The sequence below is a fragment of the Herpailurus yagouaroundi genome, unplaced genomic scaffold (assembly GCF_014898765.1).
Source record: "Herpailurus yagouaroundi ecotype Mexico unplaced genomic scaffold, PumYag 77, whole genome shotgun sequence".
NCBI lineage: Eukaryota > Metazoa > Chordata > Mammalia > Carnivora > Felidae > Herpailurus > Herpailurus yagouaroundi.
In genome coordinates this window covers 91394226-91466314 of record NW_024412388.1, presented here as the reverse complement: position 1 = coordinate 91466314, position 72089 = coordinate 91394226, and positions in this window count along the sequence as shown.

The window sequence follows — 72089 nt, the reverse complement described above, 5'->3', positions numbered from 1 at the left end:
GACTTTAATGGAAGGCAGGCATGACATTCTTAAGAAAATTATAGAGCTTGAGTCTCCTTGGTGGCTCAGCTGGTTAATCATCAGAGTTGGCTCAGGTCATGATCTCACAGGTTCATGAGTTCAAGCCCCACATCGGTCTCTGTGCTGACAGTGCAGAGCCTGCTTGGAATTCTCTCTCTCACTCTCTCTCTCTCTCTCTCTCTCTCTCTCTCTCTGTTCCTCTCCCACTCATGCTCTATCTCTTTCTCTCAAAATAAATAAATAAACTTGAAAAAAAATTTTAAAAAAGTAAATTACAGTGCTTAACCAAATCACATGCTACTACACCACCAGAGAAAGGTAGCTTTAAAATCTTATGAAAAAATAAATGAAAATAAAAAAGGAATCTATCTGACTCCTGACCAGACCATAGGATGGTGATGGCCAAAAGACAAAAATTCCTAGGGCAGGCACATACTAAAGTTTTTTATACTTACTTTGGAAATGTTCTTATAACAATTATTTTAGTGGCATTCATCCTTGTTTCACTTCCAAAACTCACTAAAACTTTGAGTTTTGATCAAGTTATTGAGGTACAGAGTCGCGAGGATGGTGGCAGTGGACACCTCAATCCCACATGACTGCTATTTCTCTACTCCTGTAAGAGATTCATGTTAACTCTTCCAACCTGCCTGTCAACTTACCCAGCTATGAAGAAATTATAATTACCTATTAGAAAGTTCTAAGTCTAAATACCTTTGATAATTTCAGAGAAAGACCCTCCCCCATCACATATTTTAATTGCTTGAAATTCTTAGGCTCATCAGTCTGTTGAACATGCGCTCTGTTATAAACACTATATAACCTTTGATATAGTTGGGTTTTTTTTTTTGTTTTGTTTTTTACTCTTTCTTCCACACTTGGCAACTGATTGCATAAAAAATAGGGAAATTCATTTCTACAATATAAAAAAATAGCTTTATTATATTAATTCTCCCGGGCTTTTCTTTTGGAATAATTTATTAAACTTAATTCTCTGTATGGTGATTTTTTGTTCTATTATTATATTTATTCATTAGTCAAGCTTTCCCCATTTCATTGTTCTTGGGTGAAATTATATTTTGAAATAACTTTAGGCAGTTGGTTATGTGTTCCTACATTGGTACTTTGTATTAAAGCATCAGCAAATTAGTTTAAAAAGAGATCTTTATATCATTGATGGAAAGGGACTCAGCCCTGGAATTATTACAGTGAAGTTAATTAATCAGAAAATTATGAGGAATTATGTTTGACAGCTTTATCCTTCCCTGACCCTCAAAGCACTAAATTAAGCATAGGCACCTGTTATCTTTATCAAGAGGTATTGATAGTACTCAGTTACCAATTCTTCATGGGATAGCTTCCAGGGAGTGTGTGTGCACTTGGGATGATCTAAGCTATAAGGTCTTGATTCCTGCAAAGTTCAGGACCTGCACTTTTCCAGACAAATTCCCATTATTCAGATATCATATCAAGTCTTTGTCAGATTGATAAAGATTCAAAATTGATTCCTTATTGATACCACTTTGGTCTAAAGTGGAAAGCATCAATATACAAAGTACTCAAGATCCACAGAAGAGCTAGAACAGTGGAAAAACACCCAGCACCAAGTGAGAAACAAATGAACTCTGACTATAGACCTGGCCTTTGCCAAATGCATACTAAATATGCCTATGTTGGGGCTACTCAATATTATTTATCCACCAAGGTTCCTGGGTGGCTCAGTTGGTTAAGCATCCAATGCTTGAGTTTGGCTCAGGTCATGATCTCGCGGTTGTGAGACTGAGCCCCATGTCGGGCTGTGCACTGACAGTGCAGAGCCTGCTTGGGATTCTTTCTCTCCCTCTCTCTCTCTTTCCCTTCCTGTGCGTGCTTTATTTGTCCACCAACAGTACCTTATTTGATTTTATTCTTTTTTTAAAATATTTTTTAACATTTATTTATTATTGAGTGACAGAGAGAGACAGAACATGAGCAGGGGAGGGGCAGAGAGAGGAGGAGACACAGAATCCGAAGCAGGCTCCAGGCTCTGAGCTGTCAGCACAGAGCCCAACGCGGAGCTTGAACTCACGAACTGTGAGATCATGACCTGAGCTGAAGTCAGATGCTTAACTGACTGAGCCACCCAGGCGCCCCTTTTCAATTCTATTCTTAACATAACTTGCCGTTCTCCCAAGTAAATTTTCTTTCCTCTAATAAATACACAATTTTATGTCTAGCATTAAGACACACCTCCAATATTATCTACCTGCCCCCATTCTTGCTTGGAATTTCCATTATTGATATTTACTTTGGTATATGACTGAAAGGACTTGTTCAAATTAATTCTATTATTCTTGACTTGCAACATATTAAACCTGAATTGCCATAGCAAGAGTTCATCAGAATGGTTATTCCAACTCAGTACAAGGTTGAATGCAGGTAATTTATCAGGGAAGATGAGACAGTTTCAGGACTCCATTGGTGCCAAGATAGATTGATTAGAGTAAGATCCCAGACAGCTAGGGTGACTATGACTGCCCATGAAAGAAGTTGGAAAATAGGAAAGATGGCTCCACAAAAAGGAAGAAAGAGCATTAGAAACACATTATTATGTGTTTGGTCCAGCATGATTCCTTCACAACCATGTGGAAACATCAAAATAACTTATGGTCTGTTTTTTCCTTCCCTAAAGCAGAATTATTCCTGAATGTCTCAGGAAGCCATTCACTAGTTTTTGGATTATTCAATCTCTTTGTTTCTTCTTTTATCTTTTACCACTTTTTGTTATCCTTTCTCTTTGGCTTGGTTGTTCCTCCAGAGAGTGACAAAAAGAAAAGGACGTATCAAAAAGTTCTCTCAGGGAGGCTGAAGAAAAGCTGAATTAAATTAATTATGAGACATTTTGATGATAATCTCATTGAATATAAATCAAATGCTAATTATAATAATGGAATCTAAGATCTGGATGGAAATATGTTGATGCAGCCTAAGGAGGAGAAGAAGGAGGAGAAGAAGGAGGAGAAGAAGGAGGAGAAGAAGGAGGAGGAGGAGGAGGAGGAGGAGGAGGAGGAGGAGGAGAAGAAGAAGAAGAAGAAGAAGAAGAAGAAGAAGAAGAAGAAGAAAAATAAGATAACGTAGCTGTTATTTGCTGAGTATCAGCTGTACACTGGGCACTGCATTAGGTGATGAATGTAATTGTTATGAGGTAGATGCTATTATTATTCCTGTTTATACACCTCTACTCAATGGAGTATTTTCTCTGTTATGCAAAATAATAATGAAGATTTTATTTGTATATGAAATAAACAATATGCCTGGAATAACGTATATGTATTGGCTATAATTATCTTTGCAAATGCACCATACTCCTACAAATGCCAATATCACTTTATGATAATTGTTAAGATCAAGTTATGTCTCCTCCAATTTTTATTTTTCTCCTATGATCATCTCTGTTTCATCTATCCCTTTTATCATTCATCCATTACTCACTTTCTTCAACATTTCAGTATTTGCTCTACAGTGTGCTTTCTAGAACTGAACACAACGTTACAAATGTGATCATATAATTGGCTTTCATTTCCAGTCTATGGTCTAAAAGCTGGCTTTTATACAATTGCCTGTTGTAACATGTTCAGGTGCTGTTTGAGGTTTTGGAAGCAAGTTCTAAGACCTGAAACATTTAGTTCGATTATGAAGACTTTTTAATTTAATTTAATTTAATTTAATTTAATTTAATTTTATTTTATTTTATTTTATTTTATTTTATTTTATTTTATTTTATTTTATTTTTATTTTTGTTTATTTTATATTTGAGAGAGAGAGAAAGAGAGAGAGAGAGAGAGAAGGGGAGGAGCAGCGAGACAGAGACAGAATCCGAAGCAGGCTCCGGTCTCCGAGCTGTCAGCACAGAGCGTGTTGCTGGCCTCGAATTCACGAACCATGAGATCATGACCTGAGTAGAAGTCAGAGGCTTAACTGACTGAGCCACCCAGGCGCCTCTCAATTACGGGCGCTTTAAATAAATAACATTTTCTTTATCACTTGGTTAACATGCGTACCAAGTTAGGGAGAATTAATATTCAATCGCTAGTATAAAATGCCAAAGAATATAAGTATGGGAGAAGAGTACACAAGCTTGTCTACACTGAATTTTTAAGTCTATGTGATTCTAAATTTCTTTCAAAACGAAGTGTTTAAAAGAAAATTCCCAGTGTTAGTAAGCAAGTGGCTACAACTAGATATTCTCTTGTAAACTACCAGGGGAAGTCCAATTGTCACAACCATTAGTGGCAAATCTGTAGCAGCATCTGAAGCCTTAGAAATGTATATGCTGTGATTACAAATCTCACATATAGAAATTGACCCTATGATAAGTATGACAAATATGTTAAATATTCACCTACAGACATGTTATTCTAGTGTTGCTTTTAACATCACGTTACTGGAAGTCCTCAATCTTGGGGAATCAAATGATAATTATAGTTATGGAAGAATGTACTGTTTCAAATAATATTAGGAGAAGCATTTGGCGAGTATATTTTATCTAAAATTATATAGCGTTTTTGTTGATAAATCTTACTTCCTGTGTTTCTCCTTTCCTCATATACTTACAATATGTTTGGGACTTTTTCCTCACATCAAGCAATTCTCAGACACCAGCCAAGTACCCTATAATTTAACTCAATTCTGACACTGTCTACCTGGAGATAGCATCGGATCCCACAGGTTAAGGCTAAGGTTAAGGTTAAGGTTAAGGTTAAGGCTAAGGTTAAGGTTAAGTCAGCCTTACAAAGGCTGCCCTTCTCCTATTTCAGATGCCAGTGGCAGGTCCCAGGTTTTCACCTGTACTTCTCACTGACTGGCTATAAATCAGGGTTCCTTGAATTTGATAATTTGCTAGAATGGCTCGCAGAATTCAGAAAAACACTTACTTATCTTTACTGGTTCATTATAAAAGGATATGATAAAGGATCCAGATGAACATCCAGTTGGAACAGATGCAAGGTCAAAGTGTAGGAGGAGGGGTGCAAAACTTCCATGATCTTCCAGGAGTACCATCCTACCAGCCTCTCCACGTGTTATGCAGTCCAGAAGCTCCCCAAACCCTATGCTTCTGAGATTTTTATGGAGGTCTCAACAAGTAGGCATGACAGATTATTAACGCAATTCCCAGCCCCTCTCCCCTTCCTGGAGGATAGGGTGTGGGGATGGAAGTTCCAAGCTGCTAATCATGGCAAGATCTTTCATGACTATCCCTCATTCAGCCCCTCTGCAGGAGTCTACCAAGCATTATCTCATCTCATCATGCTAATGTGGTTTACCCCTGAAGATCTTATGTGGTGAGTTTCTGTAAAAAATCTTCATTTCAGAGATGATAAAACTGAGGCCCAAGGAAATTAAACAGGTTGTTCAAGTTCACAAAGCATGAGCGACAAAGCTAGAGTTTGAATCCAGGAGGCCTGGCTCCAGAGTCCATACTCTTAGAAGCCACATTTCCTTTGTTCAGAAACTATCAAGTAGAAAAAAAAACCTATACACTATGACTACGTAATATGGCCAAGAAAACAGTTGCAAATATTTTTAACCAAAGTCTATATAGCCACTATTCCTCTAAAAACCAGCATATATCAAGATAGCTCCTCTTCCCCATTCAGAGGTTTTATAAAATGTATATGGGTTAAGGGGTGCCTGGGTGGCTCAGTCGGCTTAGTGCCAGACTCTTAATTTTGACACAGGTCATGATCTCATGGTTTGTGGGACTGAGCCCTGTTTCGAGCTCTGTGCTGACAGCACAGAGCCTGCTTGAGATTCTCTCTCTCCCTCTCTCTCTCTGTCCCTTCCCCACTTGCATGCTTTCAAAATAAATAAATAAAAACTAAAAAATGTATGGGTTGGAATAAGTAAGAAAAGAAAGGAATGGAAAAGAGACAATCTTAATGACATCATTTGCAATTAAGTGAAGAGTAGAAGGCATACAGAAACAAACATTATTTCTTACAATACAAACATGTTATTATAATTCTATGCGATTTACATGGAACAAAAAATTAGAGTCAAATGTTTAAAGATCCACTCTGAAGTTCAACAAAAACAAACTGACAACAGTGGGAGAGGCCTTAGTTTTTTATATTTAATGGAGGAAAAACACAACAGAGAAAATCTGCCCCATAGGATAGAGAAGGAAATTTATTTATTAGAGTATTATTGGATCCTTTGTTGGATTGAAAGAATGAGCTACTGAAGTGTGCTGTGAGACTCACTATGTTGTATTTCGTTTCTTAGCATACAGACAAAGATATTTCAAAGCACAATAGCTAAATGAGCAAATATGTTTACACGTCATGAAGTTGTATCATGTCTGTGGAGTATAATTTTTATCCCGTAGTTCCCTTTTAATACAAAGTAAGGTAAAAAGGAAACAAATAATCTCTATTCCACATTGCTCTTTGGGGAAAAAAAAAACTATTTCTATAAAACATATGTCATTAATATGACAGATATTTTTACCTATTGAATACATTCACAGGCACATAGATTATTTCTTATTTCAATTCTCAGCAATTCTCATGAACCAATAGGAAGTACCTATTGGTTCAGTGTAGGAGTTACCTTTCATCAAAACTTGTAAGAATCCCCTATTATGTTCATGTGTATAGTCTGACATGCCTTAGACCTCACCAGTTTTATGGTTCTGAGCAAGGTCACTATTCAGTTTTCCTCTAGGACTGCAGGATTAATAGCCCCCATTGCTAGTGCCCAAGAAGGGATGCTCCCCGCCTTTGCCCAAAGCCTTTGCCTGACTTTTTCATCTCTTCTGCTCTAGCTACTGCTTTACATCCCACTATCTTTCTACTCATTTCAGGCCACTCCATACCATTTGCTGAGTACTTTTACTACTTATCATATGGTCTATTAATTCCTTATCCCCTCTGTGTTCAATACCACTTAAATATTGCTTTCTTTACAGTGACAACTTGGGGTACAAGGCTCCTCAGCCTTCTCATCACATTCCATAGCTGATAGAAAACTGTCTTCATTGCATCCCATTCTCTTGGGTAGGGTTCCCATAGCTGAATGGCTTACACCATATAAAGTTATATATATATATATATGTTATAGTTATACATATAACTCTTGTTTCATGGTAATAATTATATAGTTATATACAGCTATATAACCATATGTAACTATAGCTATTTCATTTCTCTATTCCAGGACAGAGAGATACTCAGGGATAGGTGACTGGGTTGGAAAATAATCTGTAAAATGGAGCCACTGCATCACATTATTAGAGTGGCATTATATGCTCAGCATTGACTTAGCTGCTGTTGGGTAACCAAGAGAAATATAAAGTCAGGTCTTAAAACTTAAGGAATTTTCCATCTTGTTGAGAAGACACAATTTGTTCATCATAAAGCAATAATTTGCACTTGTGGTTCTAAATATGGATAAGCGGCAGATTTAGTGGAAGGAGCTTCTGAAATTCAGACGCCTGGTCTCCATTAAGACACACTAATCAGAATTTCCTGGGGTGGACTCAGGCGTATGTATTTACAACAACTCACAGGAAATTATGGGTAATGTGTAATTCACAAGAGGTTTGCCATTCTTCTCAATACAGTGCAACTCCATCAAAGTACAATAAATGTAGTCCAAAGAGTCAATCACTATTAAGAGGTTAATGAAATAACTGTCAGGGACTGGCCCTCAAACTGGCCTGCTGGAATCCTGAGTTCCATCTATAGATCAAGCTTTATTCTATTCCTGGCTATTCAGTGCCTTCTAGCGTTTCTTGCGTGCCTTGTTGTAATTGCCAGGGAGGACCTAGGTTCTGGGCTGATTGGAAGTTACTAGTCAGTAGCAACATTAGAATTCCTCATAGTAGCTGGAAGTCATCTCTCATTCAGGCAGATTTGGGTTGAGAGAATTTGGGGAAAGCTAAGTCCTACCACAGGCCATCCCCTGCTTTCTGAGACAGAATTACTCACCCTTTTCCCCTCTGACCTCATGGCTTTGCCTTTACCTTCTCTCCATACACAGAAGACTTTTAGCATGCCCCTGTTTGACAGTGGGCTGGGAGGAAGGTAAGCACCAATTGTCCCCGGCTTGATCTCTGAATTAACAGTTACATGAGAATTTGTATTATCACAGATATGTTATCTTTGATGATTACCATAATTTCATTATACAAAATTTTGCTTATCTAGAATTCTTTGAATATTTATCTTATATCTATGCATGCATGCATAAATACAAATAAATATTACCTAATAATATAATATATGATATATAATAATATAATATATATATACACATAGACACATTAAAATTTTGATTAAAAAAATAAATTCTTCCAAGTAATGTTTGATATGGATATAATTAGCAATGTAATGCCTCTAAATGAATTCGAAATTGAATCATAAACTCCTAAAAAATGACATGCTTTCAAGACTTGAGGAAGATGGTGGCGTAGGAGGATGCTGGGCTCACCTCATCTTACTGATCGCTTAGATTCCACCCACATCTGCCTAAATAACCCAAAAAAAATGCCAGAACACCAGCAGAATGGACTCTCCGGAGCCAAGTGTAGACAAGAGGCCCACGGAAGAGGGTAGGAAGGGCAGAGAGGCAGTGTGCGCTACACGGTCTGGCGGGAGGGAGCTGGGCAGTGAAGGGGCAGCCCGACCAGCAAGGCAGAGCCACGGAGTCTGGCTTGCAAAAGCGGAGGGGCTGGACTGCGTGAGTTCCGACAGCCAGCAGGGCTTAACATCTGGAATGTTAAAAGTCAACAGCTTTGCTCTTGGAGAGTGGGGAGGGTGAGAGGACTCCAAGAAAGAGAGTTGTTGAGCCCTGATAGAGCTCAGTTCAGCGGGGGAACAAAGGTGCTGGCAAGCGCCATTTCCCTCTCCCATCCCCCAGCCAAAATTCCAAAGGGGATTCCAAAAATCCCATCACTGAACTTGCTTGCACTGCACAAATGCCCAAAGATGTGCTTCCGTGGATCCACCCCTCCAGAGGGCCTGCCTCCCTCCTGGTGCTGCAGGGCCCCTCCCGCAGGGGACCACTGACAGCAAAGGGAGGGAAACCTGCCCCTCCTGCCCCTGTGCACCTTGCGAATCCACCCTGGCTAATACGCCCTTGGCCAAATCCCATTGAAACAGCACCACAAGCCTGGAAGTGTGCAAGTAGCCCAGACAGGGGACACACCACTCCACAGAAAGCCCTGCCCTGGGAAAGGGGAAGATAAGGTACACACCAGTCTGACTGTGGCCCCAGCAGTGGGCTGGGGGCAGACATCAGGTCTGACTGCGGCCCCACCCACCAATGCAAGTTACTCCAGACAGCATGGAGGAAGAGCCCTGCAGTTCTGCACTACTCCAGGGACTACCCAAAATGATGAAATGGAAGAATTCTCCTCAAAAAAAACTCCAGGAAGTAGCGACAGCTAATGAACTGATCAAAAACTATTTAAGCAATGTAACAGAAAATGAATTTAAAATAATAGTCATAAAATTAATCGCTGGGCTTGAAAAAAGTATAGAGGACAACAGAGAATCTATTACTACAGAGATCAAGAGACAAAGAAACAGTCAGGAGAAGCTAAAAAAATACTATAAATGAGCTGCAAAATAAAATGAGGGTGACTACAGCTTGGATTGAAGAGGCAGAGGAGAGAAAAGGTGAATTAGAAGATAAAATTATGGAAAAAAGGGAATCGAGATAAAGAGAGATAAAAAAATCCAGGAGTATGAGGGGAGAATTAGAGAACTAAGTGATACAATTAAACATAATAACATATGCATAATTGGGATTCCAGAAAAGGAAGAGAGAGGGAAAGGTGCTGAAGGTGTACTTGAAGAAATCATAGCTGAGAACTTCCCTGATCTGGGGAAGAAAAAAGGCATTGACATCCAAGAGGCACAGAGAACTCCCTTCAGACGTAACTTGAATCGATCTTCTGCAACACATATCATAGCGAAACTGGCAAAATACAAGGATACAGAAAAATTCTAAAAGCAGCTAGGGATAAACAGGCTATAATTTACAAAGGTAGACCCATAACAGTAGTGGCAGACCTATCTACTGAAACTTGGCAGGCCAGAAAGGAATGGCAGGAAATCTTCAATGTGATGAACAGAAAAAATATGCAGCTGAGAATCCTTTATCCAGCAAGTCTGTCATTCAGAATAGAAGGACAGATAAAGATTTCCCCAAATGAACAAAAACTGAAGGAATTCATCACCACTAAACCAGCCCTACAAGAGATCCTAAGGGGGATTCTGTGAGTGAAATGTTGCAAGGACCACAAAGTACCAGAGACATCGCTACAAGCATGAAACCTACAGACATCACAATGACTCTAAACCCATATCTTTCTATAATAACACTGAATGTAAATAGACTAAATGCTCCAACCAAAAGACATAGGATATCAGAATGGATAAAAAAACAAGACCCATCTATTTGCTGTCTACAAGAGACTCACTTTATACTGAGGAGACCTTCAGATTGAAAGTGAGGGGATGGAGAACTATCTATCATGCTACTGGAACTCAAAAGAAAGCTGGAGTAGCCATCCTTATATCAGACAAACTAGACTTTAAATTAAAGGCTGTAACAAGAGATGAAGAAGGGCATTATATAATAATTACAGGGTCTATCCATCAGGAAGAGCTAACAATTATAAATGTCTACACGGCAAATACGCGAGCCCCCAAATATATAAAACAATTAATCACAAACATAAGCAATCTTATTGATAAGAATGTGGTAATTGCAGGAGACTTTAATACTCCATTTATAACAATGGATAGATCATATAGACATAGGATCAATAAAGAAAGAAGGGCCCTGAATGACACATTGGATCAGATGGACTTGAGAGATCTATTTAGAACTCTGCATCCCAAAGCAACAGAATATACTTTCTTCTTGTGTGCACATGGAACATTCTCCAAGATAGATCACATACTGGGTCACAAAACAGCCCTTCATAAGTAGACAAGAATTGAGATCATACCATGCATACTTTCAGACCACAATGCTATGAAGCTTGAAATCAACCACAGGAAAAAGTCTGGAAAACCTCCAAAAGCATGGAGGTTAAAGAACACTCTACTAAAGAATGAAAGGGTCAACCAGGCAATTAGAGAAGAAATTTAAAAATATATGGAAACAAATGAAAATGAAAATACAACAATCCAAACACTTTGGGATGCAGCGAAGGCAGTCCTGAGAGGAAAATACATTGCAATCCATGCCTATCTCAAGAAACAAGAAAAATCCCAAATACAAAATCTAACAGCACACCTAAAGGAAATAGAAGCAGAACAGCAAAGACAGCCTAAACCCAGCAGAAGAAGAGAAATAATAAAAATCAGAGCAGAAATAAACAATATAGAATCTAAAAAAAACTATAGAGCAGATCAATGAAACCAAGAGTTGGTTTTTTGAAAAAATAAACAAAATTGATAAACTTCCAGCCAGGCTTCTCAAAAAGAAAAGGGAGATGACCCAAATAGATAAAATTATGAATGAAAATGGAATTATTACAACCAATCCCTCAGAAATACAAGCAATTATCAGGGAATACTATGAAAAACTATATGCCAACAAACTGAACAACCTGGAAGAAATGGACAAATTCCTAAACACCCACACCCTTCCAAAACTCAAACAGGAAGAAATAGAAAACTTGAAGAGACCCATAACCAGTGGAGAAATTGAATCAGTCATCAAAAATCTCCCAACAAATAAGAGTCCAGGACCAGATGGCTTCCCAGGGGAATTCTACTAGACATTTAAAGCAGAGATAATCTCAAGCTGTTCCAAAAAATAGAAAAGGAAGGAAAACTTCCAGACTCATAATATGAAGCCAGCATTACTTTGATTCCCAAACCAGACAGAGACCCAACAAAAAAGAGAACTACAGGCCAATATCTCTGATGAATATGGATGCAAAAATTCTCAACAAGATACTAGCAAATCGAATTCAACAGCATATAAAAAGAATTATTCACCATGATCGAGTGGGATTCATTCCTGGGCTGCAGGGCTGGTTCAACATTCGCAAATCAATCAATGTGATATATCACATTAATAAAAGAAAAGATAAGAACCATATGATCCTGTCAATCGATGCAGAAAAAGCATTTGACAAAATTCAGTATCTTTCTTAATAAAAACCCTTGAGAAAGTTGGGATAGAAGGAACACACTTAAACACCATAAAAGCCACTTATGAAAAGCCCACAGCTAATATCATCCTCAATGGAAAAAACTGAGAGCTTTCTCCCTGAGATCAGGAACACGACAGGGATGTCCACTCTCACCACTGTTAACATAGTGTTTAACATAGCAATCAGACAACAAAAGGAAATCAAAGGCATCAAAATTGGCAAAGATGAAGTCAAGCTTTACTTTTTGCAGATGACATGATATTATACATGGAAAACCCAATAGACTCCACCAAAAGTCTGCTAGAACTGATACATGAATTCAGCAAAGTCTCAGGATACAAAATTAATGTACAGAAATCGGTTGCTTTCTTATACACTAATAATGAAGCAACAGAAAGACTAATAAAGAAACTGATCCCATTCACAATTGCACCAAGAAGCATAAAATACCTAGGGATAAATCTAACCAAAGATGTAAAAGATCTGTATGCTGAAAACTATAGAAAGCTTATGAAGGAATTTGAAGAAGATACAAAGAAATGGAAAAACATTCCATGTTCATGGATTGGAAGAATAAATATCGTTAAATGTCAATACTACCCAAAGCAATCTACACATTCAAAGCAATCCCAATCAAAATTGCACCAACATTCTTCTCAAAGCTAGAATAAGCAATCATAAAATTTGTATGGAACCACAAGAGAACCTGAATAGGCAAAGTAATATTGAAGACGAAGAAGACCAAAGCAGGAGGCATCACAATCCCAGACTTTAGCCTCTACTACAAAGCTGTCATCATCAAGACAACATGGTATTGGCACAAAAACAATCACATAGACCAATGGAATAGAATAGAAACCCCAGAACTAGACCCACACAAGTATGGCCAACTCATCTTTGACAAAGCAGGAAAGAATATCCAATGGAAAAAAGACAGTCTCTTTAACAAATGGTGCTGGGAGAACTGGACAGCAACATGCAGAAGATTGAAACTAGACCACTTTCTCACACCATTCACAAAAATAAACTCAAAATGGATAAAGGACCTGAATGTGAGACAGGAAACCATCAAAACCCTAGAGGAGAAAGCAGGGAAAAACCTCTCTGACCTCAGCCGTAGCAATTTCTTACTTGACACATCCCTAAGGGCAAGGGAATTAAAAGCAAAAATGAACTACTGGGACCTCATGAAGATAAAAAGCTTCTGCACAGCAAAGGAAACAATCAACAAAACTACAAGGCAACTGATGGAATGGGAAAAGATATTTGCAAATGACATATCAGACAAAGGGCTAGTATCCAAAATCTATAAAGAGCTCACCAAACTCCACACCTGAAAAACAAATAATCCAGTGAAGAAATGGGAAGAAAACATGAATAGACAGTTCTTTAAAGAAGACATCCAGATGGCCAACAGACACATGAAAGATTCTCAACGTCACTCTTCATCAGGGAAATACATATCAAAACCACACTCAGATACCACCTCACGCCAGTCAGAGTGGCTAAAATGAACAAATCAGGAGACTATAGATGCTGGAGAGGATGTGGAGAAACGGGAACCCTCTTGCACTGTTTATGGGAATGCAAACTGGTGCAGCCCCTCTGGAAAACAGTGTGGAGGTTCCTCAAAAAAATTAAAAATAGATCTACCCTATGACCTAGGAATAGCATTGCTAGGAATTTACCCAAGGCATACAGGAGTGCTGATACATAGGGGCACTTGTACCCCAATGTTTATAGCAGCACTTTCAACAATAGCCAAATTATGGAAAGAGCCTAAATGTCCATCAACTGATGAATGGATAAAGAAATTGTGGTTTATATACACAAATACAGGGCAATGAGAAAGAATGAAATATGGCCTTTTGTAGCAATGTGGATGGAATTTGAGAGTGTTATGCTAAGTGAAATAAGTCATACAGAGGAAGACAGATACCAAATGTTTTCACTCTTATGTGGATCCTGAGAAAGTTAAGAGAAGACCATGGGGGAGGGGAAGGGGCAAAAAAAAGTTAGAGAGGGAGGGAGCCAAACCATAAGAGACTCTTAAAAACAGAATAAACTGAGGGGTGATGGGGGGTGGGAGGGCAGGGAAAGTGGGTGATGGTTATTGAGGAGGGCACCTGTTGGGATGAGCACTGGGTGTTGTATGGAAACCAATTTGACAATAAATTTCATATTTAAAAAAATGACATGCTTTCTTCAAAAGCATCTGGCATCTAAGAGGCAGAAAGCTCAGGTATAACAGCCAGACTCACTCCTAGATTTTTCATTTGTTCGAGTTTATTAAATAAAAGTATATCTATTGTTCCATCCCTCAGACTCAAGTCATTCTTTAGGATGAGTGATTAATAAAAGCTTTACCTAAATCCATAAAGGGAAATTGGAGTCAAATCCTAATCCAAACAGAAACTCTGCTTGCAAATTAGAACCCAAATCCTAATCCTTATGAGGATTGTCCATCCCCGCTCGAAATGGCATTTTTGTTTTGATTTAAAATCTATGCTCCCACAACATCTTTAAAAAGTGATTGCTATTTCTCTATGTCATTAAACACGACGCTTTCAAATTCTTTTTCCCCCTACAAATGTACCATAAATAGAGCTGAATATTCTAACTCTCCTAAAAAATGAGAAGGGATGTGCTTTGGAATACAACCATTTAACCGAAAACGTAATTAAAAATATTTTTAGTTCGCTCTGACTCAATTTTCAGGTACAGTTTTTGGAGATGAACAGGAGGTGATGTGAGGCCATTTGTATCAATGATCCCCTTAAATTGATGACAACTCTTAAGAAGGTTTATCAATTAAAATTAGGTTTGACTAATATAACAGCGAGTCGAACATGAGATGTACTTAATTTCCTTTTGATTGAAATAATTACAGGAATAGGGAATTCAGGACTGAGAGGATGGCTCCAGGTACATTCGGCTCATTGCTCCACTCTCCCTGCAAGTGGCTTTTGTTCTTATGGTTCAAATTGCCTGCTAGGACCCCAGGCTCCCAACCACGTTCCCAGTACAGGTAGAAAAATGGAAGTAGGGGAGAAAATAGTACACTCCTTATCTTTCAAAGTAAGCATCTCCCAGAAGCACCACTTAACCCTTCCATTTATATAACAAAGTCATATGGTTTCAGCTAGTGACAGGGGAGGATCGGGACTGAAACTTGAAAACCATGTATTTATATTATTTTTAAATTAAAGAACAAGGAGGCAATACATACTGGCAGATAGCTTACAGCTTCTGCCGGCCACTGAGGTGTAGTGTGATAGTGTTTAGATGAACAAAATCTTGCCTGTGAAAATAAGGTCATGGCAGTTGTTGTGCCCTGAGTGTGGTTTGATGGGTCTGGGCACGTACAACATGTCTAGTCATGCTCCTGGATTAAGATGGGTCTGAAATAGCCTTTGACTTCTCCTTCCCTGATATGGCAAACTTTTATTCATCTTTAAATATTTAGATAAAATGTTTTTCTCTTTTCCTCAGAAAGCTTTTCTGTATCTCCAGGTTCTATTCTGGTAAGTGACCTGTCCCCTCCTCTGTATTCCTACAGCATATTTTGTGGTTGTTGAAGTAGAAGGTGATGCCAATATGGCAGCAAGTTCTGCTCAAAGCAGAGTGGTTACAGTTGGTCAGCCCTTACCACAATTCTTACACAAGATATCCTGCGACGTTAGATTCCTCACTGATTAATCAAAGCATCAGTTTGTAAATCTGCTCTTGTCAATCAAAGACTTCTCCCGTTGCAAGCTAACAATCTTAAATCAGGCTGAAAACAGATTTTGTCTTAAGTCTGACGTCAGGATACAATTTGTTAATATTTCTTATTGGTCCCCTTGATTCAAGTGTACTTGAAATGTGTTTACTTATCTTCCTTTGCTTGTTTCTTTTTACCTTTTCAAACTCTAGATTGTATCTCTTTCAGGGATCTAGAGTAGTCACATATTCCATCCTTTAAAAACTAAGGACCAGACCTGGATCCACTACCTCCTCAAATATGCAACACGTAAAAACTTGAACCAAGCAAATTTTGTCAGTGAAATTGGTTGTTATTTTAAATTTTGCTGGAAATCATATAAACTGGGACTTTCTCAGGCAAACAGGGATATATAGGGACACTGGAAGTAATGTAGAACCTTGAATATTATAATCTTTAGGGAAATAGTTGTGTTTATTCTTCCACTGGGCAATATTTTGTAATAAATTGTAGGAGAGTCCGATAGCCACAGCAGAAAATTAATGTGTGTGTGTGTGTGTGTGTGTGTGCGTGCACGTGTGTGTGTGTATGTGTGTGTGTGTTTAAAGAGCAGGGCCAAAGGGAGCGTTACAGGCATTCTGTGACATAGTCATCAGTGAGACTGTAATAGCTCCCCAGACTACGTTGTTATAAGCTTGATAAAATAGGATGGGACTTTGGCATCTGTTTTTGTTTATTTTTTATTATTATTTATTTATGTATTTATTTTTGTGCAAGCACATAAGGAAGATTATATTAAACAGCCAGAATGTTAAACATTGCCATATCCATGAAATAAGATGTACATTGCAGCTACAGTCTTGGAACCAATGGAAAGCTTTTATATGTGTTTAATACAGTGAGGAGGGAAAAAAGCAGAGACTGTCATTTCAGCTGGATCAAATAAATAATACTATATATTTATGCGTGTGTGTGCATGGTGTATACTATATGTATAGTGACCTGTGTGTTAGCAATTAGTACTTATTTGTGACAAAAATTTGTAAGCAAATCTGATGAAATTAAAAAGAATTTTTAACGTTTAATAATTTTTGAGAGAGAGTGAGAGACACAGAACACAAGCAGGGGAAGGGCAGAGAGAGAGGGAGACACAGAATCAGAAGTAGGCTCCAGGCTCTGAACTGTCAGCACAGAGCCCGACATGGGGCTTGAACACACAAAAGGCAAGATCATGACCTGAGCCGAATTCTGACACTTAACCGACTGAGCTACCCAGGTAATTTTTTTAGAGAGGGGCTTCTTTGTGACAATAATCCATTTTATTTATTATTCACTCTATATTTATATACTCTCAATGTCCCCCTCACCAAAACAGAAACCCACTCCAAAACCTAGCAACTTAGAATTTATAAATGTGATATTTAAAATAATGATTTAAAGAAGAAACTTTGGTGCTAATATGTATATTCTTATAATTATCCCAGAAAAGTTCCTAAGGGTTCCAAATTGCCTGAAGTTCCATTAATCTGGGCTAGGCTAAATTAAACATAAGATAGTTCAGCTGTGTTTGTTTTTAATTTGCAAAGGAATTTAGTGTTCCGAAAGTGAGGGACTAGCAAACCAGGCTTCAATCAATCAGGAATATTTTGGGCATCTCTGCCAGTAGCATTAATGGGAAAGACCTGCTGTTATAATCCACAGGGTCTTTGGCAGGTCCTGAAATAAAAGAAAAGGGAATTTATGAGAGAATCTGAAGCTAAAAGCTGGTCAGAGATAGAGGTGGTAAAACTAATATATGAAGTATTTCGCTAAAATGAGAGGGTTCTAGAGTTGAAGGAGACTTACATCAGAGAGTCAGAAGGTTTTCATAAAATATTATTTAACAATTAATCTCTAACTGTATCCATTTAATACAGGCACATAATTTAAAATTTCAAGTCATACTACAAAACTTGATAAGAACACATTTCCATTCTCTCTGACTTCCATCATGCTACCCAGCAACAGATATTAAGTTGTTTAGTGTTTTCTTCTGTTATTTAACACTCTATTTCTAAATACTATTTCCTGTCTTCTTAGCTCAGCATCAGACATAGCCAACAACATCTTATTATGGGAGGTGCCAATTTTCCACACCCTTCCTCCCGTCTTTGGGGGAGTTACAGCAGGAATTTGGTCAAATAAATACTGAGTACTTACGTTACTATAATTTTGTAAGTGGTGTTCACTTCTGAGCCAACATACACAGCATGATTTTTTTTTTTTTGTCGTGTACCTGTTGGTTTTCTGGAAATTAATATTTGTGTATTTTTTCTGCCCAGATTTTATTTAAATTCAAGTTATTTTACATATAATATAGTATTGGTTTCAGAAGTAGAAGTTAGTGATTCATCACTTACATATAACACTTAGTACTCCATCCCAAGTGCCCTCCTTAATGCTCATCACCTATTTAGCCATTTAGCCCATCCTCCCATCCACCTCCCCTCCACCAACCCTCAGTCTGTTCTCTATAGTTAAGAGTCTCTTATGGTTTGCCTCCCTATTTTTATCTTAGTTTTGTGTGCGTATATTTTTTAAGTTCACTTACCTTTTATTTACAGTGGATCTTCCATAATACTCAGACTCATGGATTAGACCCCTTTCCACAATATTCCAGATGGTCCAAGACATGAAATAACTTACCAGTTCTATTTATTTTTCTAACAATTTCTTTCTGATATACATCCGATTCACTCACAAATCTACTCGCCTTCCTTCTGGGCCTAATGCACAGCTACTATCCTGGGCTGACTTTACTACTCTCCTTTATCAGAGCTCTTGATTATGGCCTCTCAATATCTTCTTCTTCATTTATCTTCTTGTTTTGAGATAGTATGTCTTCCAGGGCTTTCTTAAATAAGAATGCATGGGTGTTTAAAACAAAACAAAACAACAAAAATGTGATAATTTTGAAGTTCTAAAAACACTTTTGTTCTACCCCTCACACTTTAAATGTTAGCTTGGCTTCTAAAGGATTCTAAGTTAAAAATATTTTCCCCTTGGGGCACCTGGGTGGCTCAGTCGGTTAAGCTTCTGACTCTTGGTTTCAGCTCAGGTCATGATCTCAGGGTTCATGGGTTTGAGCCCCACATCAGACTCCACACTGATAGTGCAGAGCCTGCGTGGGATTCTCTCTCTCTCCCTCTCTGTCTGCCCCTCCCCTGTGCATGTGCTCTCTTTCTCTCTCTCTCAAAATAAGTAAACTTTCAAAAATATTTTCCCCTCGAATTTATTTATTTATTTATTTATTTATTTATTTATTTATTTATTTATTTTTTTATTTATATATGAAATTTATTGTCAAATTGGTTTCCATACAACACCCAGTGCTCATCCCAAAAGGTGCCCTCCTCAATACCCATCACCCACCCTCTCCTCCCTCCCACCCCCCATCAACCCTCAGTTTGCTCTCAGTTCTCAACAGTCTCTTATGCTTTGGCTCTCTCCCACTCTAACCTCTTTTTTTTTTTTTTCCTTCCCCTCCCCCATGGGTTCCTGTTAAGTTTCTCAGGATCCACATAAGAGTGAAACCATATGGTATCTGTCTTTCTCTGTATGGCTTATTTCACTTAGCATCACACTCTCCAGTTCCATCCACGTTGCTACAAAAGGCCATATTTCATTTTTTCTCATTGCCACGTAGTATTCCATAGTGTATATAAACCACAATTTCTTTATCCATTCATCAGTTGATGGACATTTAGGCTCTTTCCATAATTTGGCTATTGTTGAGAGTGCTGCTATGAACATTGGGGTACAAGTGCCCCTATGCATCAGCACTCCTGTATCCCTTGAGTAAATTCCTAGCAGTGCTATTGCTGGGTCATAGGGTAGATCTATTTTGAATTTTTTGAGGAACCTCCACACTGCTTTCCAGAGCGGCTACACCAATTTGCATTCCCACCAACAGTGCAAGAGGGTTCCCGTTTCTCCACATCCTCTCCAGCATCTATAGTCTCCTGATTTGTTCATTTTGGCCACTCTGACTGGCGTGAGGTGATACCTGAGTGTGGTTTTGATTTGTATTTCCCTGATAAGGAGCGACGCTGAACATCTTTTCATGTGCCTGTTGGCCATCCGATGTCTTCTTTAGAGAAGTGTCTATTCATGTTTTCTGCCCATTTCTTCACTGGGTTATTTGCTTTTCGGGTGTGGAGTTTGGTGAGCTCTTTATAGATTTTGGATACTAGCCCTTTGTCCGATATGTCATTTGCAAATATCTTTTCCCATTCCGTTGGTTGCCTTTTCGTTTTGTTGGTTGTTTCCTTGGCTGTGCAGAAGCTTTTTATCTTCATAAGGTCCCAGTAATTCACTTTTGCTTTTAATTCCCTTGCCTTTGGGGATGTGTCGAGTAAGAGATTGCTACGGCTAAGGTCAGAGAGGTCTTTTCCTGCTTTCTCCTCTAGGGTTTTGATGGTTTTCTGTCTCACATTCAGGTCCTTTATCCATTTTGAGTTTATTTTTGTGAATGGTGTGAGAAAGTGGTCTAGTTTCAATCTTCTGCATGTTGCTGTCCAGTTCTCCCAGCACCATTTGTTAAAGAGACTGTCTTTTTTCCATTGGATGTTCTTTCCTGCTTTGTCAAAGATGAGTTGGCCATACGTTTGTGGGTCTAGTTCTGGGGTTTCTATTCTATTCCATTGGTCTATGTGTCTGTTTTTGTGCCAATACCATGCTGTCTTGATGATGACAGCTTTGTAGTAGAGGCTAAAGTCTGGGATTGTGATGCCTCCTGCTTTGGTCTTCTTCTTCAAAATTACTTTGGCTATTCGGGGCCTTTTGTGGTTCCATATGAATTTTAGGATTGCTTGTTCTAGTTTCGAGAAGAATGCTGGTGCAATTTTGATTGGGATTGCATTGAATGTGTAGATAGCTTTGGGTAGTATTGACATTTTGACAATATTTATTCTTCCAATCCATGAGCAGGGAATGTCTTTCCATTTCTTTAAATCTTCTTCAATTACCTTCATAAGCTTTCTATAGTTTTCAGCATACAGATCCTTTACATCTTTGGTTAGATTGATTCCTAGGTATTTTATGCTTCTCGGTGCAATTGTGAATGGGATCAGTTTCCTTATTTGTCTTTCTGTTACTTCATTGTTAGTGTATAAGAATGCAACTGATTTCTGTACATTGATTTTGTATCCTGCAACTTTGCTAAATTCATGTATCAGTTCTAGCAGACTTTTGGTGGAGTCTGTCGGATTTTCCATGTATAGTATCATGTCATCTGCAAAAAGCGAAAGCTTGACTTCATCTTTGCCAATTTTGATGCCTTTGATTTCCTTTTGTTGTCTGATTGCTGATGCTAGAACTTCCAGCACTATGTTGAACAACAGCGGTGAGAGTGGGCATCCCTGTCGTGTTCCTGATCTCAGGGCAAAAGCTCTCAGTTTTTCCCCGTTGAGGATGATGTTAGCTGTGGGCTTTTCATAAATGGCTTTTATGATCTTTAAGTATGTTCCTTCTATCCCGACTTTCTCAAGGGTTTTTATTAAGAAAGGGTGCTGGATTTTGTCAAAGGCCTTTTCTGCATCGATTGACAGGATCATATGGTTTTTCTCTTTTTTTTTTGTTAATGTGATGTATCACGTTGATTGATTTGCGAATGTTGAACCAGCCCTGCATCCCAGGAATGAATCCCACTTGATCATGGTGAACAATTCTTTTTATATGCCGTTGAATTCGATTTGCTAGTATCTTATTGAGAATTTTTGCATCCATATTCATTAGGGATATTGGCCTGTAGTTCTCTTTTTTTACTGGGTCTCTGTCTGGTTTAGGAATCAAAGTAATACTGGCTTCATAGAATGAGTCTGGAAGTTTTCCTTCCCTTTCTATTTCTTGGAATAGCTTGAGAAGGATAGGTATTATCTCTGCTTTAAACGTCTGGTAGAACGCCCCTGGGAAGCCATCTGGTCCTGGACTCTTATTTGTTGGGAGATTTTTGATAACCAATTCAATTTCTTCGCTGGTTATGGGTCTGTTCAAGCTTTCTCTTTCCTCCTGATTGAGTTTTGGAAGAGTGTGGGTGTTCAGGAATTTGTCCATTTCTTCCAGGTTGTCCAATTTGTTGGCATATAATTTTTCATAGTATTCCCTGATAATTGTTTGTATCTCTGAGGGATTGGTTGTAATAATTCCATTTTCATTCATGATTTTATCTATTTGGGTCATCTCCCGTTTCTTTTTGAGAAGCCTGGCTAGAGGTTTGTCAATTTTGTTTATTTTTTCAAAAAACCAACTCTTGGTTTCGTTGATCTGCTCTACAGTTTTTTTAGATTCTATATTGTTTATTTCTGCTCTGATCTTTATTATTTCTCTTCTTCTGCTGGGTTTAGGCTGCCTTTGCTGTTCTGCTTCTATTTCCTTTAGGTGTGCTGTTAGACTTTGTATTTGGGCTTTTTCTTGTTTCTTGAGATAGGCCTGGATTGCAATGTATTTTCCTCTCAGGACTGCCTTCGCTGCGTCCCAAAGCATTTGGATTGTTGTATTTTCATTTTCGTTTGTTTCCATATATTTTTTAATTTCTTCTCGAATTGCCTGGTTGACCCACTCATTCGTTAGTAGGGTGTTCTTTAACCTCCATGCTTTTGGAGGTTTTTCAGACTTTTTTCTGTGGTTGATTTGAAGCTTCATAGCATTGTGGTCTGAAAGGATGCATGGTATGATTTCAATTCTTGTAAACTTATGAAGGGCTGTTTTGTGACCCAGTATATGATCTATCTTGGAGAATGTTCCATGTGCACTCGAGAAGAAAGTATATTCTGTTGCTTTGGGATGCAGAGTTCTAAATAGATCTGTCAAGTCCATCTGATCCAATGTCTCATTCAGGGCCCTTGTTTCTTTATTGACCGTGTGTCTAGATGATCTATCCATTTCTGTAAGTGGGGTGTTAAAGTCCCCTGCAATTACCACATTCTTATCAATAAGGTTGCTTGTGTTTATGAGTAATTGTTTTATATATTTGGGCGCTCCGGTATTCGGCGCATAGACATTTATAATTGTTATCTCTTCCTGATGGATAGACCCTGTCACTATTATATAATGTCCTTATTCATCTCTTGTTACAGCCTTTAATTTAAAGTCTAGTTTTTCTGATATAAGTATGGCTACTCCAGCTTTCTTTTGGCTTCCAGTAGCATGATAAATAGTTCTCCATCCCCTCACTCTCAATCTGAAGGTGTCCTCAGGTCTAAAATGAGTCTCTTGTAGACAGCAAATAGATGGGTCTTGTTTTTTTATCCATTCTGATACCCTATGTCTTTTGGTTGGCGCATTTAATCCATTTACATTCAGTGTTATTATAGAAAGATATGGGTTTAGAGTCATTGTGATGTCTGTATGTTTTATGCTTGTAGTGATGTCTCTGGTACTTTGTCTCACAGGGTCCCCCTTAGGATCTCTTGTAGGGCTGGTTTAGTGGTGACAAATTCCTTCAGTTTTTGTTTGTTTGGGAAGACCTTTATCTCTCCTTCTATTCTAAATGACAGGCTTGCTGGATAAAGGATTCTCGGCTGCATATTTTTTCTGTCTAGCACACTGAAAATCTCGTGCCAACTCATTCTGGCCTGCCAAGTTTCAAAAGAGAGATCAGTCACGAGTCTTATAGGTCTCCCTTTATATGTGAGGGCACGTTTACCCCTTGCTGCTTTCAGAATTTTCTCTTTATCCTTGTATTTGCCAGTTTCACTATGATATGTCGTGCAGAAGATCGATTCAAGTTACGTCTGAAGGGAGTTCTCTGTGCCTCTTGGATTTCAATGCCTTTTTCCTTCCCCACTTCAGGGAAGTTCTCAGCTATGATTTCTTCAAGTACCCCTTCAGCACCTTTCCCTCTCTCTTCCTCCTCTGGGATACCAATGATGCGTAGATTATTTCTTTTTAGTGTATCACTTAGTTCTCTAATTTTCCCCTCATACTCCTGGATTTTTTTATCTCTCTTTTTCTCAGCTTCCTCTTTTTCCATAACTTTATCTTCTAGTTCACCTATTCTCTCCTCTGCCTCTTCAATCCGAGCTGTGGTGGTTTCCATTTTGTTATGCATTTCATTTAAAGAGTTTTTCAGCTCCTCATGACTGTTCCTTAGTCCCTTGATCTCTGTAGCAAGAGATTCTCTGCTGTCCGCTATACTCTTTTCAAGCCCAGCGATTAATTTTATGACTATTATTCTAAATTCACTTTCTGTTATATTATTTAAATCCTTTTTGATCAGCTCATTAGCTGTTGTTATTTCCTGGAGATTCTTCTGAGGGGAATTCTTCTGCTTGGTCATTTTGGATAGTCCCTGGGTGGTGAGGACCTGCAGGGCACTTCCCCTGTGCTGTGGTGTATAACTGGAGTTGGTGGGCGGAGCCGCAGTCAGACCTGATGTCTGCCCCCAGCCCACCGCTGGGGCCACAGTCAGACTGGTGCGTGCCTTCTCTTCCACTCTCCTAGGGGCAGGATTCACTGTGGGGTGGGGTGGCCTGTCTGGGCTACTTGCACACTGCCAGGCTTGTGATGCTGGGGATCTGGCGTCTTAGCTGGGGTGGGTAGGCAAGGTGCACAGGGGCAGGAGGGGCAGGCTTAGCTTGCTTCTCCTTAGGTGATCCACTTCAGGAGGGGCCCTGTGGCAGCAGCAGGGAGTCAGATCCGCTGCGGGAGGTTTGGCTCCGCAGAAGCGCAGAGTTGGGTGTTTGCGAGGAGCGAGCAAGTTCCCTGGCAGGAACTGGTTCTCTTTGGGATTTTGGCTGGGGGATGGGCGGGGAAGATGGCGCTGGTGAGCGCCTTTGTTCCCCACCAAACTGAGCTCTGTTGTCCGGGGGCTCAGCAGCTTTCCTTCCCTTTGTCCTCCAGCCTTCCCGCTTTCTGAGCAGAGCTGTTAACTTATGACCTCCCAGCCGCTAAGTCGCGCTTGCTGTCGGAACACAGTCCGTCCAGCCCCTCCGCTTTTTGTAAGCCAGACTTGGGGGCTCTGCTTGGCCGGCGAGCCGCCCCTCCGCCCCGGCTCCCTCCCGCCAGTCCGTGGAGCGTGCACCGCCTCGCCGCCCTTCCTACCCTCTTCCGTGGGCCTCTCATCTGCACTTGGCTCCGGCGACTCCGTTCTGCTAATCCTCTGGTGGTTTTCTGGGTTATTTAGGCAGGTGTAGGTGGAATCTAAGTGATCAGCAGGACGCGCGGTGAGCCCAGCGTCCTCCTACACCGCCATCTTCATACCTTTTATTCCCCCCGAATTTAAGAAAGCATGGTTTAATTTTTTTCTATAGTCTTGTTTATAAAAGCTGATACCATTTCAGTTCCTGACACTTTGTATGCAAACTCTTCTCACCCCACCTCCAAAATTTCTAGTATAATTGTAATGATAATCAATTCTTTACTTTAAGATGTTACTTCATGAACTCTGTATGCATTTTATAATAATTTAATAATAATTATACATTTAATCCTCATAATGTCATTAGGAGATAGATATTATCAATGTCAATCTCATTTTACAGATGAAAAAACAGCACGAAGTAGTTATGCATATGGAGTCTAGAGCCAGATTGCCTGGATTCAACACCCACATCCACCGCTTGTCAGCTGCATAACTTTGGACATTTCACTTGCTGTCTTAGTGCTCAGTTTCTTCATCTAAAATGGCATTTACATTGATAATATCTATCTCCTAACAGCATTGTGAGGATTAAGTGTATTATTAAATGATCATAAATGCATACAAAGCTCATGAAGTAACAGTAAGTAAAGAATTTATTATTAGTAGTAGCAGTATTTGGATTTTCAGTTTGGAGTAAACCTGCAGTTATGAGCAACTTTGCTGTATGGTTGTTTTTTCTATTTTCTTTATTCCATTAGTTGGATTTGGGATACTCTTGATTAAATAGTTAATTTAAAACACTTTTTAATTTTGCTTTTAACATTTAAAAGCTGGTTTATTCTACTTTTGGGAGATTCTATAAATCTTCCAAGCTTTCTATTACCATGATTCGTAGAAGGAGTAGCAGTAGTATTTAATTTCAGTGATCCTGTTTTTAATTTTCAAGAACTGTTTCTTTTTCCTGGTTATTTCTCTTAAATTAATAGCACCCTGCATTCATTTCATGGATGGAATATCTTCTTTTTTTCAGGATACTAATTATACACTTAAGTTTCCTGCTCTCTATTTTGTGTCTATTTCCCCAAAGTTTCTTGCCTCTATTGTGTCCTCCGGCCTCTCTCTTTAAAATTTTTTTTTAATTAAAAAAAACACATTTATTCATTTTTGAGAGACAGAGAGAGACAAAGTGAGATCAGGGGAGGAGCAGAGAGACAGGGGGACAGAGAATCTGAAGTAGGCTCCAGGCTCTGAGATGTCAGCACAGAGCCGGATGCAGCCCTGAACTCATGAACTGTGATATCATGACTTGAGCTGAAGTCGGACACTTAACGGACTGAGCCAGCCAGGCGCCCCATGGTATCTCTTTTTTAGGCCAAAGTCTTCCCTCAAACACGTGGGGCTTGTTGACTGTTACCATGAATGATCCAGGGATAAGCAAACTTGATCACTGGAGGTCATCTCCAGTGTTAATATTTGGAACACTTGAGTTTTTCAAGATAAGAATTTTTCAGTCTTCCACTTGGGTTTATACACCTTGAAGCAGGTGTTCTTATAAGTAGAATAAAGGACACACACTGAGAGGGTCTGGAATTTGTACCGGTCAGTACCAGATCTTTACATATTGTACTTTTGGCCCTGCACCCCAACTCTCTACTGAGCCTGGTGTCCTTGAGACCAAAAAAGTCTGTCAGTGTTAATTTTTTTTTTCCAGAAACATAGCACTGTGTTTCATATGTATGTTTTGAGGGGTAAGGGAGACATGGGTATTAATCACCTGACTCTATTTAGATTCTTGACCAGGTTTCTCTGTTTTGAGCTTCATATTTATTTCTTGTCTTACTGGGGTTCTAGCTGCAAATTGATTAATTTCTTGCAGTTATGTTCTTCTATTGGTAATTATACTGTAGCTGCCTCCTCTATCATAAAACATTTTCCATTTCTCTATCTGCTTTCTAACCTATAAATATTCTTTAAATACTTTACCCACTGTTTTTTTCTCTCTACTCAATTGTTCTCCCCTGTGTATAGATTTCTATGTCTATAATTTAATTTTGCCTTTACTCTTGGGTAAGTGGAATCTTAGGAGAGAGTGCACATAAATGTAAAAGTGAATGTAGTCTTTAAAAATTTTTATATTTTAGATTGTTGATGTATATGCTTTGTGTAGGTAAGATGACTAAGTGTATAAGAAATGACATACAGGACATAAAGTTAGCATCATGTGTATACATGGCTGTGTAATCTATGACTGATGAAGTGAAACCCTCTGTTATTTTTCTGCTTTAGTTTTTGCAAACTAGTTAATGAAGATTTCATAGGGGCATGGATTGGGACCATCGCTGTGGTGATAATGAGTGATATAACCTGACATATGTCAAAATGTATTTGAGCAAAAGATGAGAAATGGGCCACCAAGGAGGACAGATTGCAAGAAAATAAGATGAAGTGAGTAGAAAGGAGTACGAAACAGACTGAGAATCTTGATGTCAATGACTACTAATATGGAATATAAAACAGTATGACTTGATCAATCACTGCTAGGAAAAAGCTTAACATATTTATTAAATTCATAGTCATCATTGCTGACACTATGCTACTAGCAAGTTCTTGCAAACATTGCTCCTTTGTTTCTTACTGTCCCAGATTTCTCTGAGATATCCTCTATACCCTGCAATGCACAAATCTCCTATTCAAGGGTGAAACAGTTTGCTAAGATTAAAACGAAATTTGGCCAAGATAATGAAATTTTAGGGAAAAGTTCATATGCATCGGAATATAACAAATGCAAGGGGCATTTGGATCCACTAGGGAGCAATTAAATTTCCTGAAACAGCTCTGGTACTCCTTCCCTTGATGCCATGTTAGTTCATTCAATGCCACAGAGAGAAGAATGAAATAGTGTACTATTCTATTTTGCTGGTAGGTGTATATTTAAATTTTGTGGTAATAGAACTGATGCCCTAAACAATAGGCTAATAATACCTAAATCATGGCAGTGTTCAGACATAGCATACACATTTAATTCTATAATACGTATGTTAAAATAGGAACAGGGAGGCAAGTTTTCTCCAATATTTATCCTCAGGCTTCAAAAAGAGAGTAATGTGAAAGGAAATAAAATGAGGGAGGGCTGTCAGATTCAGAAAAATTCATGTTAGTGGGGAAAGGTAAAAATACAATCCAAATCATGTGATTATAGAATCTCAGAGCTAGAGGAAACTTTTGATACCTACGGCTTATCTTTTTTATAGATAATAGTAAATTAACTTCTTCTTCCTGCCAGATACTATTTTAAATATTTATTACCCTCAACTAATTTAAAACCCTCAAAAATCCTATGAAATAGGGGCATCTGGGTGGCTTAGTCAGTTAAGTGTCTGACTCTTGGTTTCCACTCAGGTCATGATCTCACAGTTGGTGAGACAGAACCCCTCATTGGACTCTGCTCTGATAGTGTAGGGCTTGCTTGGGTGTCTCTCTCTCCCTCTTTCTCTGCCTCTATCCTCCTGAAAAAAAAATCCTATGAAGCATATACTACCTTTATCATAGCTTCACAGAGAAGGAAACTGAGTCACAGAGAGACCAGGAGATTTGCTCCAGGTTATACAGCTATTGATGTTAAAAGCAGGACTAGAATCTATAGAGTTTGGCCCCCAAAACCTATGCATATACATTTAACTACTATATATTTTCCTTTCCACCCAAAGATCTTTTCCATCTAAAGATGTAAAGAGTCTGGGCTAGTTTGTTAACACACCAGGGCTAAACTCAGATATCTTAGCCATGATTAATGACATTAAACACTGATTCAGATTCACAACTATTGATGAATACCTGTGATTCTTTTCATGGCCCTAGCTTTGCATGTTAGTGTTATTTATTTATTACTTTTCAGTAATGGTATTGGTTGCCCCTAGGTCAACCCTAATTTGCAGTTAAATATATGGGACTGCTAATTAAAGAAAAAAATATGTTTATTTTTTACCAGAATCATTATTTGCTAACATTTGTTGTCTTCTACATGCCGGGCAATATGCTAGATAATTGACTTACATTTTCTTACTTAATTTCACAAGACCACTATGTTACAGCAAGTATTATTATATCTGTTTTATATATGTGGCAGCTTAAGGACAAAAATTTAGAAGCTTATACAACATCACAAAACAATTAAATTGCAGTGTTAGTCATCAAACCTTGCTCTCTCAACTTTCAAAGGCCTTCCATCACTACATACTTTGGCTCTTTTTACAAATAGTGCCAATGAAACTTCACTTTGATTTTGAATAGTTACCGAATCTGTTAGTTAAATACAATGAGGGGCTTTAATTTGACCTTTCTAAGTGAAATTGCTATTAAAAAAAAAAACTTGTCAATACAGAGCAAAACAATGATATTCCCTTGTGTGATATGCATTATTGGGCGCACATTATCATTTCTGAGTTGCTATGCATATTTTCTCCTTATTAAAAAATGTACGCGCAGCTAATGTTTACTCAAGAGATGAATTATTTTGCAAGTGAAAAGTTATAATTGTTATATTCAGTCACATTTCAACCTTACATCACCAAAAGGGAGCCTTTTGCTAGAAACTCTGTTGCAACAATGTTTTTTAAAAGCTCTCCAGCCAGCTTTAATGATTGTAAAATATTTAGGTATTTTTTAAATGTTGGAGACCAAATAGAATAATGCATGAAAGCAATAAATAAATAAGTAGACAAATTGCATCTAAAGACCGACAGATAGTGAGGCCTTTCACAAAAGGATCGACCACAGAGGTTTTAAAATCCGTTTGATAGTATTTATTTGTGGTGGGGAGATTCTTAAACAGGTGAGCCTCTTTATCCTCAGGAGAATAAGAGGAAGCAGCATGGAGGGCATTAGCAAACCAGTGGGACATGGTGACCACAATTAAAAATACTGAGCTTTCTGGAAGAAGTACATAGTGCAACTACCGCTGGCTAACCCCCAAAACCCAACTTATCTGTAGACATCTCTTACCCCAGAGGAAATGATGTTCTTCTGACAGACATGTGCTATCTCATTGATGTCTACAACCTAGAGAGGTGGCTAGACGGGCTGCTGTAAGAAGCACTCTTAAAGGGATGTTATGAAACTATTCACTGAGATGCAGTTGACACAGGGCTCTTTGGCTGTAGACATGTCTAACTCTGTTGAAATTAAGGGTCTACAAGAAGGGATCTTTGCAATTTTAAATTCCTTTCTCACTTTCATCCCTTTTTCTTGTGATAATGCTTTGATGTTTTTCAAAATATTCAACAATGACATTTCTATGAATGTATGTAAGTTTTTTTCCAGTAAGCGGTTTTCTGCATTTCAGTCATCTCTATTTAAAAAAAAATTCCTAATATGTCTAAATTTTGACACACAATTTCCATTGATTCCTAATTCATGTGAGAGACATGCTACCTTAGTCTTCATATTAATATGTTCATTGAAAATGACACAGAAGAGAGGGCATTTAGACCTACAGAGAATTAATTAGCATGTAATTCTCAGTATATCATCCAGTGTTAATTAGCAGTTAAACCATCTTCTTGTGCATATGACCTGCTGATTTCAATTCAGTGTCCTATTTTGGAGACCCAAGGGGAACAAAACTTGAAAGGATATTCGGTCTTTTTGTGAAAATGAAACGTGGAATCACAGCTCCAATCCCCCTGTGTGTTGTTTAACTGCTATGTATTTTCTTATTTTGTTCCTTTCTTAAATCTATGTCATAGGCATTGTGTCTTCCCTTTCTAATAAAATAGTGGCCAGACCACTACTAATGGTTAAGAGTGAAATGAATATTCATATTTAACCCTTTGTCAAGATAGAACTTTTTCTAATTTTTCTTATTCACAATTCTTAGAGGAATGTTTAGTATGATTGCCAGATAAATTTGTGTACAAGCTAGTCTCACTGATTTCTGTTTTCTCATGTTTTTACGCATGTATGTTTTGGTGGTATATAGCCTGTTGAAGCAAAAAAAAAAAACTCACGGAGAAATGTGGTGAGTCATCAGTGAAACATTCTGAAAATTTTTAATGTTTCTTTAATGTTAATGCAATGATTGTGTACCAAGAATTTATGTACTTACAGAAATAAAACAACTCATTTGAACAATTATTATAGAAGGAAGTTTTTAGCACATTCATATTTATGCATAATAGATAAGTATAAAAATGATTAATCTACTCAAATCGTTCAAATTTATCTTTGAAATGCATAATTAAATATATTCGTATCTGAAATGTCAGAAATTCCAAACCCTTAAAAAAGTGAAAAATGATTTTTCTGTCTATTTGAAACATACCACCATGCCAGCCAGGCCTGCTGACTTGGTGCTCATGGGACATGCCATCCTCACTAACCTTCCTTCTTCAGGTATAGGCCAGGTCCTCCCCATGCCGGACCCAAACCCTGGTCTCTGCATCTGTCTCTTTCATAGTTATTACTTGGGTTGACAATTTTCTTAGACTGGTAATAATATCAAGGAAACCCAAATACATTATTTTAAAAAGGGTTTCATGGTTTTCTAAATTTATAATCATATTAAGAAGGGGTTGGCTATTAAACGATCCTCTTCGCCAAAAAAAAAAAAAAAAAAAAAAAAGCAACTTGGACAATCCACAAAGCATTTTCACACACATTATCTCATTGGATTCTCAGGGAAACTCAAAGCAGGTATAATTACTGTCATTTTACAAAGCAGGAAGGGTCTCAGAGAGATTCAATGATTTCCCAAGGCATCAAAGCTAGATAGATGTGGTAAAATCAAGAATAACACTTGGATTTTTGATTTCTGCAACCAATTCTCTCCCAGTGTTATTACTCTTCAGCATATAGACCTCAAACCTTGTTGTTTCCTGGCTCCCCTTGGACTCAAGGACTTGGCAGATAATAAGGCAATAGAGAAGGTGAGGAGATGAAGAAGTAGAAAGAGAGCTGATCAGGAATCAGTTTCATATCACAATTCCTGCATACTAGGGGGCAGGATGGGTTCATTCCTTTTCCAAACTGTTTCTCACAGGGCTTCTTAATGGTACAAAGTGATGCGATCTGTGGGTACCACAGCTATAGGGTAAGTTTGATGGCCAGTGCCATAAACACTCTGTGTTCTCATTGAGCACTTTTAAAAAGAAATGAAATGTCTCTATCTTCATTTTGGAATTTGATTAGAAATGGGCTCCTGACTCATCTGAGCCTGAGGCCTCATTCTAAGTACTCTCAACCAATAAAAACTTGAACCTTGATTATCTATGCTATACATTTCAATTTGTAAGTTTCTTAAGGAAGGCCCTGGAAAATACAAAATGCGCAATTTTTGAATAATTAGCCCCATCACTTGAGTCAGTTAGGAACCTGAGTTAAATGTATTACAAATTCTTTACTCATCTAGCTTCATATTTTTATAACTAGCTCATTGGGAAAGAAGAAAAGCTCAGGGTACAGGCTCTGACTTCAGAAGGCACAGGTTCAAATCCACGTTCTGACATTGCTAGATTTCTGACTTCCAACAAGACGACTGACGTCTCTGTGCCTTGGTCTGTTTTAAAGATTAAGTGAGTGGGGCGCCTGGGTGGCGCAGTCGGTTAAGCGTCCGACTTCAGCCAGGTCACGATCTCGCGGTCCGTGAGTTCGAGCCCCGCGTCAGAGCCTAGAGCCTCCTTCCGATTCTGTGTCTCCCTCTCTCTCTGCCCCTCCCCCGTTCATGCTCTGTCTCTCTCTCTATCTCAGAAATAAATAAATGTTAAAAAAAAAATTAAAAAAAAAATAAAGATTAAGTGAGATGGTGCACTTGTAGTTAATCAATACACACTGGCTATTACTTTTGCTATCATATAATCAAAGAGAATAGGGAAATATCTAGCATATTATGTCACTTTCTTATGATAATGGTGTTCTCGAAAAGTTCCTATGGTCCTTATTCGTTTATTAATTTAGCATTACCACATTTTCCACATTTTCATATGACTTTTGGGTGATTTTCACCATATTAGTTTTGATGTATGTATTTATATTTTTGTATTTGTGTATCGTATGGGTAATGTGGGTAAAACCACATTTTCATATTTCCCAAAGTTTTTGAAAATAGAGAAAACAGGGTATTTCATCAATCTGCTAATACATCTGCTATGTGATGCAAAGTAATTGCTTTTACTTTTTAAAATGTTTTTAATAGATGTAATTGATTTTTTTACCTGATGACTGAATTGACTGGTTGCTGTTGGCATTTTATATACCTACTCTGAACTAAGCATTTGTGAAGATGGTTGGTTACTCAGTCTCTTAAAGCACCATTAGCACATTTTTCTGCCAGTGGCTTGAACATATTCATGCAGCCTTCAAAAATTTCTAATTTATTTCGAGGTAGGAGATCATATATTGGAAAAATCTGACTCAGCATGAAATATTTACAGTAAAAATTACTTTACCTTAATAAGTGTACTTAAAATGTGTTTGTAGAGAAAGTTTCTTCCCTTCTTGCAGCTTTATTTTTTATCATAGCTTTTTATTCAGCCTCTCACCTTGAACAGTTACACAGGGAGTTTTATGGAGAGCTGTGATATACTGGAAATAGCTACCTGGTTGTCAAAGTTATCACTTCAATTGCAGAAGAGGAGCCTGAGTTTCACAGAGGTGGTCCTCTCGTATCCTTTCCCTACTCCTTCCCCTTGAGGAAACCATTCTAAAAATGTTTGGTAATTATTCCCTTATTTCAGCCCCTGGTTTGGTCCTTGGAGAAGGGAACATGCTATTGGTCATACGATTACAAAAATCTTAACACAGGAGCTGAAAGAATTCAGTCCGATTCATAGTTTCCAAATCAAATGTTGCACACACATCTAAAGAAAACTAGGGATGGCAGCTTTTACATCTTTCTGTCCTCCTCCTACTATTGTTTTTGAGTTATTTCAACCAACTTTTCATTCCTTTCATGTCAGAGTTTCAGTGAGATCCATCTCTTGCATGGTAGTAGTAGAACAGAGTTTAATGAAGTGGCTTGGAAGGCTACGTGAGTCATAAATTTAAACAGGCTGACGTCTTTATGAAGCCATGGTAGGGACAGTGCTGTTAAGGAAGAAATTCTTAAAACATACACTTCCCTTCAGTGGCTTCTGAAACGTGTTGTTCTATGAAGTGGAAAACAATGTTTTATATTTCTTGCTGTACTGGGTGACAAAGCAAAGTGTAGTATATTATTTGATGTAGTTAACTGAAAAGTGATCCTACTCCTATTATAGATGCTCAAAGGAGGTGGTCTACAATTGTTGAAGTAGCCTCAGGGCTTTCTCCTGAGATACCTCAAAGAGTCTGATGGTATGTCTTTGTGAGACCACGAGTATTTGGAGAAATCTTTCTTTCTTTGACTTTATGATTCCACATCTTTGGAGTTTTATTTAAAAGAGACCTCTTTAAAATTATAGACTTGTTCTTTTTTAAATGGCAGCATTTCCCTTTCATTCATCCCTGTACATTTAACATTCCTTGCTTGAGCAACATGTGGCAGGAACTTTGTTCGGCACTGGAGGGAATAGCCTGAAATGGAAAGAACCTGCTTTCAAGATATTTATTTAACTTGGAGGTAAAATACAGTTGGCAATCACTTCCATGTTTGTTTCCTGTCATACACTCATGTGATAGCATTTAGTTTCTCACTTTCAGTAGTCAAGTTAAGAAAACTAAATCTAATCCATATTCTGTGAAGGTAAGATTATCTTCATGTAATCCAAGTGAGTGTGCTTTTTGAGTTATTTTGGTAATTCCTCTCCCATTCCAATTTTCAAATGCAAATTGCCTATTCCAGTTACTTTTTTTTAACCCTATGTTAACACCTTTTTATTGTGGTAAAATACACATAGCATGAAATTTACTATTTTAACCATTTTAAAATGGCACTATTTAGTGCCATTTCGTTTTCACAATGCTGTGCAAGTCACCACTATCTAGTTCCACACCAGCCTCATCATCCATGAGCATTAAGCAATTATTCCCCATTCTCCTTTGCCCCCAGGCCCAGACTGCCATTGGTTTGCTTTCTGTCTCTCGAGATTTACTTATTCTAGATATTTCTTGTAAATAAAATCATACATTATATAGTCTTTTGTGTCTGGCTTCTTTCACTTGGCATAAAGTCTTCAAGGTTTATCCAGGTGATAGCATGTATCCATATTCATTTTTTATGGCTGAATAATACTCCGTGGTATGCCTATACCACATTTGGTTTATTATTGTTAGTTGATAGACATTTGGTTGTTTCCACCAGTTGCTTTCATAATGGATAATACTACATACTCAAGTGAAATTTACGTGAGTATATTTGCTTGCTTCAACTAGTATAGTAATAATCAAAATTCATTTGAAATGAGATGGGAATGTTTCTATGTACCTTGGACCCTTCTACCTGATTCTAAGGAATCTGATTTAATGTGGTATATGAAATATACACCTTGTCTGTAATCAATGGGAGCTGCTATGCCTCCTCCCTACAAAGTCCTATGTTACTTAGGTAATGGGTTCTCAAAAAGGATTTTGGTAGACATCTAAAATTTAGCTATAACAGAAAAGTTATTTCTCATCAAATTACCAATATGCCTATTCCCATTACAACATTGGAAAACAGAATGAAAAGAGATCGCATTATGTTACATAATTTGAAAATAGTCTAAAGTGAAATTTGCACTCATTGTTTTGATTCTGAGGATTCCACAGCCTATGGAAATCAAGTTGGCATCTTCAGATAGGAAGCAGTATCTTACCCCCAGCCTTGTGTATTACATGTTTTGAAAATGAAGGTCAAGGCTCTGAGGTTGCCCCATCCTCTTTCAGAAAAGCAAGATGCGATCTTTAACCCCACTTGAGCAACCACTAGAGGCAAGCGGATGAGACTTCAGTTTAATGTCTCAGCTGAAGGGCAGACAGGCAGAGCCATTATTAATACCTGACAAGTCGAGAACTCTGCCTCAGTGCAGTTAAAACCTCAGCGAAGGGCAGCAGCACTTTATAATTTATAAGAATGGAAATGGATCAAGTCTCTTTTTTTCTGGGAAGAAAATAAAGTCATAATGCATTTTCAACTGATGCTTAGTTGCTTTTAAGTGCCCCCCCCCAGGGCATTCCATTAATGAGGATCAGGGATCACAAGAAACAGATATGGATATGTAAAAATGTTGAATTAACATGGTTTTCCTTTCTTTAAATCTGAAAAAGCACATAATGTCCTTTCAGCATATTTAACAAACATATACTTAAAGCTAAAACTGTTACTTACAAAGCCATAATACTATGTGAAACCATATGGTAAACTGTCTATCTTGGTGATTACAAACCCTGGTTTTATAGCACCCTAGGGATATCATAAAAATTTGAAAATTATTTTTAATTAAAAATGCATAGTAATTTCAATGTAACAAATTCTCTGTAGACCAGAATTCTCCTTAAAATAGATATAACTTAGCCTCTGCCTAGATGGGCTTTGTACCAAAAAGACTTTATGTTAGATGCATTTATCTATGGAAACAATTTGAAGAATTCACTTTGGAGCCCATATTAAATTGTTTACTCACATGTACAAAATCAAGTAGCAAACAATAAGATATTATTGAGGGTGATTAGACCAAGAATCATATATTTATTTTTATATATTATTTTTTAAATGTGTCTTAATGCCTGTTTCATAAAATTAGAAATTTGATCTTTTCTCAGGAAGAAGATGCAATTGCAAATCACATTAATCATGTGTGCATGTATGTGTGTGTGTGTATCCTGTTTAGAACCAAAGGAAAAATTTCATCCTCCCTTCGTATAATGAAAACTAAGAGGCATTCTTGGAGACATTCTTCCTCTACCCAAGTCAGTTTTAATTTTAGATGTGCTTCTAAGTTATTCAAAAAATGTATAAATTTTGGTTGGCTTGATCCACTTCCAAGAGATACAAAATGAAGTCCTTCAATCTTTCGAGTGGTATGTCAGAATCGCCAGTAGAGAGACAACAATAAATTTAAAAGACATGAAACTAAGAAATATTGTTTGCTACAATAGGCAGCTCTCAGACAAAAATCATCTTACAATACTGATGAGTGAATGAAGAAAAGAAACTTTTCTTAATAGATTTCTCAATTTAGCCACATATTACAAGAGAAACAAAAAATAGCCTGAGCCTTTGCAGCCATGGTTGTTCTAAGAAGTAATTGGGAAAAAAACCATTATGTGTGTACTCTTACCATGTATATGCATGAAGGTCTCACCAGGAGCCTGAAGGGACCAGAATGTACTATGTGAGCACATGTCGATCCTTCCCCACTTTGATGTAAACATCCATCAGCCTTTGGAGCAGCAGCCAGATGATGAATCATGGGCAATATGTTTCTAAATTGGTGTCATGTACAGTTTATTTATATTTTAAGTTATGGTCATTTTTAAACCATGGAGCAGTGATTCTTAACCTTTTGTATAATTTTTTTCTTTCACTCATAGGGAAGATGGCTCATTCCCAGCAGACAGAAGGGGAGAGCTTCAGGAGATAAATATTAAATCAACCCTACAAACATGTGCTGCTTATTCAAGCTGATGTCTGTTCCTCTGTCTCACATTCACACAGTGTATGAACAGTGGCACCAATCCCAGGACACTAAAGGCATTGATCATACCGAGCCATCAATCTCTTGCACTTTATTCCCAATCATTGTACAAACATTGTTGTACTTCTGCTTCACGGATTCTCAAATACATATTTGATGACACTACTCCTTGAGCATTGAGAAAACAGTCTCTGATTCTTAAGGCACTTTGATTGTATTATTCACTTATCCACTTATCCATCCTTCAGTCACTGTCTGCTTTACTGATAATGTGCTTGACATTGGGGATTTAAAGTAAAACATAGTCTCTGACTCCAAAGTGCTTTCAGGATAGTGGAGGTGACAGACATGTTAAGATATAAGAGGAATAAATTATCATAGGGTCTGTCATAGAAATACATGCACAGTGGAGAACAAAGAAGGGAAGGTTCATTTCTACCTGCAGTTGAATAGGAATAAATAGAGATGAAGAATAATATTTAATGGGTTTTGACAATTGACATAAATGAGCAAACAGAAGAAAAAGTAAGTGAAAGTTAGCAGCCCAAGGAGAAAAAGAACCTAAAAGAAAAAGAAAAAGAAATTTAAAGGAAAGAAAAAGATGGAAGAAAGACTTATAAGGAATTTTTAAAGGTTATTAAAAATAGCTGAAAATGACTATTCTGATAGGATGAACCTTAGAATTTTAAAAATTTTACGCTAGAAAGATATTGATGATTTGGTTATAGAATAGTCTCATTGAAATGTATGTAATGATTCTGACTTACTTTTCCAAACACAAAAATCAATAACTGAAATCAATAACTTCTTCTTTAGCAGATACATGATTTTAGTTTATTTGTCAATTTTGTAGTAATAACTAATTATCACATTGGTGGACTTATGTGGAATGCAAGTTAAAATACATATGTGCTTTAAACCCATTAGATTAGCATACTGATTTTTTTTAAGTGGCTGGTTGGATAGTCTATGAAAAAAATTAATTAGCATTTTATAGTCAGTAACATCACACTTCTTGCATTAAATATAGTCATGCAGGATACTGGATATGTAGTACTGGTGGGAACCATTGATAACAATTGGAACAAGACATGACTTCATTTAAAGCATAGCTTTCTTGTTAAATGAGATGAAAGACAGAGAGTGTTCCCTGCTACGATATTATTATTTTTTATTTCTATATAAATTAAACTGCAGACCAAATCTTAAATGTCAATTTTTATGTCAAATATACTCTGGAATTAGGTAACATGTATTTTTAGAACTTTTTCCAATGATAGATCTTTAGGATTTTGCAAAATTATGGAAAACTCCCCAAATTTAGTCATAATCCATGGGTTGTCTGTTATGGGGTTGAGTCATGGAGTACCAGGGATGAAATCTTGGAACTTAATTGACATGAATGAAACTGTCGGTAAATTATATGGTCTACATTTTATTTTTTTACTCATATTTCCTTTTGTTCACAATTTCCTTGCATTTGGGATCTTTTATATGTAAACAAACATGCTATTGAATACAGACACTATGGGAACTGACCTAGAGAAATAGTAACAAACTTAATGGAAATTAAACCCGCATATAGTATATGAATTTTTTAAATGTTTATTTGTTTATTTTGAGAGAGAGTGGGGGGGAGGGGCAGAGAGAGGAGAAAGAGAATCCCAAGCAGACTCCATGCTCAGCAAAGAGCTCAATGCAGGACCATGAGATCATGACCTGAGCTGAAATCGAATCAGATGCTTAACCAACTGAGCCACCCAGGCACTCTTAGTGTATGACTTTAGCAGTTTTAAGCAACAGGTCAAAATGCAATATAATGCTCTACAAACTGAAGATCTAAGGGCTGAGATAATGAGTCAAATAGAATAATTAGGATGGAGTAAGACTGATTTCTGAAATGTTCAAAGAATTGTTGGATTCTGTAGCTTAACATAATAATACCCATGTGCTCTGACAGTTTTACACATCAACTTAATTACATGGAAGTACATTTCTTAGTTTTCCTTTTCACTTTAGGATCTGCCAGAGGAGAGATGTGTGTGTGTGAGATTTGGAAGACAGAAGTGAAGAAGTAGCCTTTACCCTCTGAAAGTCAGCACAGGGGGCAAGCACACTGCAGTTCACCCACTTTGTCACTGATCATGTCTTACACCAGACGTTGTGGGGCAGCGGGTGGGATTGCAGAGACTCCAACCCCTCTGTATCTACCCCTTACTTTCTTCAAATCGTGGGCCAGAGAAAGAGCTTTCATTCTTTTACATCTCACTGCACTATCAAGATGGGAGGCCATGAGGGATAAAGGTGGGGTCAAGTATGTCTTCATTGTTTACAGTTGCTCTTGCTGTCCCCTTTTCTTCTTGACTGTTCATACTCATAATATACAAACTCAACAACTTTCCATAGCACCTATAATTGCACACAGTGTATTCCCTATAGTTGGTCTACTATATCACTCAGAGCTGTTCTTCTACTCTGACTGAAACTTAAATTATAGAGAAATTCATACCAGAAAGTTCTAGAGGAACAGAGCCTTTTGAAAGGGTACTTTGAAATGTCTCTGGGCTACCTGGAATTTGTTATTTGCTTTAATTATAATTCAAGACATTAATGACCCTATGAACAGTGGTAATGTACACATGGTTAATACATGACAAAAACGTTACTTAAAATATCATCTGTAGACACCTGTAATCAACTGTTTATAGAAGGAATGGTTTCAGAGGACCAGGTACTTTTTGCCACCGAATATTTTATAAAAATAAGAAGCATAATTGGTTTGGTTAGTGGCTTCTAAGTGTGCCAGAGGACTTTCCCCCACAAGTACCTAATGAATTCAGAGTTTTAACTTTCTAGTCAAGGATAAGATAGGAATATGCTTCAATCTATGTCAGCCCTGAAATAAACTGTTATATCCTGTAGCTATAGGACTGAGACTTCTGAAAACCAGCCTAAAACTGTTTTTGGGTACATTAAAAATCAATTAAATTTACAACCGCAGAATATCTCTTATGTTAAAATTAGGACATTCATTAGGAAGGAGTCTTTATGTGAACTTATGGATGGGATTATATGGAACAGATTCTAATAAAGTTGGGGAACTTGATTCCTAAATACTTCTGAGTCTCCTTTGCCTATAGAAACAACTTTTCCCCCTTTTTTTGAAAAAGCTAATCTCCATCTACCTAAGAAATCTGTAATGGCCTCTCCTGAAGTGGTGGAATTACAGCGGACTGCTAATCTTCTTCAAAACATGTTCTATAACCTCCTGTTGTTTCTAGACCTATAATCAGACTCTAGGTCCAGACAGTGAGGTTAAAAAATATGTAGCTTATGCATAAGTAGAAACCATACTGAAGTGACTGAAAATTTTGACAATTTGTAGTATCGTGACGTAGGGGAATGGGTATGGAATGGATCCTTATGGTTGTTGGATCAGGTTAAGAGGCATAGCATGTAGGACTTAGTTAAATTTGTTGATATGGATATTTGAGTGGAGAGATTCTCGATTCAGTTTGAAATCTCACATGGCTGAGAGTGGCAGATAGGTTAAAGAACTCATACAAAGTTACAAAACAAATACATAATGAACCAGGATCTGAGGCCAGAGTCAGGCTCCAAAGTCCTTGTTATTTATTTATTTTTTAATGTTTATTTCAAGGAGAGAGAGACAGAGCATGAGCAGAGAAGGGGCAGAGAGAGAGGGACACATGGAAGTCTAGCAGGCTCCAGGCTCTGAACTGTCAGTACAGAGCCCAATGCAGCCCTGAACTTATGAACCATGAGATCATGACCTGAGCTGAAGTCAGACGCTTAACCAACTGAGCCACCCAGACGCCGCTCCAGAGTCCCTGTTCTTAAGGGTTATGAGATTAGAGGCAAGAGGCTGTGGCTTCAGACACATTAGAGACCATAAATTTTAAGAAATAGTTATTATAAATGAGACAAGAAAGAAAGATTAGGATTTAGTTGATAAACCTTAGAGTTGATTTTTCCTATATCCTCACAACACTTTTCTTCTATTCTATATACATGTAGTCAAACGGTTGTCCTTTTCTAAAGAACATATTATATTTATTAGTGACAAGAAAAAATACTCCCTGAATCCTCATCAGATATTGTTAAAGAGGGGATCTGCAATGGACTGATAATATGATATAAATCTTCTGATGAATGACTAGGGAGAAGATGAAGTGTTAAATCAAGGGACAAAAAAAAAGAGAGAGAGAGAATGAGCAAGCATAAATCTGTTCTTAAGCACTTGTAACACATTTTATATTTTCACAGGGACACACACACATATGTGTGTATGTGTGTATACATATATATATCCACATATGTGTGTATGTATATATATATACATATATATATGCACATTGTGTTGTTACTCTGTCCTATCCAATTGAACTCTTTGAGAGAGAGGAAACATAGGAAAGCATTAAAAATAACTGTAAATGGCCAAACCCAGACCAATATATATAGTGTTCCAAGAGTGAGAGCTTTTACCTTTTCCTATGTTCTAGGTAGAGATGCTGAGTAGAATGGGCAAGATAGAAATATACTACTGTAATATGCTTTTCTAAACTGGAAAACATATAACTGGAAGACATATAATACTTAGGCTGCATTTACACGTTCTATTAAGTACACATATGAAGTTGATCCTTATACATAATAGTAAAGTTATTTCCCTTTATAAACTTAATATTCTGTGACATCACCTTGTCTAAATTATTTAGATATTCTTTTTTTAGTGTTTATTTTATTTTTGAGAGAGAGGTAGAGAGTGCATACGAGTGGGGAGGGATGGAGAGAGAGGAGGACAGAGGATCCTAAGTGGGCTCTGCACTGACAACAGCAAGCCCAATGTGAGGCTTGAACTCATGAACCATGAGATCATGATCTGAGCCGAAGTTGGATACTCAACTGGCTGAACCACCCAGGCTCCCCTAAATTCTTTATATTTTCTAAAGAGGAGATAATAGACATAGCAGTCTCCACCTCTAATTATGTTTTAATGTTTTAATTTATTTTCATAGAGTTTTCCTCATTATTATATCAGTTTTATATTTCTGCATACAAATTATTACCACAAAACCAGCAGATTAAAATAATAAATGAAAAACCATTGAACCATATATATTGCCATATATGAAAAACCCACAGCTAACATCATACTCAATAATGAAAGACTGAAAGCTTTTCCTCTAAGATCAAAAACAAGACAAGGATGTCCACTTTTGCCTCCTTTGTTCAGCAAAGTATTGGAAGTTGTGGCCAGAGCAATGAATCAAGAAAAAGAAATAAGAGCATCTATACTGGAAAGAAAGAAATAAATAATCCCTGTTCTTAGATAATGTGATCTTATGTGTAGAAAATCCAGAAGATAGCACAAATTCAACAAGTTGCAGGATACAAAATCAACATACAAAATCAGTTGTTTCTACATATTAACAATGGGCAATATGAAAAGAAAATAAAGAAAACCATTTCATTTACAATAGCACCAAAAACAATAGAATACTTAGGAATTAGCTTAACCAAGCAGGCAAAAGACTTGTACACAGATAACTATAAAACACTGCTGAAAGAAATTAAATAAGACACAAATAAATGAAAAGATATCCTGTGATATCATGGATTGCAAGATACAATATTGTTAAATGTTGATACTTCTCAGAGCTATCTACAGATTCAATACAATATCTATCAAACCCCAATGATGATTTTTGCAGAAATAGATGGAAAAACCCATTCTAAAATGCATATGGAATCTCAAGGGAACCCCAAAGCCCAAACAATCTTGAAAAAGAACAAAGATATAGGTCTTATACTTTTTAATTTCAAAACTTCCTACAAAGTTATAGTAATCCAAACTGTGTGGTCCTATCATAAAGATAGACATATAGACCAATGGAACAGAATAGAGAGCCCTGAAATAAACGTTCATGTATTTTGTCAAACGATTTTTGACATGGTTGCCAAGGACATTTGATGGGGACAGGGCAGTCTTCTCAGCAAATAGTGTTCAGGAAACTGGATACACACACATACAAAATAATGAGGTTGGACCCTTAGCCATATCATACAGAAAAATTAACTCAAAGTGGATAAAAGAACCTAACGTAAGAGCTAAAACAATAAAACCGTTAGAAGAAAACATAGGGAAAAATCCTCACAACATCAGATTTGGAAATGATTCCTTGGATAGCCCACCAAAAAGTCAGGCAATAAAAGAAAAAAAAAAAGAATAGATCATTTGGATTACATCAAATTTAAAACCTTTTGTATCAAAGGACATTATCAAAAGAGTAAGAGGGCAACCCATAGAATGAGAGAAAACATTTACAAATCTTAAATCTGTTAAAAAATGAACATCCAAAGGTGCCTGGGTGGCTCAGTTGGTTGGGCGGCCGACTTCACATCAGGTCATGATCTCACAGTTTGTGAGTTCGAGCCCGGCATCAGGCTCTGTGCTGACAGCTGAGAGCCTGGAGCCTGCTTTGGATTCTGTGTCTCCCTCTCTGCCCCTCCCCCACTCACACTCTATCTCTCAAAAATAAATAAACATTAAAAAAATTAAAAAAAAAGGAATGAACATCCAGAATATATAAAGAGCACTTACAGTTCATCAATAACAAAATAACTCAATTTCAAAATGAGCAAATGACTTAACAGACATTATTTCAGTGAAGATATATAAATGGCCAATAAGCACATGAAAAGATGTTCAACATCAGTAGTTATTAGGAAATGCAGATGAAAACCACAATGAGATTATACTTTACACACCTTAGGATAACTGTTATTGAAAAACAATTTAAAAAAATAAAGAAAGAAAAAGAAAAAAGGAAAAGAACCACTGTTGGGCAGAATGTGGAGAAATTAGGACTCTTGTGCATTTCTGGCAGGAATATAAAGTGATGCAGCTACTATGGAAAACTCTGGCAGTTCCTCAAAAAAAGAAACATGGAAATAACATGTGATCCAGCAATTCCAGTTCTGGATATATCCCCAAATGATTTGACAGCAGGAACACAAACAGATATTTGTATACCAATGTTGAAAGCAGCATTATTCAAAATAGCCAAAAGGTGGAAATAACCCAAATGTCGATTGACAAATGAATGGATAAATAAGATTTGATACAGTGAAATATTATTCAGCCTCAAAAAAAATGAAATTCTGATACATGCTACAACATAGACAAATGTGAAGACATTATAAGTGAAACAAGTCAGACACAAAAAGACAAATATTATATAATTCCTCTTATATAAAGTGCCTAGACTAGTTAAACTCAGAGAGATAGAAAGTAAAATAGTGGTTGCTGGGGCTTGGGTGGAGGAAATAATGGGGAGTTCTTGTTTATTGGGCACAGAGTTGCAGTATGAGATAATGAAAAGTTTCTGGAGATGCACTGTGGTGATTCACAACTCTCTGAAATATATTTAATGCTAGTGAACTTTACACTCAAAATGGTTAAAATGGTACAGTTTATGTATGCATATTTTATCACAATTAATGAACACAATATACTGTTACTGTCTCACAATTCTATAGGTTAAAATTCTCAGGTTAGGTCTTATATGACTGAAATAATGGTGTTGCTTAAGACCATGATCTTAAGACCAAGGATCACTTGGGGCGCCTGGGTGGCGCAGTCGGTTAAGCGTCCGACTTCAGCCAGGTCACGATCTCGCGGTCCGTGAGTTCGAGACCCGCGTCGGGCTCTGGGCTGATGGCTCAGAGCCTGGAGCCTGTTTCCAGTTCTGTGTCTCCCTCTCTCTCTGCCCCTCCCCCGTTCATGCTCTGTCTCTCTCTGTTCCAAAAATAAATAAACGTTGAAAAAAAAATTAAAAAAAAAAAAAAAAGACCAAGGATCACTTGCAAGCTCATTCATTGTTGGGTTAACTCAATTTCTTGCAGTTACACAACTGAGGTCCCCATTATCTTATAGATCTTCAGTTGGGAGCCGTTCTCAGCTCTCATAGATTACCTATTCTGCCCTGCCATGTGACATCTTGGAAACATGATAGTTTGCTTCTTCTATGCTAGCAGGAGAGTATCTGTCTCCTTTAAAATCTTGCCTGATAAATTGGGTCCATTCAGCTGGTCTCTAATCAGAAAACCTATGGAATTTATGATTAACTCTAATTCAACTCAGTAGAAATGTTGATTATTTGCAAAATCCCTTTTGCCACAAAATATAATTTAGTCTTGTGAGTGATATCCCATAATATTCAAAGGTCCTGCCCATACTCAAAGACAGGAGATATTATACAAGGTATGTTCCACAGGAATGGGGATCTTGACAGACATCTTAGAATTTTGACTACCCTATTATTAGGCCCATTACTATAAGAGAGATCCACTTTTAATTCTAAAAGGTACAATTCACAATACAAATATAACATATGTCTATTCTAAATAACAAAACAGTTATTTTATAAGGAAAAAATATAAAGAGAAGTTTCAAGAAGACAGAAATAAAAGCATGATAATAAGAAGAGAATTTAACATATCACTTTCAATACAAGACAGTCCAAGTCGACAAAAATAAGAAAAGTTATAGAAGGCTTAAACTTCATCAGTAAGGTAGAGCATATGGATATATATTGAATTTTACATACTGATAATGGAGTGTGATATCGGAATACACTTTCTTCTCAAGACAATAAGCAACTTTAAACAAATTGATAGTGTTTAGGTCATCATGGAAACATGAATAATTTTAACAAATTAGAAATATTTTAAACATTTGATGACAAAGCAACAAGTTAGAAATTATTAATGAATAAAAATATCCTTCCAACAAAGAATATTTTTAAAAGCTTATTAAACAAAATATGATTGAAAAGAGAATCACTAAAATGTAAAAAAAAAAATTAAATTTAAATTAAAAATTTTAATTTTAAAATTCCTAAAAAATAACAACAATAAAAACATCCATATAGTCATCTATGAGCTGCATTGAAATCACTGATCAGAGGAAAAATAATAGCCCCAGGCACTCATCTTATTAAGATTAAAAAGTGAAAATAAAGAAAATAATTTCCCCAAAAAAATTTAGAAAGGAAGAGGAAAAGAATGTGTAAGGAATTGGTAAAAATGAGAGAAATTAACAGGGTAGACAATAGAGAAATTATATAACAAATGAATAAATCAAATTCTAGTTTTTTTTTTTTTTAATTAACAAAATATACAAACTACTACATAACTTGGGAGAGAAAAGAGAAAATAAAGATATACTAAAATACCCCTTGGTCCTAAGACCAGCACTTTATTTTTTTAATGTTTCATGTTTTTTCATGTTTTAATGTTTATTTATTTGTTTGTTATGTTTATTTATGAGCGGTGGTGGGGGGTGAGGGGCAGAGAGAGAGAGAGAGAGAGAGAGAATCCTAAGCATGCTCCACACTGTCAGCTTCACTGACTGACACACTCAGGAGTCCCTGAAAGCACCTTACGTAACATGGAATGAATAAAGACTTCTCCACTAAGATTAAGAGCAACCTCCATTGCTACTCAATACTGTACTGGAAGTATTAGTACAACTAAACAAGAGAAATCAATTAGAGGAGTGAATCACTGGAAAAGAAATAAAATTATCTTTTTTTAAAGATGATATAATAGTAAAGCTGAAAAATGAATCTATTATACAACTAACTCAAGAAATATAAGAACGCAGGAAAATAGGTTATAAAATTAACATACAGAAATCAACATCTTTTATTTACACAATTAATAACTTGTCAGAACATATAATGAAAGAAAGAACCCCATTTGTAACAGCAGCAAAGATAGGATATTTAGTAATAAAATTAACAAGAAATGTAAAAAAATTATATGAATGTATATGATGAAATTGTTTTAAGCTGTGAAAGATACAAAATGATAATAAACAAAAGTGAAGACATTTACTGGTTTTGGATAGAAGGACAAGCATCATAAAATTTATGTTCTGCTTATTTTATAAATTTTATACAATCCAAGTAAAAATAACACAAATTATTATTATTATTATTATTATTATTATTATTATTATTATTTTGGTGGAGTTAAGGTAATATGAAGAAAAGCAAACTTGTAAGAAAAGACAGGGAAACACTGGGGAAAAAAAACTATAAGGACATTTAATTTTCCCAGGTATTAAAATATAGTATAACTTCCTTAATTAAAATATTATTGTTCTGGGGGTGCCTGGGTGGCTCAGTTGGTTCAGTGTCCAACTTCCGCTCAGGTCATGATCTCACAGTTTGTGGTTCCTTGATCTGAGCCCCGCGACAGGCTCTGTGCTGACAGCTAGAAGCCTGGACCTTGCTTGGGATTCTGAGTCTCCCTCTCTCTCTGTCCCTTCCCTGTTCACACTCTGTCTCTCTCTGTCTTTCAAAAATAAATAAAACGCTAAAAAATTTTTAAATATTGTTGTTCTGGCATATGAATGGACAAACTTTGCATCAGAACAGAAGAGAAAAAAAACGAAAGGAAGAAAAAGTCTAAAAATAGACATAAGTACACAACTAAAATACATAAAAAAGGCCTTTAGGTCACTCACAATCAGAAAAATGAAAATTAAAACATATATCACATCTATCAAATTGATGCACATTTAAAAGAATGACAACACCTTTTATTGGCAAGTCGGTGGGAAACCAGGCATTCACATATAACTTCTGGTGGCCACGCAAATTGGTTAGTTAAGCCTCCGACTTTGGCTCAGGTCATGAACTCACGGTTCATGGGTTAGAACCCCGGTTGGGTTCTGGGCTGGCAGCCTGAAGCCTGCTTCAGATTCTGTGTTTCCCTCTGTCTCTGTCCCTCCCCTGCTCACACTCTGTCTCTCTCCTTCAAAAATGAATACATTTTGAACATTTTTTAAACTTTCTATAGTTGAAAATATTAGAACAAATCTTTCTAAATATTTAATAAACTATTTTTAAAGAGATTTATTTATTTATTTATTTATTTATTTATTTATTTATTTGAGAGAGAGAGAGAGAGAGAGCGTGAGCATGCACAAGCGGGGGAGGGGCAAAGAAAGAGAAGGAGGCAGAGAATCTGAAGCAGGCTCCCAGCTGTCAAGGCAAAGCCCACATGGGGCTTGAACTCATGAAACCTGAGATCATGACCTGAGCTGAAGGTAGACATTTAACCGACTAAGCCACCCAGGCACTCCTAATATTTAATAAACTCTTTAAATCCACGCTTTATTGTATGTAAAAGTAGTCCATTCTCTGGGAGAAAAAAGCAAATAAAGTATATTTTATTATTTATAAATGGTTATTTTATTCATAGCCCTACTTTATTATCTGCCAAATATATATGTTATATAAATATTGTAACTATAAGCTTTAATCACTCAGTTTTATACCTGTATAACTATGAAAAATCACATACATCAATGAGTGGTTTCCATCCTAAAGTACGGTAGTAACTTGTTCGTTACGCCCCATTAGTGAATCTATGCTTGAGCACTGGTTATATTCAAGCAGAACTGTTCAAAAGTTATAGGAATATCAATGTAGAAGATAATTAAATGTGTACAGAATCTATTAATGTGTATAATTAAGATAGAACATCATTGTAGTTTATTATGAAATTATAATATCCTGTAATCATCCTGAAAGGGACTGCTTGTCATGTTGTATTATTTAATTATGGCCAAGTAGTTCATATAACTTGAAGTTGCAGTGATTAAAACAATTAGTATAGAGTTAGGCCAAGTTATAAAAGTTATAATAAAAATATGAACAAATCAAAATGTGAGCATAAGACCTAGATTTTAACATGCATCATTTCTTTAGAAATGGATTAAATTTATTCTATTGCACTGTTCTCAATTAGCAGTGTTCCATCCCACTTAGTAGTTGTTAGTGCAAAATATTTGAAAATACTGCTATGTACTGTAGAACTGCTAAATCTAAATGAAAACTTATGAGAGGAAACATGTCATAAATGTATAAATAATGTCTCTTACTGGCTATGTAATCAATCTCTCTATGCCTCAGAGTCCTGATAATCCTCAAAATGTTTTATCATGAAGATAAACTAGATAGATAAACTAGATAGACAGATAGACAGATAGATATGATAAATAGTGAGTGTAAACTATTATTGTTGTTGCTATTAATATTATTACTATTACTACTATTACTACTAATTTTTTATCTTGCTTCTTTCTTTTACACATTTTATTTGTCTATCTGCTTAGAACTCAAAAAACGACATTTTATTGCCTTACTGATTTAATGCACCAGGAATGCATTCTTTCCTTTCATTAAGTGTGCTGACTAACAGGATATAGGACTTGAATGATCCTTGAAGTTGAGTCTACAAATGATGTGTGAACTAAATGATTGCTAAAATAATTGTTCTTCCTTTGTGTCGTGGTCACCCTTATACAAAGAATAGAAGTGATCACATATGGCTCCATTGGTCTTCACAGAAACTCATTCTTAAACTCACACATGATGTTTAAAATCTTATTTCAAGACACTTTTAGAAAAGGAGACTCTATAAATGTAAGCAATTTCCTCCTCTCTCTCCTATATCATCAATATTTCTGTTCCACTGGTGGTTTTGGCAAGGGTGGTCTTTGTGGAGTGGCAGGAATACAGCTATGAATGCAATGGGTTCAAGAGAGAAGGGAAAAAAAATTGAATTCAGTATGTGTGAGCATTATTTTGTGAAAATTACTTCTAAAGGCAAGAAATGGGAGGCAGAAACATTTGTAGAGTAAACAGAGAGGTTTTGTTTGTGTTTGTTTTCTAATATGTTTGTCTTCACAGTGAGCGTAGAAGAGACAAATTCATTTGGTATGGAAGTCTTGTCTGGAAAAGTCTTGTCTGGAAGTCTTGTCTGGAAAGACTGTGTATCGGAGTAGTCCACGAAAATGACAAAGAAGGTGGGCTTAAATGCCCAGCTCTTTCCCACTTCCCAAAATACGTCCCTAGTCTTTCTCAGTCCACCAGCATCAGAGGACTGTATCAAATGTCCCCTTAGGGTATTGCTCAGGAAACCAGATCTGCATTCTGAGATGTGAAGTTTCATCCAAGACAGAAGTGGCAAATTGGAGGCAGAACATTAATAAGAAGGAAAGATCAAAGGAGTCTCAAAAGTTGCAAAAGTTTATAACCCCAACAGTGCCTCACATTGTGGGACCCAAGGAAGTTAACATAAATCCCCTACCCCTGGACAAGCAGAGCAAGCCTAACTCTATTTTGTGCTACACCCACCATCTCATGTATAACCCCCACATGACCTACTTATTGCTTACGACACTCCCCCACCCTAGTCAAGCCGCTGAGCACACCCTCACTGGAAACTGGCTCATATAGGAATGCAGAACCCCTAACAGCCAAAGAATGTAAACCCTGCCTTTTGCCCACCAAACTTGCGTGCCAATTCTGACTGGAGTGATAGGCTAGTTCAAACAGTTACTATAGGGTAAATTGTAATTCAGTTGGCCACCTGCGTGTGGACTGGCATGACTATGCAACTTTCTGTGTGTGTTACAATCTCATTGGCCACTGGCCCCTATAAAACTGCTACGCCTTTTAACCTAGGGGTCCAGGTCCCTGCTCTGCTGTGTTGGGTATACTTGGGCCCAACCTCGAGCTTGCAAATAAACCTTCGTGTGTTTGCACCGGTATCAGCTCCTTGGTGGTCTCTCGGATTTGAAATCAGGGGCATTACAACATTTAGCATGTCTAATTCTCCTTCCCTGTATTATTTTTCTCCTCAGCACATACTGATTTGTGAATGTGAGCTCCACTAGCCAAGGCTGGGGGACCATGGTATTATTTGTTTTTGTTTTTTCATTGCTGAATATCTAGTTCTTGCTGTACATTAGGTGCTCAGGAAATATTTGTTGAAAGAATGAAGCACTCTAGGAGATTCACTTGAACTTAGCCATATTGAAAAGGATGTATCAAAACATCAAATCACATGCAGATGAACTACAGGGCAGCAAGACCAACAATACTAGGGAACCAACTAAAACAACCCCCACCCTACCTCAGATCTTCAAATCAAACATTTACTTACCTATTCTGACAATATTCAGGATTCTCACATTATAGGTCCATGGCAAAGAAAAAAATCATGAAAAAACAGATTATTCCTTCTTGGTTTTGGTCTGCAAAATCTGAAAGTTATCTTGAGTGTAGCTTATATATGGGGACTCATAAAAGCAGAGGTGAATTTCACTTCGGTAGGTTTCTGAAATATCGAATGAGTGCTTAAAATGCATTCAAATGTGGCAAAAGCAATTCCTATTGAAACAGCATCTGAAATAAAAAATTTCCTCTGGTTTTTGCCCAGATGAATTGAGTCAGAACTGCAAATTCATGTCTGCTTCCTCGATATGTCTTGACTTTGAATTTTAACTGTGAAGATGTTTGTCACAGTATGTTTGAGACAGCCATGGTAGGAAATATCTTCCCATTTTGGCTTGACGTGGCACATTAGACAAGAGGATTCTATTTAACAATATACAGTGGTAACAGAAACTATGGGAATTCTTCCAGATTGATTATTTTCATAGGCCTCTGCATCCCAACTTGGAAACCAATGGGAAGATATATTTATTTTAATGAGAACATGCTTTCCTGTAGTGAATTTTTATAGCAAGGAAATAGAGATGTCATTGCTAACGGGGGAAAAAAAAGACCTCTGAGGTCTCAGCTCATCCAGCTCTCTTGATTTGAGATGCCATTAACCACTAAATTAATGCAAATATAGCTTAATGAAATGTTTCTCATACTGTGATCATAAAATATCCCTGCAAAATGCCACTCTGCACTTAATAAATATGAGAGCCAAACCAGAATACCCCACATATTGATTTTCAAAAAATATGAATATTTCCCACAGGCTTCTCAAACACTCAGAAGATCAACACAAGCCTCAAAGGTCAGTCTAATTATAAGATGAATTTGGATTGATTTAACATCATCTCTGTCAGATGGATAGCAACAAATTCAATGATGCTAAGTTTGATTACAGGGAGACCATATATCAGGACGCCAGATAAAATCTATGTCAGAAACAGTGTTAACTACATGACACTGATTATGGGACCCTCACTGAAGGAAAAGTTTTTTCCCACTCTGTTTGACCAGTTTCTGTGGGCATATACAAAACCAAAGGCACTTTACATGTGTTTCATACACTGGTGAGGTACTGACATTTAGAGTAAGCCTTTAAAAACTTTCATAGCAGTTTGACATTGCTACACCAACTAAATATCATATTTCTCCTACTAACATTTTAGCATTTTAGAAAAGTTTTGGAATGGACTGGATTGGAGACCAAAAAGTGATAATAACTCTTAATCAAAGATGTCTTGAGAAATGCTGTCTTAGGGTTTATATTTGCTTTAGGGGCAAACTGAAGAGCACTCACTGAGGGTAAATCAGAGATGGCTTGCCTGAAATGTGATGTGGGATATGAGGGTGGAGAATGAAAAAACTCTAACCTCAGCCCCCCAAAGCATTATGTGGTTGGTATTAGATGCATAAAACTCTTAAGATCAATCCAAACTGACAAGAGATAGTAACATTTGAAGGATATGATCTTGGAAGTTACAGTACTTTTGATTTCACAAATATTTTCTTTGTGTGGATGTTTGGGATCAAAAGAGGAGAAAGTAGTGTACATTGGGTAGAAGGAAGAACATTATCATAGGTTTCAAGAATATAAATATTCTCTGAATATAGAAACTATGTTACCTTCTCAATGTGTAATGAATGATATTAGCCAGCTGTTCAATTCACCAGCTCATAAAAACTGAGTAGATTTGGGATTTCTGAAGCCTTAACAAAGTGTTTTGGGCATATGAAAAAGTATTATAAATGAAAATAAAATCTAACAAAATTAATTATAATCCCCATGGCAGGAATGATTTGTATAGAGTATAAAAGGGAACTTTGAATATTCAGCTGTACACTGTACTAGATGGGTGTGATAAAAAGAAGATTCTGGATCTGACAATGCCTCTCCTTGTCCACCATGTAAAAATCCTTTATCCTTCAAATTTTAGATCAAATGTTACCTTCTATGAGAAGCCTTCCCATAGTATCTTGGGCAGACTTTCTACCCCTTTAATATACCTCCATTTTATCAGTTACCTTATCCTATTATTATCATTTACATATATACTTTTTCTTTTTAATCCAGGCTGTAACCTGGCTGCAGACAGGCAGATTTTCTCTCTCCTTATCTTTGTAGCTCTATTTCTACCATATGGGGATTTCTTTGAAGTTGGTTCTTGTTAAATAATTGACAAGAGTGTTCTGGCCTTTGTAGAGCAGGAGTGGTACTTGGGTTTGGATAAAGGGCTATAATATTAATGATGATTATGATAGATAACATACTGATCACTTAACATATGTTAGACATTGTTCTAAGGAAATTATTGGTATAAATTCATTTAATTCTCCTATCTGTTAGTGACAGAAACTCAAAATAAGTGTAGTTTAAACAAAAGAGAATATTATTTCTCTTATATAAAAAAGCCAAAGATGAACTTCTATAATGGACAAGTGGTAGAATGAAGAGGTTTAGTCAGTCCCCCACAGATAATAGATGCAATCTTGAGAAATATATACCGTTTAAAACAGGGGTAAAAGACATGAGAAAGCATTTGAAGCATACAGGAGCCAGAACAGTTTACTCTTGAAACATTTCAATTAGAAAAGATACATAATGCAAGCTTGCACCTTTCTTGGCCAAGGGCACTCCCTAGCACTCATGGCTACAGTGGATAAAAACCAAGGACTGAGTTACTCCACTTGAGGAGGCAGAAATGAATTTTAGGGCTGAAAACACAGGTGGAAAGTTAAGAGAGATATCCTAATGCAAGAGAGCTCCAGGAGAGCTGACCCAACCTGAATGACTGTTCAATTAAGCATACACAAGAACGTCTGCTGAGAATTGGGTAAAGACAAACAGAAGAACAAAACAGGGAAAGATCAGAAAGGACCTCAGTTTAAATTAGTGCATTTGTTCCATTGTTTTTCTTCTCTTCATTGTTTTTAACTGAATGCATTCCCCAGCTATTTGCAAGTTGGTTAAAGCAAAGTTGAAGAAACCTTATTTTCTTGAGATATAGAAAGACAAAAGCAAAGGCTGACAGAGACATCAGAAAATTAAAATAGATTCCCAAGAAGTAAGAAAATCACAAACATGATGATATCTGAAATATGAGTCTACAATCTGCCCAAATCCCTGGTGGATGTCAAATCATGCAAACCTAAGGGAGATCATCAAGGAGACAGGGTAAATGAAATAAAATAAACCAGAGACCGATTTTGTAAGAACTGAGCAGAGATATCAGCTACTGCACACCTGGTGGGACAGAATTTCTAGTTTGATTCTAAGTGAATTAATTGTTAATAGAATAATAATAGAAAAAGAAGAATCAAAAAGCCAAGTCTTCTCTAAAGAACACAGAAGGATAGACACTATATTATCTGAAATATATAGTTTTCAACCAAAAATTACTAGACATACAAAAAAAATAAGAAAATGTGATGCCTATTAAAAATTAGTAAAAATAACATTAAGGCAACTGCTATATTGTGTTTGAATAATTTTTAAAATGACTCCAATAAGAAACAGATGGGAAACCACAACAAAGAAATTGAAACTTGTTTAAATGGAAAATTTGAAGGTGAAAGTATAACTTAAACAAAAATTTATGAAATGTTCTCAGCAGTAAACTGGAGTTTTCAGAATTAGTAAAGTCAAAGTTAGATACATGCAAATTACCTACTCCAAAGAATAGAGATAAAAAAATATGGGTAAACAGTACACAAAGCCACAAAAATGTGAAGAATAGTGCCAAACAATATAACATGCATGTAATTGGAGTCCTAGAAAAAAATGGAGAGATATAAAAGGGTAGGAAAAACATGTAAAAATAATGGGTGGAAATTTGCCAAATAAAATTGAAAACATTAATTTATAGAACCAGAAATTCATTGAACCCTTAGCAATGTCACCATAAAGCAAAACCCTCCTAAATACCTCAGAGTTAAACTGTTGAAAAGCAAAGATAGTGAAAAATTCTTAAAAACAGATAAAAGAATTTATATAACAGGGGATGATGTTTGATAAATGACTTTTCCTCATAATCAGTGGAGGCCAAAGATATTAAAACAACATACTTAAAGTAGTGGTAACGAAAAGCAAGGCTGTCAACCAAAAATTCTATATCCAGTGCAACTATCTTTCAAAGTGAAGATTAAAAAAAGATATTTTCAGGTAAACAAAAATGGATAAAAAATGATGTAGACAGTCATGTGAATTGATAAAGGACATTCTTCATGTTCAGGGGAACTGGGAACAGATAGTGACCCATATTTCTAAAGAAGGGATGAGAAACACTAGAAACACTAAATGCATGAGCAAATATAAAAAGATATATCTAGGAAAACATATTGGTAGTTCCTCAAAGTAAAGAATTAACATATCACCTAGAATTCTACTTCTAGATATATACACCAAGGAACTGAATACAGTTACTCAAACACATGTACACACATGTTCATAGTAGCACTATTCACAATAGCCAAACAGGTGAAAACAATCCATATACCTACAATGGGATATTACTTTCCCATAAAATGGAGTACAGATACATGCTACAATGTGGACCAACCTCAAAAAATATGTTATTAGAGGAAAGAAGTCAAGCAAAACAGGTCATACATTGTATGAGTCTATCTATATGAAATAGTCAGAATAAGTACACCCATAGAAACAGAAGCCAATTAGTGATTATCAGGGGTTTGGGGGTCAGGAAGAAAGAGAGAGACAGAAGAACCATTGGCTCAGTTGTGACCATGTGATGTTCAGCATCACATACTATTCGTATTGCAAGACATCACTCATTTAATAAGTTAAAATTTATTAGAAATGTTTGTTCATCTTGTGGAACACTAGCAGAACAAGTTACTCTAAATTCAAGGTTTTACTGTATGGTTATACGTTCAATCTATTATAATACAATAGACTGGTTTGAATTGTATGAAGAAAATATTGTTTCAGATAAGCGGTTAGAAAATGAATATTTTATCAGCTTTTTCATGTAACTTTTAATATTCCTCTTTGATTGAAAACCAAACTCCACAAATGATAGTGACTTAAAGGTTCATTGCATTGTCAAATCTGAAACCAGATGATGAAATTTTCAAAATTCATTGGTCTATTTTGCACTTTGAGTATTTTGACACATGCATGTTTTGTAGCAACAGGCATTGGTGATTTGGAATATTGGGTCATTGAGTGATGTAAAATTTTCAAATATTAACACATTTATTATATGACATAAAAATCATATTTATTAATACAACCATTAGCTTCATTGGAGAATACTTTATATTGGGGTGGCTGGGTGACTTAATTGATTAAGCGTCTGACTCTTGATTTTTGTTTGGGTCATATCTCCTGGTTCATGAGGTCAAGCCCTCGATCTCAGTGTAGAGCCTGCTTGGGATTCTCTCTCTGCCCCTCTCCCACTTGCTCTCTCTTTCAAAATAAATAAATAAACTTTTAAAAATAAACAAATAAATAAACTTAAAAAAAGAAAATAAAAGACTTTAAATAACAGTATGTTATTAAGCTCATTGTGGCAAGTACAGGTTTTTCGAAATTCTAAATTTCATTTGGAAACTCAGTGTTGATCTTTAGCAGTAAATATTATCAATTGTTTTCCTTGAAATGACAAGCTTGATTCATTCATTTTTAACAAAATATTTGCCAAACACACATATCTGGATAATAATAATGATAATGATAATAACAATAAACCCAGTACACCAATATCTCTGATGAATACAGACACAAAATTTCTTAATAAAATACTAACAAAACGACCGGGGCTCCTGGATGGCATCCTACTCTTGAAATCAGCTCAGGTTGTGATCTCAGTGTTCCCTAGGAGTTCAAGCCCCAGGCTGTGCTCTGAGATGACAAAGTGGAGCCTGCTTGGCACTCTGTCTTTCCCTCTGTCTGCTCCTTCCCTGCCTCCACTTTCTCTTTCTCAAAATAGATAATTAAACTTTAAAAAATATTTCAAAAATTAAATACTAACAAATTGAATTAAAAATATATAAAGTGGATAATAAATTATGACTGATTGGGGTTTATCCTAGGAATAAAACATAACTTTAGAATAAAAAGATCAACTGATATATTCTATCACATGTGGAGAATAAATGAAGAAAGCCATACGATCATCTCAATAGAGATCATCTCAATAGGCCAATTATTTGACAAAACTTACCACACATTCATGATAAAAACTTTCAGCAAATTAGGAATAAAAGAAACTAGCTCAGCATGTTAAGGAGCATCCACCAAAGCCCCACAGCTATCACTCTTCTTGGTGAAAAAGACTAAATGCTTTTTTCCTTAGATCAGAAGATGTGATGTTCTTTTCCATCATTTCTATTCAAAATTATACAAGAGATTCAAGCCAGGGTAATAAAGAAAGAAAAAAAAAAAGGAATACATATTGTAAAGGAAGAAGCTAAACTACCTTCAGTTGTAGATGACATGAACTTATATCTAGAAAATGCTAAAGAATCTACAAGAAAAAGTACAAGAATGAATAAGTTTAGCAGTGTCACAGTATATAAAGTTAATATACAAAATAATTGTGCCAATTTACTAACGTTAAACACCTATAATAGGAAATAAAATACATTTCCATATTTCAGTATTCTGAAACACGAAATACTTAGGAATGTATTTAACAAAATATGCATAGATATTATACACTGAAAACTATAAAATATTGCTAAAATAAAGACCTAAGGAAATTGAAAGATATACCATTCCTTTGGAATCAGAGACAGAATATTAGTAAAATGCTATTTTCTCCAAGTTAATCTTTAACTCTTTGGATTTAATGGTAATCAAAATAATTTTGAGCATTTCTGAGGAAATTCACAAGATGATTAAATTTACATGAAAATGCAAATGACCTGGCATAGCAAAGCCATGCTGACAGCAAAGAACAAATCTGAAGCATTAACAACATCAGATTTCACGAGTTACTATAAAGTTACAGTAATGAAGACAAAGAATATTTGCAAAAGAGTATTACTATAGATCAATGGAGTAGAATAGAGTCCAGAAATAGACTCACTCACGTGATAAATTAATTTTTTTCTTTTTTTTTAAACGTTTATTTATTATTGAGAGACAGACATAGAGCGTGAGCAGGGGAGGGGTAGAGAGAAGGGGAGACACAGAATCCGACGTAGGCTCCAGGCTCTGAAATGTCAGCACAAGCCCGACGCGGGACTCAAACTCAAACTGCAAGATCATGACCTAAGCCAAAGTCGGTCACCCAACCAACTGAGCCACCCAGGTGCCCCTAAATTAATTTTTAATTAAAGAGTCAAGGCAATTCAAATAGGGAAAGTATTCTTTTCAGTAAATAATGTTGAAACTACTAGATACTGATTTCGGGGCACTTGGGTGGCTCAGTAGGTTGAGCATTCGACTTCCGCTCAGGTCATGGTCTCGAGGCCAGTGAGTTCGAGCCCCGCGTCAGGCTCTGTGCTGACAGCTCAGAGCCTGGAGCCTGCTTTGGATTCTGTGTCTCCCTCTCTCTCTGACCCTCCCCCATTCATGCTCTGTCTCTCTCTGTCTCAAAAATAAATAAACGTTTTAAAAAAAAAGAAACTACTAGATACTGATATGGAAAAAAAAAACATAGACTTATCTCACACAATCTACAAATCTTCAAAAGAATCATAGACATAAATGTAAAAACTAAAACTTTAAAAATTCTAGAAATAAATATAGGAGAAAACCTTTGTAACATTGGGGTACACAAAGCTTTCTTGCATAGGACAGAAAAAACACAAATCTTACTCTGCTCTTTGAAAGACACTATTAACACTACAAAGTTACAGACTGGGAGAAACTATTTGTGCTACATAGATGAACAAGGAATTTTTGTAAAAAATAAATAACTCTTACAATTCAGTAAGCAGGCAACTTCAAAATGGACAAATTGTTTTTGTTTTTTTTCTTTTCAACGTTTATTTATTTTTGGGACAGAGAGAGACAGAGCATGAACAGGGGAGGGGCAGAGAGAGAGAGGGAGACATGGAATCGGAAACAGGCTCCAGGCTCCGAGCCATCAGCCCAGAGCCTGATGCGGGGCTCGAACTCACGGACCGCGAGATCGTGACCTGGCTGAAGTCGGACGCTTAACGGACTGCGCCACCCAGGCGCCCCATGGACAAATTGTTGAACAGACACTTTACCAAAGAAGATATATGAATGGCTATTAAATACATAAAAGATGTTACCATTGTTATTCAAGGAAATGCAAATGAAAGCCACAATGATAAAACAGCATAACTAAATCCTGGTAACAATGAGATTCCATTACAATGACAAAAATGAAGATTAACCATTCCAAATGTTGGTGAGGATATGGAACAACTGGAACTTCAGTTGTTGAAATGTAACATAGCATAACTGCACTGGAAAAGAATTGGACAGTTTCTTAACAATGGAAACTTAAGCATACACTTAGCATAAGACACTCCTATTTATACAGAAAAAGCAAAACTTGTGTCTATTCTAAGACTTGTACTTAGAATGTTCAGATGAACATAGGGGAAAGGAAGGAAAAATAAAAACAGAGAGGGAGGCAAACCGTAAGAGACTCTTAAATACAGAGAACAAATTGAGGGTTGCTTGCAGGGAGGTGGATGAGGGATGGGTTAATGGGTGAGGGGCACTAAGTAGGGCACTTGTGATGAGCACTGGGTATTGTACCTAAGTGATGAATCACTGAATTCTACTCCTGAAACCAATACTACACTGTATGTTAACTAACTTGAATTTAAATAAATAAATTATTAAAAAAAAAAAAAAAAAAGAAGGGCGTCTGGGTGGCTCAGTCCGTTGAGCGTCCGACTTCGGTTCAGGTCATGATCTCACGTGGGTTCAAGCCCCGCGTTCGGGCTCTGTGCTGAGAGCTCAGAGCCTGGAGCCTGCTTCAGATTCCGTGTCTCCCCCTCTCTCTGCCCCTCCCCTGCTCATGCTCTGTCTCTCTGTCTCAATAATAAATAAAAACATTTTTCAAAAATTAAAAAAAAAGAATGTTCATAGGAGTTTTATTCACAATAGCCAAAACCCAGATATAACCAGGTCATCAACAGAGGGACTGATAACTGAATTGTAGTATATCCATATCATGAAAGAGTCTTCAGGATTAAAAGAGGCATGCATACTCTTGATGTATGAAACTTCATTATGCTGAGTGAAAGAAGTCAGGCACAAAAGACTACAAAGTCTATTATTCTCTTCCAAGAAATCCCAGAAAATAAACAGTAATCTTTCTTGACAGAAAGCAAATTTGTGTTTCTGTGGGAGGAAGTTTGTGGGGAGAATGTGTGGGATTGACTGCAAAATCACTTGTCAAAACTTATCAAACTCTGTGTTTAAAATGGGTGTGATTCATTGTATGTAAGTTATGCCTAAGGAAAGGCTTATATTTCTTAAAGGTAAAAAAAAATATGATAAAAAATAAGAATATAAATGTATAAAAATTATTCAAAAATAAATCTAAATATAAGGAGATTCAGGCTACCATAGTGTTGCCACCATCACTGGGGACCTATGTACCTTCAATCTTTTACTTCACAATTCTCAACATGCTTTCTTCTCATGAAATCTGAAGTTTCCTTGAGCTTCAGTTTTCTCATCTATATTCCAGGCAGTCCAAAGAGCAGAGGAGGGCTTGTTTTCTCCCTCCCTCTATAGACATGTCTTAAAATTGCTTACATCACTTCTTTGTCTATCCTATCAGGATGGGAAGTGTAATGTTTACTCTGGATGGCCATTTACTCAGCTAAAAATGTGGAGTTCATTGCCAAAGATGAGGGAAATACTATATTGGGGAGTAGAAAATTTTGTTATCACAGGTTTACTCCTTCAGACTTTTAAAAAATATATTTATTTATTTATTTTGAGAAAAAGAATGCACCTGTGTGTGTGAGTGGTGGGAGGGGCAGAGAGCGAGGAAGAGAGGGAATCCCAAGCAGGCTCCGTGCTGTGAGCACAGAGCCTGATGTGGATCCTAGGAACCATTAGGTCATGATCTGAACTGAAATCAAGAGTCAGACACTTAACTGACTGAGCCACCCAGGCACCCCTCTTCCTTCAACTTTTCTACACGTGGATGTCATTTACCAATTTAGACTAAGGTAAAAACAAAAAACAAAAAACTTCTGTGTGTATTTCCTCCTTGCTACAAGAGTCCATATTTTTCTATAAAGTACTACTTACCACAATGTATGTTATTTGTTAAACATCTTTCATGTTTAGACTACTGGATTTTTAGGCAGAAATTGTATTTTACTCCCTTTTTTTTTTTTATCATCGGTACTCATCAATATTTAGATAGTGGACATTGAGTGAATGTTGCTGATGTTTATCTGACCAAATGAAATTTCTGGGCCCACAATACTGAGGACAATTTTTATCTTAGGAATGGCTATCATGTACAGTCCTATCACAGACGCTAAATGGTCTTCCTTACTGCAATTTTTATATGCAAGAAAGATCTATTGACAAATATTACTAGGTGTGAACTGATAAGACAGTTCTTGGGTCAATGAAACAGGATTTTCAGATCTAAAGTCTAAGTAAAAAATTCAGTGTAATCAGTATACACATAAGGCAGCTTAGCAACATTCTCCAAAGCAGAGAATGTCCCAGGATTTTACACTCAAAATCATGTAGTTGTTCCTGGTAACAGCCATATTAGCAATTATTTCTTCAAAAGTTCTGAAATATAGTCAAGCTGGAGCAGTTCTGCACATGGGTTGTTATGGATATATGGTGGGATGATTATATATCTTGATTAGATGTACCATCTTAAACTCAGCGTTAAATATGTATGTATGTGTGTGTATACATACATACATATATATATATATATATATGTGTGTGTGTGTGTGTATATGTATACACACATATGTATATATGTATATATATACACACACACACACAATACAACAAAGAGTATAGTATGGTAAACAACAGTACATACAAACAGTAACACAGTTCCTATGACTTTTGTCTTCCCCAGGATAACAGAACTTGACACAAAGATGTTCTTATAATTATTGCCATAGAGCTAGAAGAATTATCTCTGGGTGTCTCTAGACTAAAACTCTCACAGATCAGCCACAGAGTCTATACAGTATGTGTTCTTTGTTTTACTTCAACATAGATATTGTTTTAAAAGTCAGGAATTGGTAACTTATAGATAAGGTGATTTAATGACTATACAAAGCCTTGTATACACACACACACACACACACACACACACACACACACACACACACACCCATGGGGAGAGATATCTGGGTGATTGGCAATGGTAATTGTTAGAAAGCAAAGGGTGAAGCCTGGAGGAGGCAGACACTGTGGAGAGCAGAGTGAGCCATGAAAAGAGGCTTGGTTTAGAATAGGGAGGCATTTGAGTGACATAGTGACTTTGCTTGCTATGTGTTATATGTTATATATTATTCTATTTTTTTCCTGTTTAGAGTCCTTTTTCATTCAGGAAAGTGAGAAAAGTTCTAGAATTTAAAAAATAGAAATGGGAAAGAAGCACATGTAATACAGTTCTAAATGTTTTACAGCTTCCATATTTGAGAGCAAATCTTTTTAAGAAGATTATTTCTTAGAGCTTGGGGAACATTTCAAAAGTATTTTTTATGTGTAAAAGTCTGTAAACCTAGATTTGGGGCAGAGCAGAGAAATCTATTTCTATGGGAGAGGAAATTTGGAAATCTTTTTCTTATAAGGGAAAGACACCAAAGCCCCAGTATATAGCACATATTGCATAAAGAAGACCCTTAAAGACAAGGTCCATGCCCACCTCTAAGGGCATTTGGAGAGATTTAACTTTGCAGAGCTATTGAGAGTACAGTTAAAAGACAAACTGCGGTGTATTAAAAATTTTAAGAGTTTATTTGAGCAAAAATAAATTTGAATCAGGCAGCATCTAATCTAGCAGATAGAAAGGAGCTGTGAGGAGTTAGCCGTACAAAATGACAGACTTCATAGCCAGAAGGGAGTGGGACAAGGAAGTTATATTAGGCAAACAAGTGGGTTGGATATTGCAAGGCCACCTTCCTTTGGGGGACGGCAAGGGTGTATCAGGCAGATTACCTAACTAGTGCTGATCAGGTGATTCCTGATTGATTGGGTTAAGATTCCACTTCTGGGAGAGGTGAAACTGTACATATGTTGAAGTCTGGTCATGTGGTACTTAGCATGAGTGACTCCATTTTGAGCCTGTTGTCTTGGTTTCAGCAGTATTCGTGCATTTTATCCTTTCTTAGATTAAAGGGCATGACATCTTAGTATCAAACAGGAAGCCAGATGTTAGGTTTTCGTTACTCTGATTTTAACTCTTAGAGGTACTTAACTTACTTTTCAAAAACATACTGTGGCCTTGGATTTTGACAGTTGGATGAGATTAGATACAAACACAATTCTAAGATGTTGCAATTAATAAACTTTTAAAAAAAATTTTTTTTAAAGTTTATTTATTTTTTTGGGACAGAGAGAGACAGAGCATGAACGGGGGAGGGGCAGAGAGAGAGGGAGACACAGAATCAGAAACAGGCTCCAGGCTCTGAGCCATCAGCCCAGAGCCCGACGCGGGGCTCGAACTCACGGACCGCGAGATCGTGACCTGGCTGAAGTCGGACGCTTAACCGACTGCACCACCCAGGCGCCCCAATAACCTTTTTTTTAAAAAGTCTGGGACTTAATAAGTTTGACAGCTGATACAGGCCCTTAAGAAGAAGTTTTATTAATGACAATTAAGTCAGATGTAGTTAATTTTGTAGTTAACAAGAACTTTTCATTCCAAATTTATAAAAAGATTTTTTTTTTTTAACTAACAATTCCTAAGACATTCTACATTTCCTTTGCTTCTGTGTGGGAGGACAGTATATTTTTCAGGTAAAGAGAACACAGTCACCATTACTGGAGATACAGAAATCTCATGCATGGAGAGGATAAAACTCTGTGAATTAGAAAACCCACAGAAAGATTTCAATAACATAGTCATCTCCCTGAGAAGATAGGATTTATCTTTCATCCGAGTGAATAGACACATGAAAGATCACACATTGATGTTAGCTCATGTGGAGTTTTTCCACTATGGAGGTTGCATTCAAGTCTGTCATCATTCGTGTCCATTTGGTAGCCCACTAACTACTGTTCCAGATATAGAAGCTGGTATTTTAGTGAGTATCTGTAGGAGCTGCCAGACAAAAACAATCAGAGAATAGGACTATGCTCAGTAATTGCTAAGGAGATGACTAGGACAGTAGCATTTCAAATGAAAATGCTATGAACAGTCAACAATAATAGTGGATTTCCCAACATTTAACAATATGTGTATCAATGAAACAATAATAGGTTCTTGTCTGGGGATCTTTCTCTAACAGGGACGCCTCTGTCAGTAGGATTTTTGTCAATAGGATACACTCAAAGTAACTCAACTTTCAGGTCTTTTTTAATACCTGCAGAAGAGCAGAGTAAGTGTAATGGAAATAACGTGGATTTTGACAAACTTGGTCAGAACTGAATCCACTGTTTATTAGTTCTGTGTCTTGGACATTCAGCTTATGTCTTTGAACTTCAGTTTCCTTTCAGGAAAATTGGAATAATAATAAATACCCACCATGGTTTCAGGGGATATTATGTGAGGAGATTGCCATAAAAAGTTTAGCACCCTAACTGACTCAAAGAAGTTTCCCTACCCTTAGAGGTAATTGACCCTATATAAATGATCTAGTCTGGTGAGCTTTTTTAAAAAAAAGTTAAGCATTTTTTAAAAGAAGCATTTTACAGAATTGCAAGATTAATATGTAAAACAAATCCACTTAGCCATCTTTTCTGTGTATCATCACCTGAATCTAGAACAGTATGAAACAAATGTGTCTAGCATTCTGCTTTCAAACTGAGGAAACTGGGGCCTTTTAATGTTTAAAAAATTATCTGCAAATCCCCATAGACAGTAAAGTCACATATCCTTCAGTTCAAGGCCATTTGTCCAGCAAAACACTGTGTTGTATCTTATATTCAACTCGGATGGCCTCTCTTAATGAATGAGGTCAAAAAGAACCATCTTGTATTTGGAAACCAAATGAAAAACTGGTTTCATAGAACTCCAGAAACTTTAATACAGCAATATGTAATGTGGTGTTCTTTTATTTATATTTTTCCAATATTATTGCCATGCTTAGGCATGGATTTTGGAGTCAAATTCCAATGTCATGTCTGCCATTGATGGGACTTAGGGCATATTTATATCTTCATAAGCCTGTTTCTTTATTTGTAAAATGGGACAAATAATGTATCATTATAGGGTTGCTATGAGAACTGAATGATATTTACATATAAAACACTCAGCATAGTGCTTGGATAGAATGGATATACACACTCACACAATTTCACTGGGCACCCAAAACAGTCTTTAGATATTATTTATGATTGAAACATCTGTAACAGGCAAAGAGGTAACAAAATGACAATTCTTATATTGCCAAAGTAAAATTTAGAGTGTCTCCTACCCTCCTTACAATATTCCGCATAATTACATTGATATCACTAAACGTATGATGAGCATTTCAATTCAGTATTCTGTGCCTCTAATTGAGGAATTCTTGGTTTTGAATGCTAAAGGATCTATGTGGATCGTGTAATGGTACAATGAGTACTATCACCTTGAGTGAGATGCAAATTAAAGGGTGAGAATGGGAAGGAGAGTTAATAATAGCTAATATATAAACTTATCTGGCATAGGGCACACTGTGTGCCATTCTCTGTTCTGAGTTATTTACTTATATTAAATTATTTAAGCATTTAATACCCCAAAAGCCCTCTGAGGAAGTTTTTATTAATGTAATAATAATTTTACATATATACAAATGGAGGCATAGAGAATTATAAAAACTGGCCAAGATTATGCAGCTAGGAAGAAGCACAGTCAGAATTCAAAGCCAAGGAGTTGGATATCAGAGACAGCTGGTAACAACTATACTAAGTGGCCTTTCCAATGAGAAACCATTCTTGCATAAATTTCTCAAATTAATATCAAAGCATGCATTCATATGATTAAAACTAATAAAGGCTGAATCTCTTAAAAATAATTGAATCTGACTTTATTAACCTCTTATCTTTTTTTTTTTAGAAATCAAAGTGATCATTTTGTTGCTTTTTTTGCCACTATTTTTATAATAGAAGCATGTCTTCGGAAACTTGTTTTTTGCAGCAATTGTTTTCTGGAATGAAACGTACCAGGTAATATCTTCATTCTTTTATTTGTTCTCAGAGAGGGAGAAACTCTTGTGGCCTAGAAGCCTCAGGAAGGGAAGAGGCAGATTCTCAAAGGCCATTTAACTGACTAAGAGACACCCTCTGGCAAGCACACAGGCCTCTCAACCTCTCTCTGCTCTTAAACCCCCTGGAGATGGTAAGAAAGGAGGATTTGAGCCTGGGAGGAAGATAATCTAGGTTGTTCATTTTGTGCTGGAAGCATTTCTTCAGAGTTGAGCTGAATAATGAAATGAGGTTGCCAGCAGAACATAGTCTCTGGACATTGACTTTGATGATAATGTTAATAATTTAAATGTTGTAAGGGACTGAGTCTGGCTTTAAATAATATAGGCCCTTTTTGCCCTACATTTTTTTTTCTTCTTGTAATTTCTTATTTGCTAGGGAGAGAACACGATTTGATAGGAAAAATTAACCTTGTAAGCTTGTAAGGGATAGCACTGTAAATGTTTAAGTAAAAACTTGCTTCTAAGTTATTTTTTCTTGAGTTGTAAAATTGTTTCATGTGAATCACTATATAATCCTAATGAATTTTAGAGTCATGTGCAGTAGATGCTGGAGAATACCATATTGATTTGATTTGTCTCCTGACATTCTTCTTGATACATCTTGATGCCTACAATATATGTGGGATATCTCATGGGCTGTCTCAAGGCAACATGCCCAAAAGAGAACTTGGATCTCTTTTACCAAAGTCCCCTCTGCCCCAGTTGTACCATGACAAGGAATGGTATCACAATTCACTCAGTAATTCTTGCCCTAAAACTGTGGAGTCATCCTTGATTTCCAATGCCTCCCTTCCTCTCCAATGCCACTTCCAATCCATCGGTAAGTTTTCACACCTCCATGAGCTCTTTGGCATCTCCTTACCACCCCCTTCATTATCACCATGGTCTATGTCACATGGTCCTGTGACTGATGACACCAGACTTCTATAGACCCCCTGCTGTCACTTTTACTTCTCTATTTGACACCAAGAGTGACCTTTTTTTATTTTTATTAAAATTTTTTTAATGTTTATTCATTTTTGAGAAAGAGAGAGAGAGAGACAGAGTATGAGCAGGGGAGGGGCAGAGAGAGAGGGAGACACATAATCTGAAGCAGGCTTCAGGCTCTGAGCTGTCAGCACAGAGCCCAACACGGGGCTTGAACTCATGAACTGTGAGGTCATGACCTGAGCCAACTTGGGATGCTTACCTGACTGTGCCACCCAGGTGCCCCAAGGGTGACCTTTTTTTAAAAAGGAGTAAATTAGGTCACCTTACCCATCCTGATTATAACTCTCAGAAGACCTCTGATTAGGATTTGACTAAATCCACATATCTTATCAATACTTAGTGGGCTTTTAAAAAATGATTTGGGGGGCGCCTGGGTGGCGCAGTCGGTTGGCGTCCGACTTCAGCCAGGTCACGATCTCGCGGTCCGTGAGTTCGAGCCCCGAGTCGGGCTCTGGGCTGATGGCTCGGAGCCTGGAGCCTGTTTCCGATTCTGTGTCTCCCTCTCTCTCTGCCCCTCCCCCGTTCATGCTCTGTCTCTCTCTGTCCCAAAAATAAATAAACGTTGAAAAAAAAATAAAAAAAAATGATTTGGGCTCTCCTATGTCATCCACTTTCTCTCTTACTTTATTTTACTCTCATTAGATTCCAGACACCATGGCCTTGCTTCCTTTTTGCAAATAGGTTAAACTTTTCCCATTTCAGGACAAGGACACTAACCATGGTCTCTGCTAGGATATACTTTCATACTTTCTGCAGATTTTTGCATAATTCATTCCTTTTTATCATCCGTGTCCCTGCCTAAATGTAGCTTCTCCTGAAATGACTTCCCTGAGCACTGTCCCTAAAAGGGAAACTAGCTCTATCCTTTGACCTACTCTCATCACCTAAAATTATATCATATTAGTTTTAACTTTCTTATTTCTGTAGCAGATCACGTTTTCTAAAAATGCCCCTGACATTGTCTCCCATCTCATATGTTCTCTAAATACCACTCCTTATCCATAGCAGTCTAATTTCCTTCCCCTTGAATCTGGGTGGGCTTGTGACTTCTTCAACCAATAAAGTGGGATGCTATGTGACTTCTGAAGCTAAGTTGGAAAAAAACACGCAGCTTCTGCTTGGTTCTCTTTGAAGGTCTCATGGTCTGGACCTGTTCTCTCTGAATCCAGCTGCAGTCCTGTGAGAGCCCATGTCCACAGAGAAGCCATAGGTAAGTCTTGTGCTTAGCAGTCCTCAAGTCCTATCCTACCGGTGCAGGAATCAGACATGTGAAGAAAAGGCCTCCAGATGATGCCAGTCTCTAGCTTTTGAGTTTTCTGGGATAAGCCTCCAGACACTGTGGTGCAAAGATAAGCCATATTTTTTATATGTAGATCCTGGAGCATAATGAAGATAAAAACTTCTCTTATCTCCAGAGCCCAAGTTATTTTTCTCAGGTTCTATAATATTATGCATTATGTTGGTAACTCAAGAAGCAGGATAGTAGAAGGGGTTATGAGTGAGAACTGTGTTTAGTTCTACATCTCAATGCTATCGATTTATAGATGCCTGACATTGGGCAAGTCACATTTCTTTGCTTCAATTTCTTCAAAGAAATGGGAACAGTAATAAACATTTCAATACTGATCCTATTAATCCTATCTTATATTATCAATACTGATAGGCTTTTATATGGATGGAATGGGTTAGTATAAACATAGTACTCAGAATAGTTCCTGGAATACAATTAGTACTACCTAGTGTTGGGTTCTCTTACTTACTTAGTATATTTTATTCTCTACCTGTCTTTTTTTTAATTTCTGTTTACTTTCAGCCAACTCTACTTTTACCTTATTTTTTCTCTTATTGCCTTATCTTTCATTTATATTTTTCATAAAAGTTAAATGTCATGAATTTCGGTGATGCTGAAATGTAAATTCTTTGTACATTTATTTCTGCTTTCGTTTGTAAGGAATATGTTTCTGCTGGTTTTAATTCTGAGTTCTACTTCTTTAAGTTAGTGACTCTTAACAGAGGCCCCATACTAAATGATAAAAATTATATCCAGGCCAATATTTGTCCAAGAAAAAGAGTGAGAGCATCCTTTACTTACTTCAGTTCTACATATAATGGTTAAGAGCATAACCTCAGTTTTCTTATTTGTAAAATAGGAATCTTAAATGTTATCCCTGGTGTTTTTCTGAGAAGTGAATGATATGATGTATATAAAGTACTAAATGCAATGCCTTACATGCTTTTTTTTTTAATTTTTTTTTCAATTACATGCTTTTTTAAAAAATAAATAATTATTAGATTTTACTTATTATTCTTTTATGAAACCCCTTTAAATTTTAGGGTTGATGTCTAGTTAGTATGATAATAATCTAGTATTATGATAATGTGGAAGAAAGTCCTAACCTTTTGGAGGATCCTAGCAGAGAACATTTTTTTCTTCAAGGTTTCTGCTGTGTTAGGCAAATGTTGTTCAAGTCCCATATAGGACATGATTGGTGTCCTTGCAGACATTCCCCAGCTTCAATAATGAAAACCACATGTTTTAGAACAAGTTCCTAGACCACCATTGCAGGCCTTTTGCTTGCTACAGTTACCAGAATCCCAAGAGCTGTTTTTCCCTCTTCCTGTTCAAACTGAGTAGAGCTATTCATACAGTTAGATTGACCAACTGGGAGATCCTTGAGAAGCAGAATCAGATGCATATTCACAGATAAAATTATTTTCACATCCAAAGACTAGATAAGACCATGGCTGAGAAAGGACAGGAAAAGAGGTAAAAAAAAATTAATTCTAATTGAAGCAGAAGGAATGATGAAGGTAATGCCATTACAAAGACAGGAAGCTGAGTGGAAGGAACTCAGCACCAAACTCGTGATGCTTGTGGACCAGGAAAATTGGAAGGTGGAAACCACCTACTTGCACCTGTCTTGACTTGTCAATAATGTTGTGGATGACCTATGAGTCTTGGACACTGCTAGCTCCATAAAGCAGTGAATGTGAGACTTGCACTCTCGGTAGGAGAGTGGAAAACATTCACAGCACATCAAAAGTGGGCTTGAGTAGTGACAAGTGGGAATTTTTCTATGGTCCTGATTGACAATAGATACAGATGCCTGTTCCTCCAGTACTTTCTTTTTTTTTTTTTTTTTCTTTAAGAAAAAAAGATATGATTGGTGAGGAGAGCAGCATTTGGCTCAGTGACAACTAACCAAGAGGAAGACAAATATACACATATATATTTTTTTTCATACAGTGATAGAAGGGTTAGGATAATAAGGCACCATTTCCAACACTTTTGTATCTAATATATTCTGGATTTCCTGCCAGAAGTACAGTGTTTGAGGCTAATTAAAAATAATATTTGCGGGGCGCCTGGGTGGCGCAGTCGGTTAAGCGTCCGACTTTAGCCAGGTCACGATCTCGTGGTCCGTGAGTTCGAGCCCCGCGTCGGGCTCTGGGCTGATGGCTCAGAGCCTGGAGCCTGTTTCCGATTCTGTGTCTCCCTCTCTCTCTGCCCCTCCCCCGTTCATGCTCTGTCTCTCTCTGTCCCAAAAATAAATAAATGTTGAAAAAAAATTAAAAAAAAATAAAAATAATATTTGCTTTTTAAAATAATAATAATGATGGTTCTTACTCTCTAAAGTCAGATTCTGATGCCTTGGTTAACACACAATCATAATGATTTAAAACTGTTTTAACAAATAAAATAATGCAGAAAGTGTAAAGTTATAAAATTATATATAATGATATACAATAATATATATTATAGGCAATATATGTAAGATAACTGTATGTTACAGTTTAACAATAGATCCATAGCAAATAAGTAATTTTAAAGACTACATTCTGTAGTCTAATATTTCGATTTTCTTAAAGCTGAGAATATAATATCATATTGAAAAACTAAATCAAATGAAACAAACATATCTCAAGTAACATAAAAATCAAAGAGCAATATGAGAGAAAAATTATTAAGGTGATTAAGTACTTTGTGGTACAAACCTCAGGCTTTTTAAAACCTACTATGAGGATGCTTAAGGTAGGATATCTTTTTATTATTGCTTTTGATTGCTTGCTGGCCAGTAATAATGCTTCATCA